The sequence below is a fragment of the Octodon degus genome, unplaced genomic scaffold (genome assembly GCF_000260255.1).
Source record: "Octodon degus isolate 3935 unplaced genomic scaffold, OctDeg1.0 scaffold00113, whole genome shotgun sequence".
In the NCBI taxonomy this organism is placed as follows: Eukaryota; Metazoa; Chordata; class Mammalia; order Rodentia; family Octodontidae; genus Octodon; species Octodon degus.
Genome location: NW_004524689.1, coordinates 5031211 through 5081681, shown reverse-complemented (window position 1 = coordinate 5081681; position 50471 = coordinate 5031211). Strand labels below are relative to the sequence as shown.

At 49.8% G+C, this 50471-nt stretch overlaps 2 protein-coding genes and 1 pseudogene across 6 annotated transcripts; 2 read left to right on the top strand and 1 right to left on the bottom strand.

Annotated features, from left to right (window-relative positions):
* Window positions 1–6754: 6754 nt before the first annotated feature.
* Park7 (Parkinsonism associated deglycase) lies at window positions 6755–19339 on the bottom strand. 4 transcript variants are annotated; one of them, XM_023699478.1, is made up of 8 exons: window positions 19245–19339; window positions 18321–18434; window positions 16730–16831; window positions 13518–13577; window positions 12900–12969; window positions 9820–9906; window positions 6909–7117; window positions 6755–6876 (listed from the first exon to the last, which is right to left on the bottom strand). In XM_023699478.1, exons 2-7 carry the CDS (start codon window positions 18408–18410, stop codon window positions 6957–6959), a joined length of 570 nt encoding a protein of 189 aa, XP_023555246.1. In that variant the 5' UTR covers window positions 18411–18434; window positions 19245–19339; the 3' UTR covers window positions 6755–6876; window positions 6909–6956. The 4 variants fall into 4 exon arrangements, with proteins under 4 accessions (XP_023555246.1, XP_004639688.1, XP_023555247.1 ...); XM_004639631.2 differs by having other exon boundaries at window positions 6755–7117; XM_023699479.1 differs by having other exon boundaries at window positions 6755–7117; window positions 19213–19292.
* Window positions 19340–28292: 8953 nt separating this feature from the next.
* On the top strand, window positions 28293–29965 carry LOC101569508 (annotated as a pseudogene).
* Window positions 29966–36352: 6387 nt separating this feature from the next.
* Tnfrsf9 (TNF receptor superfamily member 9) lies at window positions 36353–48084 on the top strand. 2 transcript variants are annotated; one of them, XM_023699354.1, is made up of 8 exons: window positions 36353–36421; window positions 37005–37185; window positions 38566–38673; window positions 39067–39204; window positions 40042–40108; window positions 41827–41915; window positions 42405–42533; window positions 47762–48084. In XM_023699354.1, the coding sequence occupies exons 2-8, from the start codon at window positions 37071–37073 to the stop codon at window positions 47848–47850; spliced, it is 735 nt and encodes a 244-aa protein (XP_023555122.1). In that variant the 5' UTR covers window positions 36353–36421; window positions 37005–37070; the 3' UTR covers window positions 47851–48084. The 2 variants fall into 2 exon arrangements, with proteins under 2 accessions (XP_023555122.1, XP_023555123.1); XM_023699355.1 differs by lacking the exon at window positions 42405–42533.
* Window positions 48085–50471: the final 2387 nt, after the last annotated feature.

Genomic DNA, 50471 nt, shown 5'->3' with positions numbered 1-50471 from the left:
AAAAAAAAAAAAAAAAAAAAAAAAATCTAACATTTTAAAAGAGCTACCAAGCTAGCATGGTGTGTATGCCTGTAATCCAAGCTTCTGGGGAGGGTCAGGCAGGAGGATCACGAATTCAAGACCAGGTTGGGCAATTTATTGTAAGAACTTGTCTCAAAATAAGAAAGGGGCTGATACTGAGCGCAGTGGTATAACCCCCCAGATTTGATTCTCAGTACTGTTTTTTGGTTTATTTTTATTATTATTTTTTATGTATTTGGTACAAGGTCTCACTACACAGCTGGGACTCATAGTGATCCTCCTGTTTTCAGCCTCCCCAGAGCTGGGATTCCAGCCTTCAGAAGGCTCAGTGCACCCCAGGGCAGGGCCCGTGCAGCGTGCAGTACTGGGGCTCAAACCCCCTCAGTACTGTTTTAAAGACAAAACAAAACAGCCTATGTGAATAGAAAGCATGCTAAGCTCCTGGCAGGAGGCCGCAGTCAGAAAAATACTCATTTTCTCCAAATTGCTTTGAAAATTCAGGGCACAGCAAGGAGAGGTCCACAGGCTGTCCCTTGGATGACATGCGCGTTCTGTCACCGGAGAAAGCCTGAGCATCCAGGGGTCCTGAAGACACCTGGCTGGGCGAATCACCCCATCAGGAAATGTCACCAGGCTCATGACACTGATTTAAATATTTTGAAACTTAGATTGCAAAATAGCTCATTCCCCCTGCTGCCCAGTATGTTACGTATTTAAGAGATTCTGGAAAGGCGTTCCAGGGCTTCCTGAGGGCACCAAAGGGGTTCGTGGTAACCAGAGCAGTCGCGACACCCTGGCTCTAGGACAAGAACACCTGGGTGGCCCAGGCCACAAGGGATCACCCTGGGAAGCTGCTGCTGCCCGAGCTGGAAGGCAACTAGGAGGCCACAAGTATTGGTGACAGTTGTGGAGGCTGCACTAAGCATGCTGGGAATGCTTGGACGTGGCTCCCTGGACGCTAGCCGAGAAAGCCCTTGGGTCAGGCGAGCAGCGTTCACTTCCGGTGGCCTGGACCACATTCCTGTCATTTCTTTGCACGTAAGCTATTTCATAACAAGGACTTTTAAGTAAAAATAAAGAGACTGATAAAGATCAGTAACCTTGAGCATAGCAGGAAACAGACAAATGAAAGAACAGCATGGGTGGGTGTGGCGGCGGTGCACACCCTGATCCCAGCACTCGGGAGGCTGAGGCAGGAGGATCTTTGTGAGTTTGGGGCTAGCCTGGGCTACAAAGAGAGCTCAGGGCCAGGCTGAATGGCATAGTGAGACCCGTGTCAAAGAGACAAAAACCAAACAAACAGAAAAATAATATAGCTGGATCTATGAAAATTAAAACTGGCCTGCTCTTGGATTCACAGAATTGTCTAAAAGCATTTACACCTGCTTGAAGAGACAGGCACACAACTGTTCTCAAACTTTTGTGTGTGTGTGTGTGTGTGTGTGTGTGTGTGTGTGTGGTGGTACTGAGGGTGAATCCAGGGCCTCAGACAGGCTAGGCCAGTGCTCCACCACAAAGCTACACATCTAGCCCTTTTGACTTATTTTGAGATTGGGTCTCAACAGTTTGCCAGCTAGTGGGCCTCGAGCTCCTGCACTCCGAGATCCTCCAGCCTCAGCTGCAGCTGGACTTCAGGCATGTAACTCTACCACACCTGGCTCCGCAAGACGTCTAAAATACTGAGTAATGGTAAAAGTCTACCACCATCCACTGATGTCAACAACACCCCATTCTGAAATGGACAAAGGACTAGAGCAGCTGCTGCTCCATGAAGAGATACAAATAAGCCCCGCCCATGAGTCACTGGGGAACCGCAAGTCGGGGCGGAGGGAGGACTGCAGGATGGGGGCGCTCAGACACCAGGACACCACACACAAAGCCTCAGGATCCAGGTGCGGGGGTTGAATCAGAGGAAGACAGCAGGGTGGTATTGCTGGTGGCTGGAGGAGGGGACAGTGGCGCATCGTGGGGACAGAGTTCCAGCGTCACCCTGTGGGGCACAGTGGAACAGGGAGGGCAGCAACGGGTACAGCCCAGGCAGGCGTCTGGTGAGCCTGCACAAATGCACACTTCAGAATGGCTAGGATGGCAAATTCTGAGTTGGGTGTTTTTAGCACAATAAAAATGAATTCAAGGCCTGGCCAGATAGCTCAGCGTCTAGATTAAAGCACCTGCTTAGGCAGACGCAGGGGCTGCGGGTTTGATCCCCATCTTGCCCTGCCAGCCCTGCCCGCAGGGTACGCTGAGACGGGATTGAGACTGGGTGTGGTGGCATAAACCTGTAATCCCAGCACTTGAGAGGTTGAAAACAGGAAGATCACTATGAGTCCAATTTGTGTAGCGAGACCCTGTACTAAATACATTTTTTAAAAAATGAATTTATTTACTTCATTTCTTTTTTCTCTTCTTTCTCTTTTACAGAGCTTTGAACCCAGGGCCTGGCACATTTTGTTTAAGGAGATAAGATCTTGCTATGTTGCTCAGTCTGGCCTGGAACTCCAGGGCTTACGCAGTCTTCCCGTCTCAGCCTCCTGATTGGCTGGGCCCACAAGCACACACCGGTTACAAAGTAACCTCACCTGGTTACTTTTTTATTAATTGGGAGGATATCATTAGTGGAGAAATGGTTAATTAACTACATCAGCATACAGCTGTGCTGTGGATTCTTGTTCACCTATTATATAAACAAAATCCACCCAACATAGGCAGATTTCTAAGACATGGCTAAGTTTCAACAAAAATCCAATTTGCAAGAGAATATACGCAGCACCAGCACTCTTTATTTGTATAAAAATAACTGTTGTGATTTCCCACAGTTCCCCATGGTGCTGGTTCTCCCGCTACAGCAACCACTGAAGAACAGTAGCCACGTCCTGGACACCTCACCAAACACACCAAGTTCATGCCCTACAAGATCGGGGGGCGGGGGGAGGGGTGTGTGCGGCTTCCCCCCCATGATCAGTGCGCCACAGAGCTCCTCAAGGTCTCCAAGGACAAACGCCCCTCCAATTCATCAAGAAAAGGGTGGGGACGCACATCCACGCCAAGAAGAAGTGTGAGGAGCCGAGCAACGTGCTGGCCGCCATGAGGAAGGCAGGTGCCTAGAAGGACTGGGCCCCTCCGGAATAAAGCTTTGCAGAAAAAGAAAGAAAAAAAAGGAAATTATCAAGTACGATCTGTGTATGCACAAAACAGTATCACGTGGGTAGGTGTGGGTTTGAACCATGACATGTTTGAAAATGTGTGGAAAAGAAACGAATTGAGATCCGAGTCTGCTGTCCTGGCAGGATGAGGGACCGGGAAGGGCCGGGAAGAGGCTTCCTGAGTCTCACTCCGCCTATGCCTGCATTGTCTGAGTCTTCCTAGCAGCAGGTACTGACTTATTTGTTGTATAATTACATTTCTGAAAAGTGCTTTTGCAGCCCAAGTGGCACTGAAGCTGATGCCTTCTGGACTAATGACACAGTCCTAGCAGCCGCCACCCCGAGATAATTGGGTCTGGCGTAGGTGCCCGAGTGGCTGCTGTTCCCAGGTAAGCATGTGCAAGCGTGGCCAAGTGGTAGAACAGTGACCTCACCCCCTGCCTGAGAACACCGTGTTTTACTCCTGTACTGACTGACTGCTGCAGCCCAGCAGAGTGCAGGGAGGACGCTGGGGTCGCCATCACCGCGCTCTGCCCTGCCTCGTCCAGCAGGGTCTGCCGAACAGGCACTGGTCACCCAGCACGGGCAGCAGTGGAGGAGTCATGCTGCGCTCAGGCGCCAGAGGACAGACAAGGGTGGGGGATGGCTCCTGGGCTCGGAAACACCGTTTTGTGGGCGGTACGCTCAGGGAACAGCATCCTCTGGGCCAAGGACAGCCTGAGCCAGGCACATGGTGTGGTGTCCTGACCTAGCAGGCAAACGCGGCCAGGGAGGCATGGCCTCGGAGACAGCCACTGCAAGGAGGGTCCTCCAATGCCACCGCTGTCCCTTTCCACTCTTAAAGGCCACTAGCTTTCTAGTGTTAATTTTAATCTACGGTTCTGCAGAGCCAGGGACCGCCAACTGGCACTCTGCACAGAAAGCTAAGCAGAATAGGCCCGCAGGCAGGTGGCCCGCAGGAACAAGGTGTCTTCTCTGGGAGCCTGCTGCTCAGGACTTGCTGGGCCCCTACGAGCTGCAGGAAGTGAGGGTGATGTGGTCGGTGGGAGTGGCGATGATGATGATGATGTCAGGGGAGTTGGGGGTGACGGTGGTGACAGTGGCAGTGGTAGCAATGAGGCCATCCTTCTCCCCAGAGCTAAGCCTTCCTCCATGCTGGCCAGGGTGCCTCGGTCTCAAAGAGAAGCCCTGGAAGGGGGCCACCTCCAGCTACTGCCCCCGGGATGGACAAATGTGGGCATTTTCTCAGGATGGCCAGCTCACTCTGCAGCGTCCGTTTGGGGAGAGGTTGATGTTCTCCTCCTTCCTCAGAGAAAAGCTAGGCAGGTGGACAGCTGACCAGGCGCCCCCACATCACCTGTGTGGGCCTGAGAAGAGCCCTTCCCTGGTGATTGCAGCCTCTGGTTTTATGACAGTCCTGTGGCACAGGACAAATGGGATTGTGAGCTCGAGACCAGGTTTCTCTCCCTCCTCCATGGCTGAAACAATGGTCACTTTGTAGGGAGCTGGCTGGCTGCAGTTGAGGGCACAGCTCGCAGATGTCGCCCCTGTCCCGGAGGGAACACGCTTTGTGGGTCACTGTGAGTGAAGGCAAGGGGCCCGACAGTGTGGTGTGGCCTCGCAGGATGCTGCCTGTGGAAAGTGTGAAAAGAAACAAGCCCGCCTGCTCCATGGGGTGTGCAGCCCCGCCTGGGAGCTGCAGCAACTGGGCAGCAGAGCCCCCAGAAGTGTGGCTGTCCCCAGAGCCATGTGTTCTGTAAGAGTCTTCATGTGACCACGGTGGCAGAACTGGCCTGAGACTGGGTCCAGAAGCCCACCGCCCCCTCTACCTGGCCCAGCCTGTACTTCCCAGCCATGGTCTGCAAGGTGAATTATTTTTTTGTCAAAAAAGTCAAAACCACAGAAGTAATAAACCTGGCAAACAGCCCTCGACTTCAGGGAGCCCCATGCTTAGGAAGAGGCAGGACCCACCCTGCACCCCAAGGCCAAGTCCCCATGCAAGCCAGGACTCCACTGTGCTGGCCCCCCCTCACCACTGGCCAAAGCCAGAAATTCCAGAGTGGCCAGGAAGCCCCAGGACTGGCTAAAATGGCTCCCAGAACCCCTGCTCTGCCTCTGGGGAAGCGATCTCCCCCATTTGGGCTCCACTGGCAATTTCTCTTAGACCGAACTTCCCTCACCAAGGTCCACAGTGACTGTATAGACCCAACTACTCTGGAGCTGCAAAAGACCGGCCCAACCCAGGTGGTCCCTGCTGGGAAGAAATCCTTCCCACCAACCTCCAGTCCCAGGGCCTGTCCTCTGCTCCTCACCCCAAGGGCACAGTGGACACAGATCCATCTACCTGAGCCCCAACCTGCCCAGGAGGGCTGGGCACCTTGCTCGGGGAAGGGAAGGTGGGTGCTGGGCAGCTGTGGGAGGTCTGCAATTCCTCCAGGGACCCTGGCCACCACAGTGACTCTTACAAACACAACCATGACCTCACCTTGGCAGCTCCAAAAGGGAGGCTCTTCAGGGCCTGGGGGTGCGTCCTGGGGTGACCTCCCAGCTCTTGCAGCACCCCCTGCCCAGCTCCCCCCAACCCCGGGGCACCAGCCTCAGGGGCGCTTGATGTTCCTGTCATTCCACTCTTATTTCTGCAGATCTGGTCCCTTATGGGGGGGGTCCCCTGTCACTGCCTCTTCACCCTTCTTCCTAGGATGAATTTTTAGGCTTGTTCTCCCCTCCCTCCCCTCCCTCCCCATCTACACTAGCTGTGTGAGGACACAGACCAGCAGTGCTGACGGGATGGAAGTTCCCTCGTGCTACCACAGGTGTCAGACCCCCACCGTGTGGTCCTGCACCTTGGCCCTCACGCCATCTTCATGTCTTTCACACTGTTCACCAAAAGGCGCAGTTACACAGCTAGCGGCTGCCTCAGCCTCTGGGCCGGGAGCTGCTTCCGCACAGTAATGAGATGGCTGCCAGCACTCCAGCTCAGTGTCCCCGCTCCACCTCACCAGCAGACAGAGCCGCAGCAGCCCACAGGGGCCCCATCTGGCTGGTGCGGCCAGGACCAGGCTCCAGTTGTGGCCAGGGCCGAGTTGTCTCCTTGTGCACGTCACCCATCCACAGGAGCTGCATGGGTGCCAGGAGGGCTGGGCACCTTGCTCGGGGAAGGGAAGGTGGGTGCTGGGCAGCTGTGGGAGGTCTGCAATTCCTCCAGGGACCCTGGCCACCAGAGTGACTGTCTTACAAACAGAACCATGACCACCAACCTCACTGGTAGTTTTTGTTTCCTTTTGTGGGGGGTGGGAGGATGCTGACCCAGGGCCTTGGCACCTCCCCTAGCCCTTCTATCCGGAAACAAGGGCTCACTAAATTGCCCTGACCGGACTTGAACTTGCGATCCTCCTGCCCCAGCCTCCAGAGCACTGGGATTCCAAGTGAGCACGGCCAGCAGGCTCACTGGTACTTTCACAGCACATTACAGCAGCTAAAGCTGTCCCTGTGCCTCACCCTCAGGCTGCGGAAGATGCCCCGTCCTCCTTTCCTTCCTCGGTGCCACTGGAGGATACAGAACCAGATCACATCAATGACAGGAAACAGAATAGCAGCCGTAGGCAGCCTTGAGCTGCCCTGGTTTATTCGGAAATGCAGGGACACAGCTGCGGGCTGGGAAGGCCCAGCGCAGTCGCTTTACAGCAGCAGCCCCGCGGCAGGTGCAGGGCTCTGCTGGTGGCTGGGGAGCTGCGTGTGGGGCTCAGACCCTGGTAGACCATCAGCCTCATCCACCTTGCTCCCAGCATGGCGCTAGTCCCGGAGCACAAGGGGCGCCTTCACCTGCTGCGCCACCTCCTTGCCACTGAGTGCCTCCACAATGGCCAGCGCGAACTCGAAGCTGGTACCTGGTCCGCGGCTGGTGAGTACCTGGCCGTCCCTCTCCACACGACTCTCAGAGTAACTGTAATGATCTGCAGTGGAAAGAGGAGGTCTCATCCTGGTGGGCAGCACCAGCAATGCCACCACATGGCACCAGTCACCATCCCAGCACTGTTGGGGTCACCTCCCTATGTGGCTGGCCACGAAAAAACTCATGGTGCCCAGGCCATGAGGTGACCATGTGACCACCCAGGTGCTTGGAGCTCAGGAGCCCAAAAGCTTCAGCAAGGCGGGTCTTCCCAGGGGCTCCTGGCTCTTCCCAGGACCACCCAGCACACTGGGACTGTCCCCAAGTCTTCCACCCTTGGCAGCCAGCCTGATTTCCCTCCTGCGGCCACACTCCAGGGTGGTCTTCCCCATTGCCACCTGCCCTATGTGAAGGGCTCCGTGACTCAGTCTCCGCCCTGCTTCCCACCTGCTCTGGCAGGTTCCTGGCCCCAACCTGCCTGGTGACTAGGAAGGTGAGCGCAGAGCTCCGACCCCCACCCCCACCCCCAGTCCCGGCTGCAGAGAGAGGACCCTGTCCAGCGAGGGCTGGAGGCCCGCTGCAAAGCAGCTACAGGGGTGAAGGTCTGAGACTGAGCTGAGGGACGAAGTGCCAGATCTCGGGGAGTAGCCAGGCAGAGACAGCATGGAGCTCACCTCTCAGCCGCTGGTGACAGTGATGGTGACCCACTCCGCAAGGGGCAGACTCAGAGGACACCAGGGCGCCCAGCCCAGGCCCAGCATGGGCCCACCCTGCCCCCTTCAGCTGAGCCAGAACACCACACGGGCACATTCCAGGCCACCCGTGGGATGCTCAGAGCCCTGTTCCAGGGAGCCAAACAGAAAACCCGCCCAAGCCCTACAAGCAGAGCAAGGTGCTTCCAAGTCATGCCCTCGGGTCCCTTTCTTTCCAAGGTGGACTCCTTGTGCCCACAGGGGCTCATGTCCCGCCAGCTCACCGGGGAGCCACCAAGAACCTCCTGCTCAGGCTACTACAGGAAACAGAAGGGTCCTGGCTGGCAAGGGTCAGTCTTCTTCCCCTCCCCTGCTGATGGCCAAACTCAGCCAGGACAGGTTCAGTGCTGAGCTAGGAACCCAGAGCAGGCCGTGGGCAGCTGGGGTGGAGGGCAAGGCAGGGAAAACATTAAAGGCTCCCCGGCAACAACTCTGCAGGTAACACCGTACAGGCAGAGCCAAAGCTGGCCAAATGGGCTTAAAATTCCTTCCTGATTGGAACTGGGAAGAGGCTTACACTGGCCAACCTCGCCACCTACTGGCCATGACGAAGAACAGCATGCAAGAGGAAGCCCAAACCAAGCCTGAGACAGGCACCCAGGTGGAAGCAACCACGTGTTCTACATTTCATGCACCAAGTAGCACAAGGCCTAGATTTAATTTTTTTTTTTTTTTTTTTTTAAAGCTTTAGGCAAAGATCCCAAAGCCAGGAAACCTCTACAGAGAAAAATCCAGTGGCACAGCTAGGGACGGACAAGGGGTCAATGACTAAAGGCCGCTGCTTGGGTTTGTCCGCAATGGCACGGAACACCCAGACCTGTTTGGAACTTGGACAGCTACCAGTGGCCGCCTGGACCTGAAGCCCCAGGGGCCGAGACTCGCGCCAGCTGGCCATGGGGAGATGCCAGCTGACCCCAAACAGAGCTTCCCGGCTCAAATCCCAGGTCTGCCCTTCAGCAGTTGAGCCTCCTGAGTCCCTAACGTCAGTCACTCCAGACAGTAGCTGGGACGGGCAGCCTTTGCCCTGTGTCCAGGACAGCCCCTCATGTTGGTGGTAGGAGTGAGACCCCACTTCCCAGCAAGCCCCAGACCAGGCAGCCTTCAGGGCACCGTCATTAACTGCCAACGCCAGGCAATGACCCTCAAAGGACACATGAGGAAACTCAGGCTCTGAGAGATTAAGGGCCCTGCCACAGCCCCACAGCCAGTGGGTAAAACAGACCTAAGATGAACGAGCACGCTGTTCTCTGGTAACGCAAAAATAGAAAAAAAAAAAAAAAAGAGAGCATGCTGCAGCTGCGTAGAAGGCACACATGCGCCTGCCCTCCCAGCTCCCGTGAGGCTGAGGCAGGAGGACCCCTGGAACCTGAGGTCAAGGTTGAGGTCAAGGTCAAGGCCAGCCTGGGCAACACAGCCAGAGCCCATCTCAAACAATGAAACCAAGCGGCAGACCGAAGCACTCAGTAGACCTCATCTGAATAAAAATATTAAAAAGGAGGTGCACTGTGTACAGAGAAAGTTGCAGAGCTCCCAGATGTCACCTGTGACAAGAGGGGGGATGGCCAGGAGGAGAGGAGCCCAGCCTTTCACGTCACCCTTCCCCACAGGTCACAGGTTTTACCAGGAACTGAGCCTGCTTTTTATAAAAGCAACTCTGGAAATCCATGGCTTTGCTGGCATGTGTGCGGGCAACGTGTCTGTCCACAGGGAGGAGGCCACGCTCAGCCTTTTCTTTGGACCTTGGGTGAAAGGGCACTTTCTGAATCTACTGTCGGGGTTGAAAATTTACCCTAGGCTGCTGACAAAGTGCTCAGAAAGAACATTAATTAAACTGGTGTTTTGCGATCACCTTCCATTTGGGCAGTCAGAGGCAGGCAGCCCAGCCCAGCCAGGCTGAGCCCCTCCCAGGGTGCACCCAGGAGCCCACGCGCTGCGCTACCCTGCCCAGGAAAGCGTGCTAATGACAGCGCTGTGAGAAGGGCCCTCTGTGCGTGAAGGCGCAGCATATACTTACTTCCATTCATCATTTTGTCTTTAGCAAGCGGGTGTGTTGTAACTTTGCTTCCAAAGCCTATCTCATGAGCCAACAGAGCTGTAGGACCTAAAAATAAGATTAATAAGAAGATCTGAGTGCAGACGCAGAGAAACCCAAGCTTCAAAACTGCAGCAGGAGAAGCAGTCTTTCAAACCAAGAGGCACTCAGGTAAAGATTCTGCTTCTGAAATGAAACCCTCTTTGAAACGAGGAGTATAGTCTTTAGAAGCACCTGCTGCGCACACCTGGCTAAGCTCTGCAAGAACTCAAACCACTTCAACACCATCTAATCAAAGCTCTCCCTTGCCACCCATGGGCACACGCAGGCACCAGCACCCTGCACAGGGAGGCCGAAGTTGGGGCACACTGGGTGCCACCTCCTCCCAGCGCGAGGACAGGCACTCTTAACTTCTGCACTTTATTTCTCCTTTACAATTTTACCATCCTAGTTGAAAGTAGAACATGAACATCTATCCATCCATCCAAACACACTGAGCAGTAGGGTATTAAGAAGAACAGCACGCTGCCTGGAAGGAGAAATTTGGGCAATTAGCGCTGAAGTCTGAGAAACAAAGGCACACGTGACTGTGTGAAGCCTGCTTGAGCACAGAAGCACGCAGAAGGTCAACCTGTGGCGCTCGTGCCCTCTCTTCAGTTGAAGTCTTTAGAATAGTGGAGCATCACTAGCCCAGGTGTGCAGCCCACATATTCACTGATAATGGTCAGCCTCACGGACCATCACAACAGATACCTACCATAACATTCCTCAGACTAAAAACATTATAGTCATTACCTTATCTGAAAGCTGCCAGGGTTTTTCTTGTGCCTTATTATCTCAGATGGAGGCGTACGTTCCTGGCCGCAGCCTGCACTGGGGCTGGAACAGCTGGAGGATGATGGTGTGTGTGCTTACGGCTCCGGTAAACCTGCTGGCCCGGCCCGTAGTCCTAGGACACAGCAGCCACGGCCCTACGCTGCTCAGACTGCGTTCCAGCAGACCAGGACCAAACCAAGAGCACCAGAACCGAAGCTCTCTGCCTTGTAGCAAGTGTCTGCCTCAGACCAAGTCTGGGTGCAACATTTAAAAGTGTCTAGGCCAGGTGATCCCAGCACTGAGAGGCTGAGGCAGGAGGACTGCTATGAGCTGAGGGGCCAGCCTGGGCTACAAAGTGAGTTCAAGGCCAGCCTGAACTACACAGCAGGACCCTGTCTCAACAAAACCAAACCAAACAGTCTCCACTTCCCTTCTACACACAACACAGTCGTATGCGGCAGTAACTTTCAAGCCATCACTCAGTTTTTACTGCGTGGATGCATGAGTCACCTCACTAGTTCCTATGAAGGACTGAGGAACCCACACTGCCTCACTCTGAAGCTGTGCTCCAGGCTGACCGTGCCATGAGGAGGGGACCACGGTGAGGCAGGAGTGCTCAGGCTGCTCCTGAGGGTGGTAATGCTGCTGCCTCCAGCGACACTACTGGGTAAGCTCGTGACTGCCGCGTACTGCAGCTGAGAACCCTAGAGCCCCACCTGGGAAGAGGAGCTACTCCTCTTGCACGACTGTAGGTTCCCATGGAGCCCTCCGAACAATGCTGAGCCAGCAGCAGGCTTAGAGTGAGCAGAATCCTCACCCGCAGCGCCACCCAGTGGACGTGGAGAGAATGAGCGCCAGGCCAACTCTGGGCTGTGGCAGGGCCAACCTATCCCTGCCCTGGACAGGACCTGCTCAGGAAAGCCTCCCCTGCAATCTGTTTCTAACTCCCTCAGTATCAGGGGCTGCCATGTTTTGAAATGGCAAAATTGTTTCCAGCTCCCACTGTAAAAACGTCAGAAGGCTCGGGTAACTGGCCCCTCAGTCTCTTCAGTCTGCCTGGTGCCACCCCCTTGCCTGCACGCCGTGCACCCCTCTCCTCTCAGCTCTCACACAGAAGCAGGCTGTGGGGCCACTGCTGCGTAAAGGTGCGGCAAACATCCTCTCTTTCCTGTCTAGGGCATGGGATGGTGGGTGCAGTGCGAATGCCACTTAGTGTCTCAGTGATACTTAAAAACAAAGTGTTCCTGGTCTTCATGTCAATAGAATTGTAAGGGAAGCAACCCAGGCAAACCCTTGCTTTTTTCCTTTGGTCGAAGGAAAGGGGAAGGAGCCCTGTTTCCAAGGGGGGACCCCAGACTTTGTCCCCAGAGCGGTGGTGCTGGGGATGCAGGGTCCCAGGCGCAGCAAGAGGCCGGCCACAGTGGTCACCTCAGGATCCTTCCCAGCCTCTCCTACAGTAGCTCTCGTGGGCTTACACCAGTCACCTCCTGCCACTAGAAAAGGCTGCTGGGAGCTCTGCTGGTAGGGCGCTGGGGCCGAACCCAGGCGCTCACACGTGCTATGCTCACCCTCTACGCTGAGCGCACCCGGCCCCAAACTGGCCAGGGGGAAACACGAGACTGCCAGAGCTCCGTGCCCTGCCTAGGAGACAGCGCCAACCGACTCACATGATGACATCAAGGACCCGGCAATGAGCAGTGTCTCCTGCCAGAATGCAGCGCTGCCGCTCCAACGCAAAGGCCTGGCTCACTTCTCCTGAAAACCCTACTGTACTGACATGAAGGAACAGGACAGACCAGATGGTACCAGAAAACAGACCAAGCCCAGCCTCAGACACCTGTGGACACTGAAGACCTTTAGCTGAAGAGCAAGGCCTGGGGCCTCTCGCACGGAGAGGCAGGGACACCAGGCGCAGGCAGGAGGGAGTCCCAGGGCCCGGCTCGGGGCGGGGGTGGATTCTTGCTGACCTGTGTGCTGGCAGCCAGGCTTCCTGGCAGCAAGATCTGCGGCACCAGCTGTTTAATGAATTCCAGAGGCCCCCACCCTCCTCCGAGGTCAGACACGCTGAGAGGGCGGTTCACAGATGCAGACCAAGGGCACAGCAGAGTGGGAGAGAGGGCCTACTGCTGAGATGGCACGACCTCATGGCACCCCTCACGTCACCCAGACTGAACCCACACGTGGATGCTCGAGCTTCCTGCAGGCAGCAGCCTCGGCAAGGGGCCAGGGCGAGTCCAGCACATTACCTGCGCAGATGGCGGCGATGAGACCCTTTCTGCCCTCCTGCTCCTTCAGGATCTCCTTCACGGCTGGCGACTGGGCAGAGAAACCGAAGCACAGCCAGTCACCACGAGGACAGAGTGGGCTCTCGTGGGGCGCTGGCTGCTTTTAGCTTAAACTACAACAACTTCAATCTACTTGCCAGAAATACTGCTACACCATCAATGTGAAAAGACAAGAAAAGGGAGGGACCTGCGTCTTCCTGGGGCAGAGGCCTACGTGTCCCCAGTGTCCTGTGCCATCTGTCTCCTCTCGGCCCCATGGCCCCATTGTCTACCGACTTCTGATCTAAACTGACCCATCATAAAATCGTGTCACCCTGTGGCATTCAGGGACGCTGTTCACCTCCTACCTTGGACCGTGCTCACCCATGCAATGACTCTTCTAGAAATTCAGCTGATTTCTGGGATAAGTGTTACCCCAATTGGTTTCTAGAACCCACCTGGTTAACTTTTGCTCTTCCTTGTCCGCTCATGGCCTCCCCAGACAGCAGGGAATGACCCACCCAGCAGCACATGCGCTCAGGAGTGCTTCGAGTTTTCCTGCCTGCTCTGTGACGTGGAAGCAAGGGGGTGGGGGCTTACCTCCGACAAATTCTGTGCACCCAGGTTGCCTCCAGGGAGAACCACCACGTCATAGGGGCCCTGGCACAGTGGGAACAAGAGGAGAACATTTAATTTCAAAAGGGTACTGAAGCAATGGTCTGAATATTTGCATCTAAATCACAAGCAAAATACAAAAGATAATCCAAGCACCCTGGATTAAAGAACAGTTAGGAAGTGGCAGAGCACGTGCTTTAACATCAGAAGGCCCTGGCATTGGACCCCTAAACAAACCAAAAACAACCACCAAACAAAAAAATAGTTAAGCAGACTAAGGTATCCCAATCATGGAATGTTTTCATAGTTAGCAAAAAAATGCAGGAAATCTGGATACAGTAGCACATGACAAAGCATCAAATGTAATAAAAATCACTCATAAAGACAAAAATATGCAGACAGTGGCTTGTGTCTATAGCCCTACCTACTCAAGAGACTGAGGACAGAGGATTTTTTTTTTCTTTTTGTGGAACTGGAGATTGAACTCAGGCCCTTGTGCTTGCCAGGGAAGCGCTTATTCCACTTGAGCTATCTCCCCGGCCCCAGCCAGAGGATTTTTTTAAGCCCAGGAGTTCAGGACCAGCCTGAGCAGCAGCAACATGTGTACACTGTATGTACACATGTGTGTAAGTACTACCTTACCAATTCTCACAGACCAAGGGATGTTGACTATAGTAGAGACCCGGGACATGCTAGGGGACAAAGGGACGCTGTTCTGGCTGTGTCTGGATTCCCCCTAAGCCCCCCAGCCTGAAGCAGTCATGGGCAGGGCTTATCCAGCAAGGGGCCGATCTAGTGTGACTGATTCAAAACGTGATGCTGAGTTTTATTTTATTTTTTTTCTTTTCAAAGTTTTATTGATAAACAGATAGCAATGAGACAGTTTCAAATCAAATCAAAAGTACAGTTTCAACAAATAATACACTGCATATATTCTTCTTAGTGGTTAATTGCTGTACAAGATGCAGACTTGTGATCCTACTTTTCTACTTTTATTATAATCCATATGTCACTCTTATTCAGCACATCCACTTGTGTACTTTAAACATCTGTATTCATTTGGAACCTCAGATTACTGTCAAACTGTAAAATATTTTTGTTTTTCAGGATGTGCTGAGTTTTAGAGTACAAGGTTACTAAATTGGTCACTTGACAAGTCTGGCACTACCTTCATCGCAGTGGTCTAGACAGAGTATCAAAGGGTCAGAAAAAAGCTGCTAAGGTCCCCTGCTTGCTCGCTTGCTTTTGCTGGCTTCTGCCTACCACGAACTGTCTCTCCTCTGCCACAGCCCTCCGCCAAGCCACCTGCCTGGTGCCTACCAATGATGGACTGAAACCTCTATACTGTGAGCTAAATAAACCTTTTCCCCTTTAACTTTGGATGTCAGCGATGAGAAAAGAAACACGCATTCATCTCTTTGATTTTACACTTATGTTTATGTTGTATGAATTGTCCTGCAACAGGAATAAAGGTAGCCATTTCTAAAACTGAACAAAAACAAATTTTAAGTAAGAAGCATAAGAAAAATACTTCGAACTTTTTTTTTTTTTTTTTTGACTTGGAGTGATCCTCCTGTTTTTAGCCTCTCAAGCGCTGGGATTACAGGCATGCACCACCACTCCCAGTCTCAATCAATGTCTCATTGCACCCCGGGGGCAGGGCTGGCATGACACACTAGGGATAGAACCCCCAGCCGCTGCACTCTGCCTAAGCAGGTGCTTTAGTCTGCTGAGCTATCTGGCCGGCCCTAAAATACTTTGAACTTTAAGAAAAACAGAACTTGGTGAGAGAAGAAAAAAAAATGATACTTAAGTGTCCCAAACACTGAAACATTCCCAGATAAATCTAATTTCAAGCTTGGTGAGATCAGAAAGTAGAAACTGAAGACACTTAGACTGCTGAGCTATCTCCCCAGCCCTGCTGTTTGTTTTAAAATGAAGAAAACTGTGAACAGAAAAATGGATCAAGGGCCTGGGAGATAGCTCAACGATCCTGGGGGGTGGACATTAAGAAAGAGAATGTGGTGTGAAGGGTGAATTTCTTTTTTTTTTTTTAATTTTTATTTATTTATTTATTTATATATTTTGTGTGTGTGTGGCCAGTTCAGCCCACCAGGGGGCGGGGCTGGCTGGCATGTGGTGCTGGGGAATGAACCGCGGTCCCTGTGCTTTGCTTAGCTTAGTTTGTTCTAAGTAGGTGCTTTAGACCACTGAGCCATCTCACCAGCCCTGAATTTCTTTTAATACTTTCAGAATTTGAATTTAACAAATACCTACACAAGGTAGCCACTGATCTAAAACACCCAGATACTGTGGGGCAAAAACTGAGTAGAGGGAATACTTCCTTCTACTTCATGCTTCCATCAGGCTATTAGTAAGTTTCAAGAATTCCACTGAGGTTCAATCCCTGGCACCACACGCTGAGCTGGCCACTGAGACTGAGCATGGGGGCGCATGCCTGTAATCCCACCACTGGGGAGGCTGAAAACAGGAGGATCACCACCAGTCTGAGCTATGTAGTGAGACCCTGTACCAAATACAATGTAAAAAAAAAAGTTTTCAAGAATTCAAATGTGAGGGCGGGCCCTTTTTTGTATAGAAGCAGAACTCTCAGCCCTCCTCAATCCAGCCACTCATCAAGTATGAGTTGTTCTACATCCAGTGGTTCACACACCTGTTCTGTGCCACTGAGGGGACACAGGTAAAGAGCAGCTTCAAGAGCAGGATGAAGGGAGCCGGCATGGTGGTGCACCCTTACCATCCCGACAATCTGGGAGGCTGAAGCAGGATTCTGTCTGTGCCCTAGGTAACTTAGTGACTTCTGTCTCAAAAAAATCAAACACTAGAAATAGGAATTAAAAATAAGTAAAAAATGGAACAGCTAATTCTTGAATTACATGAAAATAATTTTTATCAGAAGCAAGGGTGACTTTGCAAACCAGAATACTGGTGACAGAGCTGGCACCCCCCGAAACCCCCCAGCTTCCCAGCACCCATTTACTGAGCACACTGTGGTGCCCGGCAGAGGCCAAGTCCCACGGACGCAGCGAAGAATGCAAAGTTCCTGGCCTGCCAGCACAGTGGGGAAGATACCCCAGCGAAGCACGTTTCTAAGTAAGTCTGTAGCACAGACTTCAATTCGTTAGGAAACTAATGAAAAACATGCAGAGGAAAAACTTCAAGGATGGAGAACAAACCTCCTTTTTCGCCTCTTCCAGACTTGTGTCAGGGCAAATGACAACATCACGGCTACACTGTACCGGGTCTTTCCCAGCCAGACCTGCCACAGTGACCTTAATCTAAGGAAAGACACGGTGACATTTAGGAAGGCAGAAACACAGATTTGAAGAGTTGACATTTTCATAGCTTACATGTGTTTTAAAATAACTTGGCAGGAAATACTGTGACAAAATAATGATGAACTTAAGCTACCATGCTAGATAAATCTATTTACTAACTAGGTCTGTCCCCACAGCCGTTCTCCCGTAAGAGTTCTGGTTTGGGAGATTAATTACATGATCATCCTAATAATAACCCATCCTATAAGGTCACTGTTGCCATTTAAACCTCACTGTACTTTCCAAAGATAGAAATGCAAGTTAAAGCAATAAAATACCACATTATCTTGCAAATGTCAAAAAAGGTGATGATACCATGAGGTGATCTGGAAAACAGGAAATGTTCCTATCCTTCTGCTGCTGGAAAAGATTGCTTGGCCCTGGAAGGCAACTTGGCAAAATCTAGCGATGGTGACCATACACCCCCTTGAGGTGACTACAACTCTTTTAGGTACAGAACCTAAAATAACTTAAGATACATTTGCACAAGGAAAGCTGTAAAGAGTACTGCTGGCGCTGGGAACACAGCCCAGGGTACAGTGTGTGCTCAGTGTGCGCAAGTATCTGGGTTTAATCTTTAGCAGCAAAAGCAAAAACCAAAATGTATTACAGCACCACTGGGCTAGATGGGATGGGGCATGTTCACACAATACAGAATTAAGCAGCAATATCAAGAAAGATTTTGATTTCTGTGTACCAGCAACGTACAAATAGACTAGGCCTGGGTCTATGTTCTGGCTCTTCTCAAAGCATTTAGTAGCTTTGTGCCTCAGTTTCCTCAATACCTAACTCTCAGAGTTGTTGCAAGGTTAGCAGAAGTGATCGGAATGCAGCCTGGCACACTTAGTGAAGTGCTGAAGCACTTGCTATTGTGCTGGGCACAGATGTGAAGAGCATGTAGGACACAGCTAAACACCCACAACAGGCACCCTCGGGTCCACACACACACAGGCGAGGAGGCGGGCTGACCTGAGGGGCAAAGGCCTGGCAACATTTACAAAGGGGACGTCAAGAGTAATCTCTTTCCCTTTTTTCCTAGTCCTGAGTGTTTCTTTAAAAGCACTTGCTCTTTAAGGAGCGAGTCTGAGGCTGGGCACAGTGGCATGTATCTGTAGTACCAGCTACGGGAGACTGAGGCAGGAGCATCATCTGAGCACAGGAGCTCAGGGCCAACCTGGGCAAGAGAGGGAAACACTAACCCAAGATGGGCAAATGGTGGGACAGCAAGGAAGTAGAGAAGAGTGGAATGAGGAAGGAAGGGAAAGAAAGGGTCTGAAAGAGGGCAAAATGTAAAAACAGAAAAAGGCAAAATGTGTACTACACAGGGGCAGTGAACACTTATTATTACATCATCATTGTAGTGTCGTATATATTCAATGTATTCTACTGTACTCTAAATACTGTTTTATTCAACACGCCTTACAGGCCTGGGAAATAGCAGGGGTCTTACCCCAGCGCGGCGCATGACGTCCACGGGGATGACCGTCTCCATCTCCTCAGCTCCTTTGGCCAGGATGACCAGGGCTCTCTTTGAAGCCATTTTTACGTTGCACTTTTAAAAAATCTTTAAACAAAAAAATGGAAAGGAAGAAAGATACTTCATGTTTTCAGTGAAATTCTAGAATATACAAACATTTAATGTTATCCAAACATTCTGTCAGAATCTTTTCAAGCAAACTGCCTCCTAGGGAAAGTTCCCATAAACATGGAACACGGCATTCTAGGTTAATATTGGCATACACAGCCGTTTCAATTGCTCTAAGATGAGAACAGTAAGGTTGTTAATGTGTGTTAATATTGTTTTCTTTTACTGCATTTTCTCAAACCTAATATCTAAAAATCTGTTCAATACGAAGGTCCCTAAAACACAAGTATGCAGATGTTGCACTTCACACAACGCCCAGGCGAAACGTCAAGTAGCTTTCTTGCAACGGCCTCCCAAGGGTTCTGGAGGGCATTTTTCTTTAGTGCTAAAAACCACTAACATTTTGGGCGGCGGGGCTATTAGGTATCTGAGCCGCCTTTACTGGGATAGAAATTCTCCTCCCTGCAGCGCCCACGCTAGCGCTCTGCGCACAGCCACATCGCTCTCAGCCTACTTCTCTCTGCAGGGTTTGCCCTGCGTGCACCACTGGCTTCAATAAAACGACTTCAATAAACGGCGAGCTCCGAGCCGGCGAGCTGCGGCGCAGACTTCTGACGCTTCGGCGTCGCGACTCCGGGGAGACAGGCCACGGCGCCGGCAGGAGCCGGAACCCTGCGGGGCCCGTCAAGCCTGCGGCCCGCGCGCCGCCCCACGCGCACGCGGGGCCGACCTGCAACTCGCGCCCCTTCACGCTCACCCGTGGGGGTCCCGCGGCCGGAGACCACTCACCCCGACAACCTAAAGCGGGACGCGCATGCACCGCCCACCCGTCCCTCAGCGCCGCACTACGCAGTCTCGTGCCGCTTCCGGGTTACGGTGCGTCACTTCCGGCCGAGCTCACCCCCGCACTGCGGGGGAAGGAGACGTACGAATTCCTCCCCCGCGCCGCTCGGAGAATGGCACGGTCCCGCCCTGCAGGAGCATAGTGGGTGTCAATTGCTCCCGGCGAGGGCGCGGCGGCGGCGGCGGAGGAGGAGCGGCTCCGCATTCATTCTGCGCACTCCCGGCTCCCTTAGTTCCCATTTTCTGTACGGTCTCCGCACATCTGTTAGGACCCTTCTTTCCGGTCATCCTGGCCCTAGGGGTCCCGACACTTGGTCGCCAGGTGTCGGGCGACTCTGTCCAGCGCTTGCTCAGTCATCAGAGGCAGTGCGTGGTGCACGCCTGTGAGCCAGCACACGGGGAGGCGGAGGCGCGAGGATCGTAGGTCCAAGCTCAGGGCGGGCTCTGTATGTAGCGTAGTGCAAAGACCTGGGCTCAGTCCCCAGCGCAGGCATTCCCTAATGCTCTGTTCCTGCCACTTGGTCGGTAAATGAGGAATCGTGTACAGTTCCGTACATTACAGTACTCAAAACAGATGGTCAAGGAAACTCCAATTTGTTTACTTTCATTTCCTTAACGCTTACACGCGGTAGCGTAATGTATAATAATGTAAAACTACACTAGAGTGTACAGTAAAATCATACAGTGTTGTATGAAACAAGGTGTACCGTACCAAGAAAAACAGGGTAGTCTAACGAGGAATATCTATACTGACTAGCAAAGGTTCTGCTGCTGCTGCGCCTAAGGATTAAAGCAATGCTAGCAGATAAATGTAAGAAGTACTTAATGGATTAAATTTAGTACATTACCTAATTTATTTCTTTAAAAATTTTCCATATTAATACTTTTTTTTTTTTTCCAGTATTGAGGATTGAACTCAGGGCCTTTGCAGTAAATTGCATCTACAACGCTTTTTATTTTTTGAGTGTCTTACTCACTTGCCCAATTTGGGACCCTCCTGCTTCAGCCTCCCATACTGCTGGGATTACAGGCATGTGCCACTGCCTTCAGTGTGACCATTCATACAGTTGATAGTTTCAAAAACCAAGATAATAAGAGTTACACTGAACAGATGTCTATCCCCATGGTCACTGTGTCCATCCCCACCTCCTACAGGTAACAACCTTTTTTGCACTCCCTTCCTGTACTTCTTTTTGTAAATACAGCTATTATTTTCCTCTCTTGAATAAAAATGTAGACTGTACTGGGCATATTGGTGAACACCTGTAATCCCAGCATTCAGAAGGCTGAGGCAGGAGGATTGCATAGTTTGAGGTCAGCCCAAACTGCATAATGAAATGCCCAAAAAGAATAAGTAAATAAATAAATACCCCTCTACACTGTGTTCTGAACTTTCCCCTACACCTGTGTACATGTATCACATGAACATCTTGGAATCCTTCCATATCAGAAAGAATCCTTCTCTGCCACAGAATGCCCTGTGGGCCTGTTCTACAGGTTAGTTACCCACAGCTCACTGATAACATAGGGTACTTCCAATCATTTTCTGTACAGACACCTCTGAGCTGAATAACTTTATATTCACGACCTACTTGTGCAAGCAGATGGAAGGTAAATTCCCAGAAGTGAGGAGGGCGTACAAGCTGAACCACTTAGCACTGTCGCCAGCAATATGAGACCAAACAGTGCTTTGTATTTCATTTTATTTTTTTAAGCTTTTTTTTAAAATTTATTTATTTTATTTATTTATATTGTGTGTGTGTGGCCAGCTCAGCCCACCAGGGGGCGGGGCTGGCTGGCATGTGGTGCTGGGGGATTGAACCACGGTCCCTGTGCTTTGCTAAGCTCGTTCTAAGTAGGTGCTTTAGACCACTGAGCCATCTCACCAGCCCCTGTATTTCATTTTAAAAGTTGTAAAGTTATGTATGTGACACTCTGTACTTGTGCAAAAGTCTGAAAGATGCTCAAAACTATCATTTGATAGCCTAAGAAACATTATAGAATTCAATTCCAGAATGACTTCCCCTTTGGCTCTTTGGGAAGGAAGCAGGCAACACCTTGAGTGAGTTAAAGGCCAGCCTGAACTACACAGTGAGACCTTGTCTCAAAACAAAAACAAACAGGAAGGATTTAGTAGATGGAAGGAAAACTAAAAGACAAGGTGAGTTTTTGGTTTTTTTGTTTTAAATCACTTATTTGGCACAGGGTCTCCCTACCCAGCTCGACTCGTAGTGATCCTCCTCTGTCTCAGCCTCCTCGTGCTGGGATTACAGGTGTGCGCCATCACCCATCAGGCCTGGTTTTGGTGGCTGACACCACTGAGCTATCTTCCCAGCCCAAGACAAGCTGTTTTGTTCCGGCTCTGGAAGTAAGCTTGTATTTTCAGAGGACGTACGTGTTCACCATCAAGAACTGAAATGGATCTGAGTTGGCCTTAAGTATGAGGAAATTCATACACTGCACCAAGTTTGGACAACTCAAATATAAGTCGACTGACTTACTTTTCAGAAGCACTCGCTCTCCCTCCCTCTGCCTGGGTGAGTGGACTTTCTGCCCCGTAACTTTGGGCTTTGGCCAAAGGGACATTAACAGAGGACTGATCAAAGCCTTGCACAGTAGGCACCTGCTGATCAGGCCTAGGCTTTCACACCTTTGAACTGCCCGAGGAATCCTCCCCAGGGAAGTTGCCACCACAGCCCTGGGCTCTAGCACGATCGCAGTTGGAACAGAGCCACCCCAGCCACGCTGGACACAAGGAACCTGAAACAGAATCACCCGGCTGCTGCGGAGCAGAGCTGACTCACCCAGCAGCAGCCTCGGAGTGTGCACTTCCTGACTCTCAGTTCTCCTCCCCAGAGCGAAGATTTTCAGCTCTAACTTATTTCTTGTTCCCCAGCAATCGGAGGCTGAGGCAGGAGGATCACTTTGAGCCCAGACTGAGCTATAAAGTGAAGTCACGGTCAGCCTGAACTGCATAGTGAGACTCTGTCTCAAAAAGCCAATAATAATAATTTCTCAGTAATTACCTCGGTACTTTTAACAGTAGGCTAATATTTTCTTTCTCATGTATTGGCTTTAGACATTACATACTTTCTGCAAGGTATTACTATACTTTTCATCTTACAGAGGCAAAGATCATGGTCCAGAGGGTGAAATGACTGTATAAGGCCCTGCAGCCCTGGTCAGATTCAGATATTCTCATGCCGAATTTCACACTCTACCCGCCGCTGACTATTAGTGTTAATAATAATGCCACTCACACTCGTGACACTTTCTTTATAGTTGAGATACTTCTGTCATCACACACTTACAGAACACAGTCCCCCAAATCCAACCATTTACCAAAAGACGTTGCTTTTGTACTGGCAATGCAGACACCTCCTGGCGCAGCCCTCTATTTCTAGAATCACACCATCCTGTCCACTACCTTTTTTACTCAATATGTGACAAAGTGTTTATGCATTATGGGAAGTACAGACTCAAAACTTTCCCTGGTTTCAAAGGCCTTCAGTTTAGTGAGACAGTAAATCTAACACATAAGGAACAGCTATTGTTGCGCCTCAGGGAGCTGGACACTTGGCATTACCACAGCGGCAACCACCACCGATGGCCCCGACCTAGCACAATCCCAGTCATCCTAGTGAAGGAGCTACCAGGTTCTTCACTATTTTTTTTTTTTTTTTTTTTTTTTTCGGTTCAGGGGATTGAACTCAGGACCCTGCGCTTGCCAGGCAAATTTTTACGAGCCACTCTTCCATCGGGCATCTCACTTTGCTAAATAAGCACTCCATGGTTCTCCACTCCTGCCCGGCTGACAGCACTCATCTCCTTTTACGTCTTGCCTGTCTCCCCCGGTCCTGTGCACACCAGGAGGGGACTTTCCCATTCTATCTTGGTCAGTGCTGAATCCTCAAGTGTCTAGACCGCCCGGGCACCCAGCTGGTGCTTGGTCACTACTTGCTGATTTCACCCCTTACTATTTGGCGGGTTTTCTTTACTGCTATAGACGAATGCATTAATGGACCACTGCAGTTCTACACGGCGATCATCCAATTTCTTATTTCTATTTCGACCAATTCCTTATTTCTTACATCAAAAGCATTTGATGAACGTAAGATGTGAAATTTCAAGTGCCTTGGGGAAGTTGACATCATTTTTTTTTTAACCTGTATTCTACCTTCTCTGATTAGGAAAAATTTAAGCTGAGACACTGGGCCTAGGAGGTGCCTTTGAGGTCTCCTATGAATGTCTCTCACGTCCTGGAGAAGTCCGGCAGGCTCGGCGAATTTCCCCTCTGGAGCCCCCAAAAGGTTAGGTCGCCGAAACCCGGGAAGAGTGGGCGAGCCCTGACATTTGAGGCAGCGCTGGCGCGAGGGGGAAATTCTGACGCAGAGACCTGCGAGGCGCCTGAGCAGCCGCGCCTCTCACCCCCACCCGGTGTGAAAAGCCCCCCAACGTGGGCCACGGCGCACCACTCCCACAGCTCACCGCGCGCCGGAAATGAGACAGCTCACCAGCAGTGACGTAAGTAGTAGGTGACGTAACCCGACCGCGCCGGGCTGCTCCTGATGGCGCACGGGATTGGTCGAGCCTGGCCTCGGTGGGCGGGATGGGGGCGGGGTTAGAGTGGAGACAGCCGCGCGGCGCGGGGTGTGCCGTTGCAGGAGTGTGGCGACCTGGGCTGCGGCGGGCGCGACCTCACGGAAACGCCGCGGGAGGGCACTTCCTCCCCAGGTCTTGTGTGGGTCCCCGCCGGCCTGGGGTAGCAGTGGCCCGGCGACCCCGTGGACTTCCGGACAAGGCGTGTAGCCTGTCGGCTGCGAGGCAGCGTCGCAGAGCACCTCCTGGTCTTTGAGTCTTGCAGGGGACCCAGTGAAAGAGTCGCCGGAGATCGACAGTGTTAATTACCCCGTTCCCAGACCCACGGGCCTTGAATGTCTTCTGTAATCAGCCCAGGCTCCAGTGTGTTGGTGTGTTAGTCACCTCGTTGGAAACAACCTGCAGAGACCGGTGTGAGAAAACACCGGACTCTGGGCAACATTTTTTGCTTCTGTTCCGTTCAGGTGGTTTATGGAAACTACTGCCGTGCTCGAAAGTTAGTGGGGTCTTTGGTCTAGAAGTGAGAGTAAAATCTGATTACTTAGGGTTTCAGTAGTGTGAATAGCGGTGCCTGCTCAGAGACTGGCGAGACAAATGAGACCTTAAGTGAAACACGCAGCTCAGAGGAATGGAAATGTTGAGCCCCTTCTCGTTATTTCCTGTTGTGGGTCTTCATTCTAATGCAGCTTCCGTGGTTCTCGCAGATGCCAGTATGTTGGAAACACAACGATCCTGGAACAGCATCAGCGTTTCTCTCAATGGGCGAAAACCTCGTGCCCAGCCCAGCAGTGGGCATTTAACTGAGCAAAACTGGCTGACGCCCTGCACCCTGCCGTCTGTGTCCCTTCCTGAGAAAACCTTCCTTATCTCAAGACCAGCTTCTCCTGAGGCTTTTCAGCAGAACAGGGTGGTGGTCTTTTGCTGTGGTTCTGCGATGGCTGCCTGGCTTGACTCCTATCTAGGGCATTAAAATAAGGAGTAGGCTTGCCACCCTCATTTGAATCCTGCCGCAGTGTGGTTTAAACCTCTTTATCTCGCACATTCTTAGCACCTGCCCTCCCTCATTCCTGGAATATACCCTGTACCTTGTCTTATTCATACTTCTGCAGAAGCAGAGGATGCCCTCTGCTTTCGAGTCAGCCTTTCACGTTCTCCATCCTGAAAACGTGATGGTAGGGTCAGTCCTCCAGGAAGCTTTGTCCCATGTAGTGGGCATCTTTTAAGGCCGGGTGGTCTTTATTAACCTCTTCCTTCCTGTCAAGGCTGTGAAAGCAAGTTCAGATAAGTTTTTATTGAGCTCTTGGCAATGCTGTGGGTGCCCGGGATACAACAGCAGCCTAATGATGAAGCTGTTAGGGAGCTTTTGTTCAGAAGGGAAGACAGATGATCAGCACGTGATTGTGTCGTCACGTGTCAACTAATGACAAAGACATGTTCTGAGAAATACGTTTTGGGAACTCCACAGCGGTGCTTATTCACAGTAGAGTGACCATGATATCATAAATGATCATCTTGAGAGGCAAAGGTCAATGATCTGCTCTTCACTGAAATGTCATTATGCAGTGCATGACCGTGCCAGGCTGGCACATGCACTGTGAAAGAAAGCACGGGGGAGAGTGAGTGTGTGTGCACACACGCATTTCTAGAGCGTGGTATTCTTCTTTGAGGAATCAAAAGATGAGATAAGTCATGCAGAGAGCGAGAAAACAAGCATGATAAACGAGACAACAACGGAGTAAAGTCCTGTAACTGGGGTGTGAGGACAAATAGTAAAGAACAAGGAAGTCACGTTCAGGCAGGTGCGTAGGAGAAAGCAAGTTAGATCATGTGCAGACCTCGAAATAGATACTGTGGAGTGGAATTCATTGAATTGGTAAAGGATAGAGAATAATTCATCATTTTTAATTATTAACTTCAGTGCTGGGGGTGTACTAGACACCCACCACTAAGCTACACTCCCCAGCCCTCAACTAGCATGAAATTGCTTGATAGTGACAGTGACAGATCCTGCAGAAATAGATACTTATACACAAGTACACATGCAACACAGTATTTACCTCTTGCACACAAATAATTAGAACTCATTTAGTATATTTACCTAAAAAAATGAAAACCAATGGCTTATCCAGTCTCAATGGAAACTTGGAAACAGGCATGGAATAAAAACAATACCTGTGAGTGGGATTATTTGGTAGAGAATACAGCACCATTAAACAGTTCAGGGGGCAGCCGGGCGTGGTGGTGCATGCCTGTAATCCCAGCACTCGGGAGGCTGTGGCAGGAGGATTGTTCCAAGTTTGAGACTACCCTGGGCTACAAAGTGAGCTCAAAGCCAGCCTGAATTGCATAGCAAGACCGTGTCTCAAAAAGAAAAAAAAAAAAAAAAAAGTGCGGGGGAGTCTTGGAAAGGAAGATCACAAGTTCGAGAACAGCCTGCACGACCTAGCAAAACTGTCTCAAAATTCAAAAAAGAAATAGGGAAGTAGCTCACTGGTAGAGTACTTGCCTAGCATGTGCAAGGCCTAGGTTCAATCCCAGTACAACAAAAGCAAGAAGTTTAGAGGAAGCAAGATCTTTCTTCAGATATCTTTACTTGGAGGAAGGGTACTTGAATGTTGGTTGGTAATAGTTGAATTTATGAAACCAGTAGATAAACTGGGATATTAATTAGGCTAAGGTGAGTGCTAGTGATACCATTGGCCCTCTGCAGGAAGAAGCTGGCCTTCAGCAGAGTCACGCTATTCCAGACTGCTGCTTTTGGGGTGGTTTTGCTTTGACCGCGACAGTTGTCCGTTGCAGCCCATCTTCTCCCTTGGTGGTACTTGGCCACCATTACCATCTGAATTGAAGATACAGAATGCTTGCCTAATTAACAATTTGGGGTAACATGTTTGTAATTTTTTAAAAATTTGTTCTGGGGATTGAACCCAGGGCCTCGTTCATGTTAATCACAGCCCTACCCTGGGCTTCACCCCCAGATGAGGATACTTTTCAAGGGTATTCTAGATTGCTCCAAAAGGTGACTACTACAGGGCGCTCAATTCTGTTTGCATCACATTTCCCAAAGGTTAAATTATCCACCATTTCTTGGTAGTCATGCGAACAGATGAAATCTGCTGTGGTTTCTGACTGAGCTCGCAACCACGGAACCCGTGGCCTTACTGTGGTGTGCTGAGTCAGCACCTGCCATTCACAGGAGTGACGGATCGCGGTGGCCCCTGCCGCAGCCACCACACTCGGCCCAACACTAAGATTGCTTTCAAATCAGAGTCCTGGCTCCTGTCCCTGGCTTCTCCCTTCTGGAACCGTGCAGTGGCGTGGTAGAGCAGGTGTAACGGGCAGAGCCTGTGTATTCTGAGGGACTGGGAGGAGAGAGGAGGTAGTGAAACTAAGTTAGAAGGTCAGCTTGCAGGAGACGCTGTGGCTCAGATGCCAATGCCCGGCTCAGCCTGCTTCTAGTTTTCCAGCATGAGGAGAGGAATAGTGGCCTCTCACCTGGCCAAGTGGCTACGGTGCTAGGGAAAGGGGTAATCCACACGTTGGTGTAATCTCTGCAGTGTGAGCGCAATCCAGAGTGTTACTTATTTTTAAGTATTAGAAGACATCAGTACAGCCATTGCGGTCTTTAAACTCAAGGACGAAGGGACACAGGCAGAGAAACAGAGAGCCCAGGAAGTGTAGGAATCTCAGGGCTGCCACCTTAGCGAGGGTGGCGAGAGGGAGAAACGGCATAGATGGAGGTTTTGCTCCTTGGGAGGTGACAGGAGCTTCACAAAGGGGCTGTGACTGGTACCCCGCAGGGCACAGATAGAATTCAGGGCGTCTCTGAGCTTGGATGGAAATTTGTTCTTCATTTTCACTAACCTCTAACAGAAATGGAGAATTTTGTTCAAGCATAGAAGAAATTCACAAAGCGTGGCTGAAGATACAGTAGCCATAACTACACCAGTAAAAACCAGTATCACATTGCAGTTCTTAGTGATACCCTAAAAATACCATTTATTCTCATGATTTGCTTGAAATTAGGATGGGCATATGTTAGGGGTGAAAACCCATATATTGTCACATCACAGATGATTTTAAAAATATTTGGTAGGTAAGCCAGGCATGAGACACACCTATAACCCCAGCAATTGGGAGGCTGAGGCAGGAAGGTCACTATGAGTTTGAGGCCAGCCTGGGCTCCAAAGTGAGTTTAAAGCCAGCATGAACTGAATAGTGAGACCTGATATATATATATATATATATATATATATATATATATATATATATATCTCCGATATATATCCAGAGAGAGCTGGGTCCGGAGGAGAGGCTCGCTACAGAGCTGATGCCAGCACATGCGGGCAGTCACTCGGGCGTTCACCCTCCGAGGAAAGGCTTATCCTGCCAGGGATGCAGCTCCGTGGTAGGATTTAGCTTGTGCTCACCTTGTACTGGGCCCGGGGTTCAATCTCCCACACAGCAAAGTAAGTTATTGATGAATCTATAACAAGTGTCTCCACATTGTCTCAGCACTTCAGAGGAACCTCAGAGCACCTGAGTACCAGGATCTGTTCTCCTCTGACCTAGAGGTCTTCTAAGAACAGCATAGAAAACCAGTTGCTTTTCGGTAACAAGTTGCCCAGCTGGCGCGGGTGTCTGAACTTCACAGACTGCCCCGAGGCTGTAGGGCTGGCTCCGAAGGGTGGTTGGTAGGGTCACGGTGACAGCGCCTCCTTGGTTCCTGCGTGTTTTCACTTCCATTTCATGCATTAAGGTAGAAAATTTAACATAGCTAGTGTGTTGGTGAGAGTAGTGACCTACGAAGTAAGTGGTGAAAGATAACAGACCCCACAAGAACAGAATTTGTAGATATTGTAGTAACCTAAAATGTGAATTTAAGAATGTAGAATTTCTAAGTTAAAATCATTTTTCAAAAAATATAATAAAATCATTTTCATCCAGGTGTGGTGGCTCACACCTGTAATCCCAGCACTCGGGAGGCTGAGGCAGGAGGATCATGGCGAATTCGAGACCAGCCTAGGCTACAAAGTGAGCTCATGGCTAGTTTGAAGTACAGAGACCCTGTCTGAAAAAAAAAATCATTTTTCATGTTTACTTTTTAAAGTTATTTTTCTAGATTTTTAAAATTCTTACTTTCACAGGCCCATGTTTACAGTATATAAAGCTTTCAGAAGTACCCAGTAAGCTTAAAAGGTCTTGAAAAAGCGCTAGAGCTCCCTGGCCTGCAGAGCCCCATCCTGCTGGCCTCCTGGGGGTGGGAGTGCTTACTCTGTTCAGCGTGGGCGTGGGCACGCACTTGTTGCGAAGGTCCTGCCGGCTGCAGGTGACACTTCTGGACCCCAGTGAAAAGTACCTGCTGCGACTCCTGGACAAGATGACCGTGAGCCACAACACCAAGAAATTCCGCTTTGCCTTGCCTACCACCCACCACATTCTGGGGCTGCCTGTGGGCAAACATGTCTGCCTCTGCATGAATCAATGGCAGCTTGGTCATCAGGCCATACGCTCCTGTCACCAGTGATGAGGACCAAGGCTACATAGATCTTGTCATCAAGGTCTACCTGAAGGGTGTGTACCCCAGGTTGGATATGTGGTAGAGTTCTGGGGGCCGAGCGGGTTGCTCACTTACGCTGGGAAAGGGACTTTTAACATTCATCCCAACAAGAAATCTCTCCACCAGAGCCTCGAAAGGCAAAGAAGCGGAATGATTGCTGAAGGGACAGGAATAACCCAATGCTGCAGCTGATCCGAGTCATCCTGAAAGTCCCTAAAGATCCAACCCAGTGCTTTCTGCTCTTTGCCAACCAGGCTGGGCCTACAGCAAGGGCTTTGTGACTGCTGACATGATCCGGGAGCACCTTTCTGCCCCAGGGGATGAAGTACTGCTGCTGCTCTGTGGGCCATCCCCGATGGTGCCGCTGGCCTGCCGTCCCAACCTGGACAAACTGGGCTACTCGCAAAAGATGTGGTTTATCTACCAAGCACCTCCTAGCTCCCTTGGACCTATATCTGCAGCTGTCCCCCAGTGCTTAAATTCTGTGAGCTGTAGATTCCTTTCCTGAAAGTGTCCATTTTGCACCTTACTCTGGAGCTGAAAGTGGCTAGACTCTGGAGCCACCAAAGAGGGCCAAGGCCAAGGAGTCCCCTACAAGGTCCCCACATCTCGCTCTTCTGAAGGGCTCGGGTGAACGCCTTGGAGAAGTGTCTCCCCGGGGTCAGAAAGAAGGCAGCATGGACACTTGTTCCAGCCTGGCTCATTCCTCGATAGTATCAACTTGACCTCTTTTGTGTCCGTGATGAAAAGGATGCAAAATATTTAGCATTTAGCCCACACGGGCAAACTGTGTTTAAGTGAGCGCATGTTGGGTGGCCCTGCAGAGTTAGTTTTTTAGAGATAAGAAATACTTTCTTGAGAACTCCAGACCTCAGAAAAAGGAGTCTGAAGGACATGTACGTCTGTCTCTCTTGGGTGCTGCCCAAGCAGGGGGATGGGCTGCCCGCAACTGAAGACTGCTGCTCATTTGAGGAACCTCTGGCAATTCAAATAAATGGGGCTGAGGCCCCAGTGTGATACCTAAAAAACCAGAAAAACCAAAAACCAAAAGTACCCATTAAAAGTATAAATGATAATGGTTAGATCTCACATATTTATGTAATGTAAGATTTCAAATTTTTATGAAACTTACTTAAATTATCTTTCACAAAAATTATTATTTTTTTTTTTACAATTCTGGGGGTTCACTGTCATTCCAGGTGATTCTATTTTGCTAATACATGTTTGTGATATGTACTAATCACATTCATCTTGGGGACTCGACACATATACGTACTGGGTCTTGATCATTTATGTTGCCCTGTGCCCTCATTTGAGTGAAGCATCAGTGTTTTTTGTTCATTTTGGTTTGTTGCTTTGCTGGGTTTGTTTTGTTCGAGTTTTGTAGTGCTGGACATTGAATCCAGGCCTTCAGTAGTGAGCCACACCCCCCGTCCTTTATAAGCTTTATTTTGAGGTAGGGTCTCCCTAAGTTGACTCGCCCAGGCTGAGCTCCAACTTCTGATTCTTTTTTTTTTTTTTTCAGATCTCAGTGAACGTTTATTCTTTTTTTTCAAAGTTTTATTGATAAACAGATAGCAATGAGACAGTTTCAAATCAAATCAGAAGTACATTTTCAACAAATAATACACTGCATATATTCTTCTTAGTGGTTAATTGCTGTACAAGATGCGGACTTGTGATCCTATTTACAAACACCATTAGAACAAATCATTCTATTCATTAAGAGAATGCAACTATATATCTATCCTAACCACTTTGAATACACAGATACAAAATGGACATTCATCTGTATACCCCATTTTTTCTAAGTTCTGTTATTGAATATTATAGGTGTGTAAACTCAGCAAAATATTCTAAAAGAGTCCAGTAGCCCATAATAGCATTGGGTCTTCTGTTTAACTGGCAATGTCAGAAATTATTGACCTGAGTCCCCCACAGCTCAACATAACAGCATAGCTTTATTTCCTATATTTCATCATCATACTTTTCTACTGGATGGTTAAGACCTATGCAACAAGAGTTGTAGCTTTTGGGTCAGATAAGGTCAGTGAAATCCCCTCAGGATTTATGCTGAGATCCTGTACCTCAGATTGTAGAACCTTTGTCAGTGCAGCCATGTGGTTGAGTCACGGCCATTGATTGGCCAATGTGCTCTCTGTGAAAGCCTGAGAGAGTGTCTTCTCCCCATGTGACTCTCCTTAGGCACACTCTATGTCATCGATCACTTTCCTCTTTGGCCCCATAATCTTCTTGATCAGAAAATTTGGGACACTACCGAGGTCCATGACGTTACAGTACAAGTTCTCATATGTCCTGAGTCTTAATTGACCTTAGAAGGCTAGGGCCAAAATGTTGTGAGCTCCAACTTCTGATTCTTCTGAGTCTCCCGGATATTAGAATTACAGGTGTGCACCAGCACATCTAGCTGTAATTGAGCTCTCACGTGGTGCGTACATTGTATTTATATCCAAGAGTATGGACAGTGTGAATTGTTGACTGCTACACGTATTCCAAAATGTGTGTGCAGCTCTTCCAAAGCCTGCGATGCACAGGCCCCTTGCCCCACAAACGTCCATCAGATGGGGCGACACTGGGGACCCCTGGGCACTGGCCTTCCCACGATATTCTTGCCTGGGAGTGGGACATACAGGAGCCCAGGGTGCACTGCCCTGTGCACGACTTTGCCTCCTCTGGGCTGTGGCCACTGGGGAGGACAGAGGTGTCTGGAGGACACTTACTCGAGGGCCGCTCCCCTCCCCTCTTGCTCGCTTAGCTGGTGCTTCCACCTAGTTCACTGTCCTTTGTCGTAACTGAGTCTGGCCGTTTTATCGCCCAAACATGCAGTAACAAAGATAAAGAGCACTCGGTGGAGTAATTCTCAAGGGGTTCCTTTGGTTTCACTGCAGCTGATAAAGCCAGCCGCGGGGCCTTCAGCTCGGTGAGGACTCTGCGTCGGTGGCACACAAGCTCCACGGAGGGGGCTAATCTGTGTGCTGGAAGGAAGGGTATCACTTCAAGGGACGTTCGCGTCACTCTGCCGGCAGGTGACCCCAGAGCTAGCTGAGAATCGAGCCGTTAAATGTCACACCGTGATGTTAAACACAGCCTGCATGTAAATGGGGAGCTGGCTGGGCCGTGATTCTCCAAGCGGCAGGAGGGGTCAGCACCCTGATTGGTATGGTGTGTCACTCCTACGTGCCGTCAGTTCTGCCAGAGTGAGGTCAGGCTGAGCTCACAAATGTCACTGGCCTCACAGGACTTGGGAACACGCTTTGTAGACGTCCCGTGAACTTTTTTCCTTCTCTGTGGCTGCCCGTCCGTGGTTACTTCACTGATGATAAGCGTGGGAGGCTGGGGAAGGAGTATTTCAAAACATGTCTCATAATAGTTATTCTTTTCTTTTTTGGTCCTGGCTATTGAGTCCAGTCTTTTTTTGTTGTTTCTGTTGTTCCTTTTTTATTTTGAGACATAGTATTGCTAGGTTATTAAATTGTTGAGATGAGTTTGAACTTGTGATCCTCCTGCCTCAGCCTCCCAGAGTGCTGGGATTACAGGCACGCACAGTTAGCTGCTATTTTCCTGTGAGTTTCGGGTCTGGCGTTGAGTTAACCACAACATGGTTTCATTGACTCCTCGTTGATGGAGGGTGCTGCGTAGAGTTACAAGCTGTACTTGCACATCTCAGTACTCGAGGAGGGTGAGGAATCTGCCTGAGTTGGCACACCTAGCAATGACAGAGCCCAGATTCAATCAAGGGCAGTGGCAGCAGAGGCTGGGCTCCCGACCGTGGTGCTGCCCTCCGACACTCCCTATACCTGGTGTGTGCACGTGCGTGTGTGCGTGTGTGCGTGTGTGTGTGTGTGTGTGTGTGTGTGATGGAACTGTGATAAGGGAGGGAAATGAAAGCCTCACTGAGATAGGGCTTCTCAACGAATAGGATGACGGTAGCAGGGTTTTTTTTAATAGAGAAATGACAAGCATCAGTGGGGAAATTGAACCACTGTTCATTGCTGGAGGGAATGGGAAGAATCACAGCGGCTGTGGAAAGTAAAATCATAGCTCCTCCAAATGTCACACGTGGGGTTGGGGTTGTAGCTCAGTGCCACAGCATCTGCCTGGCAAGCACAAGGTTGTGAGTTCAATTCCCAGTTACTGCACCCCAGAAAACCAAAGTCACAGATCCACACAGAAAACTACACATCGGCTCAGTGTTCTTAATAGTCGTACTCACAAGAGCCCCCAAGCAGAAACAGCCCAAGGGGCGGTTAACTGATGGACCGAGAAAGAAGATGTGCAAAGAGGGCCAGAGAGATAGCTCGGCTGCTAAGTGCCTGTGTAGGCAAGTGCTGGGACTGGGGTTCAATCCCTGCACCACATGCTGCACCAGCCCTGCCCCAGATGCACTGAGCCAGCCATGGAGACCTGGCGTGGTGGCGCATGCCTGTAATCCCAGTGCTGGGGAGGCTGAAAGCAGGAGGGTCACTATGAGTCCAAGCTGCATAATGAGAGAGAGAGAGAGAGAGAGAGAGAGAGAGAGAGAGAGAGAGAGAGAGAGATGCTAGAGCCACATAAATATTATTCAGACTCAAAAAGGAATGCAGCCAAGGGCGGAACAGGGCTACGGGGTAAATCCTGAGAGTCCTTGACTGACCTTATCAGATACAAAAGTTGCATTTCTTGGGGCTGGAGAGATGGCTCAGTGGTCTAAAGCACCTACTTGAAACAAGTTTGGCAAAGCACAGGGACCGCGGTTCAATCCTCCAGCACCACATGCCAGCCAGCCCCGCCCCCTGGTGGGCTGAGCTGGCCACACACACACACACACACAATAAATAAATGTAATAAATATAAATAAATATTTTAAAAAAAAGTTGCATTTCTTGTTATATAGGTCTTGCTGTATTTTGGTCTTAACCATCCAGCAGAAAAGTATAAAAACAAGGTATATAAAGTAAATTCATATTAATATGATGAGCTGCAAAAGGCTCAAGTCAATAACTTCTGAGGATAACCCACTAATATTATAGACTGCTAGGCAGAGTTGGATTGTTTAGTTGAATTCAAACACCTGTAGTATTTAGATGCCAACAGAATATTCACCTCTGACAGAACAAAAAAAAAAAAGGATACAAAGGAAAGATAATTTTGTATTTATATATACAAAATAGTTAGGATAGATACACAGCTACTTTCACTTAATTCAGTGAGAAGAAAGAGGTGTACTAACAGTGTTTGGACAGGATAACCTGTTTGCTTCTTGTACTGTGCATAACCACTAAGAAGATAACAGTGTACAATGTGTTGATTATCAAAACTGTCCTATTACTCAGCTGTGAAACTGTCTCATTCATATTTATTTCTCAATACAAAAATTAAAAAAAGGAATGCAGTACCAATTCATGACCAACATGAAAAGACCTTGAAAACGTGACACGAAGTGAAAAATGTCACTTGTGGACCCCATTGATATGATTGATATGATCGCATTTTTATTAAATGTCCAGAGTAGGCAGATTCACAGAGACAAGAAATAGATTTGCAGGTGCCTGGGTCTGGGGTGGTGACTGGCCACAGAATGGGATTTCTTGTGGACAGGCGGCTACTTTCCGAGTAGGTCCTGGTGACGGTTGCATTGTGCACTGAATGTATTAGTAGTGAACGTGGTAAAGCTCTCTGAATTGTACACATCAAAGTGGACCCCATTCTAAATTTTGTTTCCTATTTTAATTTTTTTGAAAAGGCAACTTTAGGGCCAGATCTAGGGGAGTCCTTGAGTCCTGGATGTATGGTCCAGGTTTTACCTGCAGGCAGCAGGGAGCCCCTGGAAGTTTCTAAGGTGGACAGCCACACGGATTGTCTCGTGTGAACTGCTGAGTACTCGGCAGCAGAAACGCGAGGAAATCCAGCTCCTCTGCTGCCCCATCCACCTCTCAGGCCCCTCTCACTCGCTCCTGGAGGATCATTCTTTCCTGCTTGGGGCTGAACGACCTCGGGGAGGGTCGGGCTCCTTTTACAGCCACGAGAGCATCCTCTCTTCCTTTCTGTCCTCTTCTCCTTTGTGAGCTGCCTTATGTCGTCCTAGAGCCCCTTGCTCTCCTCCTCCTCCTCCTCCTCCTCCTTCTCCTCTTCCTCCTTCTCCTCCTCTTCCTCCTCCTTTTCTTCCTTTCTTTCTTCTTGCCCTTCTTTTAAATCCAAGATCTTGGTTTTCTAAAGTCCTACTTGGGTCCCCACTTTGCCCACGGATGTCACACAATGCCACACAAATGATGCCCCTCGTCCTTCACCAGTCCCACCACCCATGAAATGCCAGCTGGAGCATCCAGGATCTTATGGAGCTTCGGGGACAGCTGGCAGCCAAAACATTAGTCTTCATCAGGAAGTGGTTTTGGGGTTGGGTAGATAGAAAGTTCAGCAGTCTAAGTGCCTGCCTGGCAAGTGGAAGGACCTGAGTTCGATCCCTGGTACGCATGCCATGCCGACTTGGACATCGGGCGTGGTGACGCACACCTATAATCCCAGAGTTGGGTAGGCTGAGACAGGAGTATCGATATGAATCTGAGCTGCATGGAGGGACCCTGTATCAAACAAATATGTATATATATATTTTTTAGAAGAAGTGGTTTCATTCCTGGAATCTCAAATATTTTAAGGACACGCTAAAAGCTTTGGCACAGAGAACTGCTGAAGGGACACATCCTTTCCTAACAGGAGAGAGCCATTTCCAAGAAGCAGTTGGAAGTGCCACTATCAGTGGGACCCAGGCTCTGGGGACTTTGAGGTCAGCAGCTCAATGAGCCTCCTGTCAGTAGGTGGATCTTGTGGTTGGGTGGGGACTTCCCACGAAGCCCCGCCTCCCTGAACCACACTCCCAGGGCTGACCAGCAGTGCTTGCTGGGGCTCAGAGCTCACTGTGAGCTGTCCCTGCAGCAGTGGAAAACTCTCTGCGGCTCACGATCGCAAGGTTGGTACCTCGGGGACCTGAGCTGGGGAGACGGGACTGGAAGTCTGGCCTTGTGAGGAGTGTCTGCCTATACTTTCTGCCCTTCCAATCTGTGATAACTGCTCTTCAACAGGCATTTGTATACAGATTTGTTAGCAAATGAAGCGTTTAAAAAGTTTTCAAATCTCTAAATAGGCAAGTGCTTGCATGTGTCGAAGGAAACGTGGTTGAGTGCTGAGCAGACAGCTCTTGCAGTGTCAGCGATTACCTGGGCAGCCAGAGGGAGGAGCCGCCCTGTGCTTCCCAGGCAGCCAGCCAGGGCCACATTGCAATCTGGATGATGATGCTGTGAAAGTCCCCAGAAGTTCTTCCTATTGTTCGTTTTTGTGGTTTTTTGTTTTTTTTTTTAAAGAATATGTTGGAAATGTCACTGTGAGACTTCAGCAAACACACACAGAGCTGCATGTTCAGTCACACCTGTCCTGTCCCAGTAATAGAGATTTCTACAAATTGCTACTTTTCACAGTATTCCATTGTTCATTCTGCCTAAAAATGGTAGGTGCTTCTAAGAAGGAGAAACCTGGGAAACGCTTGTGTCTTGCAGGGTGACACTGGTGAGGCTGTCTACTTGGTTGCTGTTCTCCTGGGACCCTCCCTGAGTGTCTGATCCATGCGGGGTCTGGGCATGGAAAGGGGCTTTCGCAGTGTGGTGATGGCTGTGCTGTTGGTCGCCAATGTCGAGAGAACGAGGTCCATGCTGGACTCCTGTGCTGACTGTCCAGCGGGTAAGTACTGACTTCACATGTTCAGTGACCTGTCTTAGGGTTTGGTTAGGGTTTGGGTCTTTTTTTGTTGTTACTGGGGGTTGCACTCAGGGCCTTTGCACTGAGCTACATCCCTAGCTCTGTTATTTTTTGTTCTCTCTCTCTCTCTCTCTCTCTCTCTCTGGAACCAAGGATTGAACTCAGGCCCTGGTGCTTGCCAGGCAAGCACTTATTCTGCTGAGCCATCTCCCTGGCCCCTTAGCTCTGTTCTTTTTATTTTTAGCAATTCAAGGTGTCAAATTACCCAGGTTGCACTCCATCTTGGGAACTCCCTGCCTCAGCCTCCCAGAGTGGTGGGACTATAAGCATAGTGTCACTGTCCCCGACTGCTAGGTCTTTTGTTCATTCACTTACAAATATTTGGCGGATGTCACAAACTATCTGTATGAACACAGCGCAGTCATTTGACCTCTGGGCCGTGGCTGTCAGCTGGGATAATCAGTCAGCCTGTTTCGTGTGACTTACGATGGCAGGAGGATGTTACGGCAGGCTTAGCTCAGTATATGGCGCATGGCAAGCCTTGAGGAAAATGTTGGAGTTGTTCCCTTTCCTTTTTTGCTTGTTTTGGAAGCTCAGGGCATTGCACTTGCCGGGCCGGCTCTTATGCCACTCAGCTACCTCCCCGGCTCCAGAGCTGTTTTCAAGGTCCTGGGTTAAGCTGGGGTGCCACAGGGTGTGAACAGGAGGCAGATGGTTTGACCCAGTAAGGAAAGTCAGTCATGTATAAACCCCAGTGCCCCAGTGAAGGGGACCCGTCTTCTCCCTGACGTGTCACATTACCCTCCTGGATCCATCAGGAGAAGCCTTTGTGTTGTATTTGACAGGTAGAGGAAAGTTTCTCCTTCCTCTTTGTTTCTTTGTTTCGATATTTGCATTTTGCTCTTTCTAATCCTATGATTTTTCCCCCTGTATTTTAGGGAAGGGTCTACAGGGTGTTCGGGGTCTCACTACTCGATCGGACTCATAATGATCGGCCTGTTTACAGCCTCCCAAGAGCTGGGATCACAGGAGCGTGTGACCACACCCAGTCTCAATGGCTGTCTCAGCGTGGCTCAGGGGCGGAGCCGGCACAGCAGGCCCGGGGAGCGAACCCCTGGCCCCTGTGCCTGTTTGCAGGCTCTTTAATCCGCTGAACTATTTGGCCGGCCCTTCCTGTGATTATGTTAAGGGCAGTCTTGCAAATATATAACTTAAAAAAGTTAATCAACAGAATAAAGTCTGTCATTGTGACACCTAGAAAACAGGCCATGCTTTGCTTTTAATTTTCTTACGAATGTCATGATGCTTTGGGTGACGGGTGGTCATTGTCAAACGTGTATGCCTATTATTTGCATCTATTAGGTACTTTCTGTGAGAAAAATAAGGATCAGCCCTGTATTCCTTGCCCCACAAATAGCTACTCCAGCACGGGCGGACAAGCCGTCTGCAACATCTGCAGAAAATGCGAAGGTATGGTTTCCAAGATGCGCCTTTTCCCTGGAAGGCCGTTGGGAGGACGGGCGTTTATTCTGTCTACTGGTTGCTCTCTCCTGCCAATCTTAAGCAGCAAAGATGTTGGTTCCTCTGTCCGGGGTTAAGTGTAGTAAATCAGTTAATGTAATAGCAGTTACTTGTGGTTAAGCTTTTTAAATAGTAGAGGAAATACTCACTTGCTAAGACAGGGCGCTTGAATGAGCAGTGTTAAAGTGTCTTCGCAGAGAGTGCAAGTTCAGTGACGGACTCCACGGCGGTCAGCTTGGACGGGAGCCACAGGGAGCCTAACTTCTATCGCCGAGCTTAAGCTTGCTCCCTCAAGTGCAGGGGGAGGGTCATCTAACACACGATGTCATCTGCGCATTACAGGTCCCTTCAGGACAAAGAAGCCCTGCTCGCCCACCAGCAATGCCGAGTGCGAGTGTCCCCCAGGGTACCGCTGCTCCGGGCCAGGCTGCGCCAGGTGCCACCCCCACTGTGAGCGAGGCCAGGAATTCACAGAAGAGGGTGGGTCTGCTCCTCCTCCTCCTCCTTCGGTCCCGTGCGTTAAGTAGATCCGTCCTGTGACTTGTGGAATCTTGAAGTAATAACTAACCAGCATGAAGTATGGCATTGATGTCACCTTTTAATTCATGGTAGATTTTATTAGTGGAATAATAGTTCCATTATTTTTCCATAAATGGAAATACATTTGAAATCAGGGTGTTCAGTAATAGAACCATGCGTTTTTCCTATTAAATGGTTGTTATTTTGCTTTTCAAATTTTGTGTGGTTCATCTAAGAGAAACTATGTGATATTTAGGGGTTTTTTTTTGTGTGTGTGTGTATGTGTGTAGGGTCTCACTATGCAGCTCAGACTCATAGTGATCCTCCTGATTCCTGTCCCCCTAGTGCTGGGATTACAGGTGTGTGCCGCCACGCCCGGACTCCATCACCGGCTCAGTGCACCTGGGGATGGGACCAGGGCAGCATGCGGTGCCAGGAATCAAACCCTGGCCCCTGTGCTTACTCAGCAAGGTTTAGTCCGCTGAGCTATACGGCCAGCCCTACCATGTGATACTTAAACCTGAGTGTCCACTTCATTTAACGTAGCTGCAGGGGGCACCAGTTGTTCAGAAGGCTGAGTTCACCCTCCAAGGCAGAGCAGGACTCCCTTGTGCAGTAAGGCCATGTTTTCTTCAGCCATCATCTGTAGCTGGACTTTAAGGCCACTTCCAAGACTTGCCTATTATAAGCTGTGCGGCTATAAACGTGGGGGTGACGGATCACTGAAATGTGATGTTTTTAACTCCTCTGGGAAAATACCTAGAGGAGTATTTATCACAGCTGTGCTTTCCCTCCAAGGTTGTAAAGACTGTTGCTTTGGGACATTTAATGATAAGAAAGGTGGCGTCTGTCGACCCTGGACCAAGTAAGTATCACTTCATTTTGCCTAAAAAATAAACCCTCCAGTGTAAACTGAAAGACAAAGAATGCTACCCTGAAGCTTTTTCCCACCTACAGAATGCAGGGTGACAGACATTCCTGCTGACAGGCAGTATGGGGACACTGGGGGACACAGAGACTCAGGCCGAAGCAGACATTTTTCTCTAGGAGTCATGTCCCAAGCGCTGAGCTCAGGTTCGCCAGCCGGAAGAGGTCTGCTCCTGTCCGATCTCGGCTCCTTTGCCTTCCCTATCTTGAAGGGACAAGGAACTTCTGCCACTCCCAGTGTCATGTGCACTGGGGCATGTGGCCGTCACAGGGAGGGAAGGAACCCACGGTGTCTGGTCAGAGGTGGAAGTGGCCATGAGGTTTGTGCTGGGCCTGCTCTGTGTGTGCCCAGGACACGGCGGCACAGGTGTGCGGGGGGCTCAGAGACTCCAGGCAAGCCGGCTTTAGATTCCACATGCCTTTGGCCTGTTCTTATTTGATTTTTGCCACTAGAAGGTCATTTTTATTATTTTACAGTAACATTTTTATTCTATTTTATACATGTTCTGGTTTGATAACAGATTAAAATGGATGGATGGATGGAACCTGGCCTCAAACTCCAGGTGATCCTCCTGCCTCAGCCTCTAAGGTGCTGAGATTAGTGGTGCAGCCCACCATGTCTAGCTCTAGAATTTTTCTAATGATCTTTTTTGTCATTCTTTGTCTTTCTATCTCTGTCTCTGTGTCTATGTCTCTCTCTGTCTTTGGCTCCCTCTGTCTCGCTGTCTCTGTCTCTCTGTCTCACTGTCTCTGTCTCACTGTCTCTGTCTCTCTGTCTCGCTATCTCTGTCTCTCTGTCTCTGTCTCTCTGTCTCTCTGTCTCGCTGTCTCTGTCTCTCTGTGCTGGGAATTTGAACCCAGGACCACGCATATACTCAACAAGTACTCTACCACTGAGCTATAGCCTGGCCTCCCGTTTTTAAAGTCTTTCAACACAAATTGGTCAGAGTATTTAGCTGAGTCTGCCTGGATGACTGGAGTAGGCCTCCAGAGGGTGGGTGGATTTGGGCGGGCTAAGGAAAAGGAACAAATATATGGACAGCCATGCTGGTGATGTGGAGGGGGAGGATGGCCACGTGGCCAGGAGTGGCCAAGCATGAAAGAGTGTGTCTCTGGGGTGTACCCAACCACTTCTCACCACCACCTTCCTTTGTGGAGGCGACCTGAGGCTTAGGCTGTGTGGCTCAGCAGCGTCACTCTGGGAGGTGTCAAGTACAGATTGCACCCTGCGTCTGAAATCCAGGCTGAGCTAACGCTGTTCCACCCTCCACATGTGCTAGAGATGGGGGGGGGGCATGAGCCTGAAGTGGGGGTGGGTAGAGACAAAAGACTAACTTACTAGGCTAAATGGCCTGCATTCTGCAGCCCTGGAGCTAGGGGTGCCCTGCACTGCCCCCCAGCCTGGGGAGAAGGGAGGATCAGCTGGGGCAGGTGGCGGAGGGAGCTGCGGGGACTTCACAAGTCAGGTGCACACTGGAGGAGGCCAGACAGCAGGGGGCACTTTGTCATAACTAACATCTGCTGCTTGCCTATGAGCCCCGGCCCGCCCAGCCTTGTCACTAGGCTCCTTTGTTGGGTGACAGGTGTCAGAATTTTTCCTTGGGATCCTCTGTATCAAAATTAATGATCTGACCCTTTCCCTTTGAACTCTCCAAGATGCTCTTTGCATGGAAAGACTGTACTCGTGAATGGGACGAAGGAGAGCGATGCGCTCTGCGGGCCAATTCCAGGTGACCTCTCTCCAGGTACTGCCTCCACCCTGGGCCTTGTCTGGGAGAGAAAGCAAAGTGCGTGTCCCCTGCCTGTCCCAGCCAGTGTAGAGTGCGACATCCCAAATTCTTGACCACAGCTCCAAATCCCTGGTGTCCTCCTCCCTGTCTGCTGCCTTCGGGGCCATCCATTTTCCTCAGGTGTTACTCAGCCTGAGGTGCCCACTGGTGGGCCAGGCACGGGGAGAGTCACCCCAGTAGACACTGCACCATTCTGAATGCCAAGAAAGGAGGTTATAAAGCCTCATATGTTCTATATACCAGAAAGGCCCAAGCTGCTATTTTTTATGAGCCTTCAGGGCAATTTAAATTGTTTTTGTTTCTATTTATTTATTTTTTAGAGTCATCCAACTATAAGACACTAGGTTGGCAGGTCAGTCCTGAGCTTAGGAGCTCCAGGGTGGGCAGCAACCCAAGCATCCATACAAACACCCTCCTTCCCGGTCTCTCCCGTCCTCCACGCAGGGCCCTCTCCGCAGCTCTTCACCGTCCTCCTGGTGCTGATTGTGGTTGTGTTCCTGGTGATCTTCTGCTTGTGCCAGCGCTCCGTCCTCAACTGGAACAGGAAGAAGTTTGTGTACATGTTCAAACGACGTAAGGCCGGCAAAATAGCCTTAGACGTGTGCACTGAAAGGACAAGAGTTTTCCAGTGTAGAGAGCCAGCTTTCTCGTTGCTGGCACACAGCGCCCAGTGCCCCCAGCTTAAAGGAGAATTGGATTGATTTTGTTCACGGTTTCGGGAGATGCAGTCTGTGGTCCAGGCCGGAGCATTGTCATGGAAGGGTGTGGTGGAGCAAGGTGTTCAGTTCATGGGTCAGGAAGCAGAGCAGGGACACAGCACTAGGAGGGAACAGCCAGAGACCAGGCATCATCCACAAGGTCACCCTCCTTGTGGGACATTGCCCACCCCACAGGGCAATGTCTGGGGACAGTTGTGGTGGCCTCGGCTCAGTGGTGTGAGGTGCAATTGGCATCTAGAGATAGAAGCCAGGACACTGCTAAGCCACAATGCACCGTGTACAGGCTAGACCCCAACAAAGATGTGGCCCCCAACATTAGGAGTGTGGGCATGGGACAGCAGTGGCAATGGGACAGCATATCCCAGGTCTAGAAAAATGGGTCTGAGTGTGCTGCAATGTCAGGTGTGCAAGTGTGCACGTAGCACGTGGATCAGTCACCTGTCAGAGGGGACTCAAGGAGGAAGCCGCCCGCCCATTCCGAGCTGCTCTGAGGTGGGCATGGAGATTGAGGAGAAGGTTTAAGGAAGTGGCTTATTATAGCACCAACCCGGATTATAGAGATTTTAATCTTCAGCGTCCTTCATTAGCATTCCTCACATACAGTGTCTGGCAGGGTCAGTGCCTGCTAGCCAAGGCAGACGGTGTTCGGAGCACGCCGGCCATCTGTACATGGAGGGGGCCTGGTTTTGAGTTTTGTCTTCATGGAGGACAGGATGAGTGATAACAGGCTAGGCTTAGCAAGAGCGATTCCTGGACAGGAAACACATTCTGGGGGCAAAACTGTAACCCTTGTCACCTAAAACCCTCTAAGATTAGATGATGCTTATTTGGAGGTTGTTAAAGACATTTGAAGATAACTAGCATTAGTAAGTCCTTAATCTAAACACATGCTACTATAGTTTATTGAAAGGTTCTTTTAAAGAGTATGGGACTCTTACAGTGTGAAAGACTCAGAGAAACACACACATGGACGGCTGAACTCACTGTAAAACCAACCGTAACTGAGTGAAGAAACAGAACGTAAGACGCTCCCCGGAAACCCACTGTGAAGCCCCTTAGACACACATAGCCACCCGGCCACAGCTGCTAACCACACTGAGATTTTTATAGCATCCACTTCCTTGCTGTTTTGTGTAGTTTTGCTACGTAACAGCTCAGTTTTGACAATGTGGGCTGCTCTTGAACTTCAGCCAGGTGGGATCCTTCTCTTTGGACCCCATGCCCTGCCACAGTCATGTAACAGTGTCGTCTCTATGATGTCGAGTTCATCTCTAGGTGGTACATGGTTCTCTGTGTCCCATGTCCTGACGATGGTGGACACGGGGCTATCTACCACTTGGACCTACGAGACAGAGTGATGGTGGAGTGTTTGACATATGGGGGGAGGGAACTCAGGCCCTTACACTGAACTGCAGCCCCTTTTTTTATTTGTTATTTTGAGACAGTGTCTTGCTAAGTCATTAAGTTGCCCAGGCTGGGCTCAAAGCCTGCCATCCTCCTGCCTTGTCCCCTTCAGAGCGCCGAGATCACAGGTGTGCACCACCATGCCTGATTGGTTGAATCATTTTGTCCGTGCTCAAGTGAACATATCTTGGTCGCAGTAGGTTTACTAGCCTAGGCATAAGCCTTGTGGGGTATGAAGAGCAGGGATCTGGGTCCTCAGTAGACAGACAGTTTCTGCAGTGGCCGGAGCCCCTCTCCAGGGGCTGGAGAGCTCCTCTGGCTCGTGTCCTTCCCCACTCTGGGTGTTGCCAGACTATTTTTATCTCTCTGGCTCAGCGTGGTTGTATTTGCATTTCCCGATCTCTACTCGTGTCTGATTGGCCATCTGGATTTCCTCCTTGGTGAGGCCCTGATGAGTCTCTTGGGCATGTTCCCATGGGCGCATCTGTCCTTTCCTCATTGGCTTACAGGCCCTCTTTGGTCTGCGTGAACCTCTTTTCCTACTCTGTGGTTCATTGTTTCATCCTCCTCTATGAGCTTACACCTCTCGTAAATCTCCATGGTGTCACCTACACCCAACTCCCAGGACCACCATTCGCCCCCAACAGGACACCCAGGGTCCTCAATAAGATGGTTGTCAAGTATTTATGAGTAATTAGTGAGGTGTAATGGGATTACAATTAATTTTCATTTTCTAAAAACTTTAGGCCATAAAAAAAAAAACCTTTGAAACAACTGTGGATTCACAGAAAATCACAGATAGTGCAGAAAAGCATCCCATGCCATTCCTGGCATCCCCACCACGGGGCATAGGGCAGCACCAGCACAGTGTGCGCTGTGTGTGCAGCGGTGTATGTGATTTCATCCCGCCTGGAGTCACGCACCAGCAGCATGACTGGAATGCAGAACCAGCCACCACCGCAGAGATCAGCCCTCACATGGTACTTTGCCCACACCCACCCACTCTCCCTTCTATCATCATTTTTAGGTGTAGGTGTGTTCTATAAGTGGAATTGTCTGGTGTTTGACCCTTTTGACCCTTTAAGATTGGCTTTGTTTTTACTTGGGATGATGTTCGTATACTGTAATCCATGTCACTATGTTTCAGTAGCTCCTTCTGCTCTTTTTTTCTTTTCTTTTTTTGTGATACTGGGGATTGAACTCAGGACCCTGTGCTTGCCAGGCAGGCGTGCTTATTGTACTGAGCTATCTCCCTGGTCCAACGCCTTCTGCTCTTGTGGGCTGGTCTTGAATGCCTGGCCTCACAGACTCCTCCCACCTCAGCCTCCCTGGCGGTTGGTGCTAGAGTTATGTGCCGCAGCGGCTGCTCTGCATCTTCGCTGTCCTCACTGGGTTCAGGTATGTTCCTGCTTGCGTGGAGAAGCATTTTCATGCTGGCTGTTCCCCTTCGTGTGAGTGTCCCCTGGCCACAGGCTTCTGTTGACTGTCTTTTATTTTTCCATGTCAAGGTGAGATCTTGGTTGTTAGTATAAGAGATTTACCATTGAAACGCAGGCATTGTGGGTATTGAGTTATGAGACTGGGTCGAATTGAAGTCTCCTAATCCCTCAGGCTTCCTCTGACTCCAAGCCCATGACGGCAAGGTGGGGTGGATATCCAGGGTGTGCATGAGGCCTCTTCACATGAAGGGCTTTTTGGGGTTGCCCGCTCTATGGGGGACATCAGGCACCTGCCAGACTCAGTTGACACCAACCCAGCTGGGATGGGAAAGGGCCCTTGGCCACTGTGAGGAGTGAGCTTGCCACTACTAGCATCGTGAAGTCGGACTCTCCATCAGCCCTCTGGGGACACTCACCCCAGCAGGAAGGGAGAAGAGAGTTGGCACAGCTCAGGGAGAATGCGGCTTTTTTTTTTTTTTGGTATTTTAGGGAATGGTCTACAGGGTGTTCAGGGTCTCACCACTAGATCGGACTCCTAATTCCGCCTGTTTACAGCCTCCCAAGGGCTGGGATTATAGACATGTGTCACCATGCACAGTCTCAATTGCCATCTCAGTGAACTCCGGGGCCGGGGCTGGCATGGCAGGCAGAATGGCGGTGCTAAGCCCCATTTACAGATGGGCGTGGATGTGGTCCACAGCTGTGTCCATGATGGCTTCTTGGAGTGGAGAGCCACAGGCTAAAAGCTTTGGCCTTGGTGGCCGCCCACTTCCTGGCCTTGTGGCTGGAGCGTGCAGGCTTTGCTCCATCTGTTCTGGTCTCCACTCACTGGCATCTTTAGGTTGTTAGCTGTACCTGCTTCCGAGCTGGGGAGTCCACAGCAGAAAGAGAACCTGGACAGCACATGGCCACCACAGTCCTCGGACCCTGAGGATTGTTAGCTGGTCTCTCTTCTCTAGCCTCCCAGAGACTTCTACTGTTTTATACACAATGTACACAGTTTCAGCAGTCCTCAGAGGCACAGACATGCCAGAGAATGACATCTCCAGCTCCCAAGGCGGGTCTCTGTGTTTTAGTTGATCTTCAGTACAGTTTCCAAAGATGCCCACTGATATGCTGAAAGTCTTGACCATTGGTCGTAAGTATTTGGAGTTAGTGAGATTGTGTGGTCATGGTGCCGTCGTGGATAGTGCCAAGTCTGTGGAACTGGGATAAGGCCTTGAGCTGGCCAGGCTACGAAGGGCTGTCTGCTCGGCACTGAAAGTGGCTCAGCAGTAATGTAAACACTTCGGGCTGGGGAGATGGCTCAGTAGAATAAGCGCTTGCCTGGCAAGCGCAAGACCCTGAGTTCAATCCCCGGTACCGCAAATAAATAAATAAATACTTCACGCTAACATGCAAAAGAAAACCAGGAAGTAGCTGCAGAAACCAGATCTTTGCTTACTGACAGATGGAAGTAGTGGAAATAGCTTTAAACTTGATGCCACCAAATTTTCAAAAGAAAATGTCTAATCTCTAAGTGATCGGGAGACTAATACATATCTGGGTGACTTAAAACTGCTGTTTTGTTTAGAGTATTCTATGCTATAGTCTCAGTCTCTCTCTCTCTCATCTTTTTGATTTATTTATTTATTTATTTATTTGAGAGAGAGAGAGAGAGAGACCAGCTCAGCCCACCAGGGGGCAGGGCTGGCTGGCATGTGGTGCTGGGGGATTGAACCACAGTCCAATGCTTTTGCTAAGCTTGTTCTAAGTAGGTGCTTTAGACCACTGAGCCATCTCTCCAGCCCTCTCATCTTTTTGAGACAGGGTCTTGCTATGCAGTTCAGGCTGGCCTTGAGCTCACTTTGTAGCCCAGGCTGGCCTTCAACTTGCGGTGATCCTCCTGCCTCAGCCCCCAGAGTGCTGGGATTACAGGGGTGCTCCACCATGCCTGGCACCAGGCCTGGCTTACCGTAATTCTTGCTACATACTTTTCTAGTCATTGTAGAAGATAAAAAAAGTTTTTACATAAATAAGTTTTTCAAGTAAGCTTTTAGCTGGTGGAATATTTGGTAAGAGGATAAAAATCTTCATCCTTAAAAAAGCTCACACGTGTTTTGAACTCTCCTGTGGATAAGTTTGTGAGTTAATGCAAAGAATGCCCCCCGCAGCTGTTCTCGGTGTGGTTCACGGCACGCAGGTGTTACGGGTTTAACACGGACAACAAAATCTAAGTATCTTTTACCTTATTTTCTAGCGTTTATGAAACCAGCACAAACGGCCCAAATGGAAGACGCGTGTAGCTGCAGATTTCCACAAGAAGAGGAAGGAGAGTGTGAGCTGTGAGGGGACCGGAGAGCACGGGGACGGTCTTCACAGGACGCAGAGGAGAAATTGCAGGGCGCCCACTCGCGGCCTCGGCAGTGGGAAACACCGTGCAGGACAGACCCACACTTACCTCCAGCTGTGTTTTCTAATGCTAATGAATTGATCTTTAAAAAGAACTACTGTTAGGTGGGCATGGGGATGCACACCTGTAATCCCAGCACTGGGAGGCTGAGACAGGAGGATCACTGCAAGTTCGAGGCCAGCCTGGGCTACATAGCGAGTTTGAGGCCAGCCTGAATTATATGGCAAGACCCTGTCGCAAAAAAAAATGTAATAATGTTACTAATGTTACAGTGGAAATCAGGGAACTGAGGTGGTGGCTAGACAGGCTTTAAAAAAAAAAAAAAAAAAAAAGGATCACTTTGAACAGAACTGGCAGTGAGAAGTGAGAGACTTTTCTAGATGTGACTTAACAGGTTTGGCCATTTTCTATGAAACCCAAAGAAAATAATGGTGCCAATTCTGTCATGTTGGTCAACAGTCTAGCTAAAATCATCACAACCAATGCAGGTGTGTGTGTGTGTGTGCGCTAATATGACATATGACAATAAGCTGAGATGTAGTGTACTTTCCATTGGGTCTGTCACGGAGCACAACAACCTTCTCAGTGTCAGGAGGAAGATGATGGCACCTCAATACCAAGACCTCTTCGACATTGAGAAAGAGTTTCAGAAAGGAGCCAGGTGTCTGCCGATCTCACGGTCGTCTCCCTCTCTGTCTCTTTTGTCTCTGTCTTTCTGTCCCAAATTATGTAGATAAGTGGAGCCTCATGAAAGGCATTAAGCACAATCAGAAAATCAACACCGGTAGCCTCACAGGGCAACCAAAGCGCTAGAGCCAGGCTGCCAAACTTCCATGGCCAAATCCAGCCACTATTTGCCTTTGTATGGCTCAGTAGGCTTTACATCTTTAAGTGGCTAAAAATACAAAAGAAGTGGCCGGACATGGCGGCGAACACCTGTAATTCCAGCACTTAGGAGACTGAGGCAGGAGGATCACTGTGAGTTTAAGACTGGACTCAAAGTGAGCTCAAGGTTAGCCTGAACGGCATGGCGAGACCCTGTCTGAAAAAGACAAATAAAAAATCAAAAGAATATTTCATGGAACATAAAATTGTACAAAGCTCAAATTTCAGAGTCTATAAGTGAAGTTTTAGGGGTACACAGTCACATCTGCTTATTGCATTGTCTAGGGAGACAGAGTTGAGGTCTTGTGTGAGGACCCTGCAGTCCTTGAAGCCTGAAATATTTACCATCCGATCCTCTCTGGGGTCAGAGTCCAGTTAGAGCATCCGTCCGTGCGAAACTTTCCTTCGTCATCTTCTGCCTTTGAGCCCATCCCCTATTTCAAGAAAAATCATTTATTGTATAATTATGTGCTTTAAGACTGTATTATTTAGTTTGGATTCTTTTTGAGCCTTATGACCACTTATCTACATAACCTGGGCATACGGATTAACAATTTTTTGTATGGAGGCTTCTATGATTGCCGTAATAACTGAAAATCGTATTTATGAGCCTGTCTGCATTGTGCTCGAGGGCATTCATTTCCCCAAGACTGTCCTCTATCAAGCCTGTCACCACGTGGCCCGGAGCTGTGTTCAGGCTCCTCACCGTCAGCAGCATCTTCTGCTCAGGAGGCCCCCTGGGAGGCTTCCGGCTGGCGGAACTGCTGGATGCTCGACTTTATGAGCGAGTGAGCGTGTCATTGAGGACGTGCTCGCTTATGTGGCCATAGCGAGCGACCCTCCAGTCTTCACGGGTTACAACAAAACAGCAGAGGCTCTGTCTGGCCATTAGCTGGGGCTCTGCCCTGTTATTTCACTCTTGGCCTTAGAGGGAGGAGCCACTTCGCCCTGGAACACTGGCCATCCTCTGGGGCAGGAGAGACGTCTTTTCCATTCCCAGTTGGTTGGACGGATGCAGACCTGTGGAGCAGGTCATGCAGCGTAGCCAGCCGGGCAGGACAGAGCAGAGAAAGCTCGCTGTGACACTTGCGGGGGCAGCGCGTGTTTCTGAATGCGGCTTCTGTCATAGTCGGGTCACCTGCGTGTTCCACTGAGCCCTGCCTTTGCTACGCTCTGTCACTGCCACACATCAGCTTTGCCAGCTCAGTAGGGTACTTCCCTGGGGTCTCACTTCGCACTGCCTTGATTACTAAGAGTGTCCCGACACTCGACACATGTCTGCATGTTTTGTACTTCTTAAGCATGCAGTTGCCTGCTCCTCCTTTATCACTTGTCCTTGTCAACTCAGAGGGTTCCTTTAGTAGGCTAGATGGTAATATTTAGTCACTTATAGGTAAGATAAATATCATTTTGTGCTTCTTATCTCTGTAGAGACATCTCTATCTTTCTATTAATAAGCAAAAATGTTCTTCATTGAACTGAGCTAAATTTATTTTTCTTTTCTCGACGGTTGACCTTTACCGTTGCCTGATTTAGGAAATCCTTTTCTGTAGATTATGATAAAAATATTTGCTCACATTTCATTCTGAAAGTTTGAACTTTTGGCTTTCAAATTTAGCTCTGACCTACCAGGAATTGACTGTTGTATGTATCGGAAGGAAATGATGCTCTT

Bases quoted from the DNA above. Each gene is read 5' to 3' on its own strand.
- Tnfrsf9 (XM_023699354.1), top strand. From the start codon at position 37,071: ATGCGGGGTCTGGGCATGGAAAGGGGCTTTCGCAGTGTGGTGATGGCT. The intron at 39,205-40,041 runs GTGGGTCTGCTC...TTTCCCTCCAAG, and splicing joins CCAGGAATTCACAGAAGAGG to GTTGTAAAGACTGTTGCTTT. The intron at 41,916-42,404 runs GTACTGCCTCCA...TCCTCCACGCAG, and splicing joins TCCAGGTGACCTCTCTCCAG to GGCCCTCTCCGCAGCTCTTC.
- Park7 (XM_004639631.2), bottom strand. From the start codon at position 18,410: ATGGCTTCAAAGAGAGCCCTGGTCATCCTGGCCAAAGGAGCTGAGGAG. The intron at 16,832-18,320 runs GTAAGACCCCTG...GTCTTTCCTTAG, and splicing joins ACGTCATGCGCCGCGCTGGG to ATTAAGGTCACTGTGGCAGG. The intron at 13,578-16,729 runs GTTTGTTCTCCA...CCACTGTGCCAG, and splicing joins TGGAAGAGGCGAAAAAGGAG to GGCCCCTATGACGTGGTGGT.